General features: G+C 36.5%; 2 protein-coding genes across 3 annotated transcripts; one reads left to right on the top strand and one right to left on the bottom strand.

Moving 5' to 3' along the window:
* Positions 1–19,174: 19,174 nt before the first annotated feature.
* On the top strand, positions 19,175–24,838 carry LOC121426645 (cytochrome P450 20A1-like). The gene is made up of 4 exons (XM_041623015.1): positions 19,175–19,188; positions 20,068–20,179; positions 23,776–23,840; positions 24,577–24,838. Exons 1-4 carry the CDS (start codon positions 19,175–19,177, stop codon positions 24,836–24,838), a joined length of 453 nt encoding a protein of 150 aa, XP_041478949.1.
* An 883-nt stretch (positions 24,839–25,721) lies between these two features.
* Positions 25,722–67,466, bottom strand: LOC121426137 (uronyl 2-sulfotransferase-like). Of its 2 annotated transcripts, none has more exons than XM_041622309.1 (8): positions 67,101–67,466; positions 63,064–63,137; positions 60,119–60,253; positions 39,760–39,860; positions 35,899–35,956; positions 29,758–29,846; positions 28,561–28,727; positions 25,722–26,509 (listed from the first exon to the last, which is right to left on the bottom strand). In XM_041622309.1, the coding sequence occupies exons 1-8, from the start codon at positions 67,261–67,263 to the stop codon at positions 26,352–26,354; spliced, it is 945 nt and encodes a 314-aa protein (XP_041478243.1). In that variant the 5' UTR covers positions 67,264–67,466; the 3' UTR covers positions 25,722–26,351. The 2 variants fall into 2 exon arrangements, with proteins under 2 accessions (XP_041478243.1, XP_041478242.1); XM_041622308.1 differs by having other exon boundaries at positions 25,725–26,509; positions 35,899–36,025; positions 67,101–67,463.
* Positions 67,467–72,089: the final 4,623 nt, after the last annotated feature.

Genomic DNA, 72,089 nt, shown 5'->3' with positions numbered 1-72,089 from the left:
TGTACATAATATTGTGCACAATTAAGTCTATGACCGCAATCATGTTTCTTATTATCATTAACGGCTCCGTATATGAACTGTATGATTTCATTAACTTTAATAATATAACTTTGATCATGAACCGAACCATCCTGACATTCACTGGCGTGGATGTTAGCGGTGTGTGTGGAAGCGAGTGACATATTCTTTTCTTCTTTTTTTTAATACTTCAAAACAGTTAAGTGTATATATATGATCAATGTCATTAATGAAACACTTATACGATAGGACAACAACATTTCCGACATATCTCTACAATTTTATAATAAAATAAGAAAAATAAGTAAAATAAGAAAGTAATGACATTTCAAAGTTTCGCTTATTTTTAACAAAATAGTTATATGAACGAGCCAGTTACATCCAAATGAGAGAGTCGATGACGTCACTCACCCACTATTTACTTATTTTGTTTTATTGTTTGAATTTGACGATTAGGACCTCCTTACCTGACGCACACAATGTTAACATAATGGAACTCCACGTGTTCAGGTAGGAATAAAACTTCATTCACATGACAATGATGAGAAAATAAAAATATTTCATATTTCATATAACAAAATACAAAAGAAATAGTGAGTGAGTGATGTCATCAGTTCTTTATTTGCTTACCGACCGAGATGTGCATATAGGCCTAACTGATTTGTAAAATGAAGCGAAACTTTAAAATGTCATAACTTTCTTATTACATCCGATTTTGATCAAATATTCAGTGTTATGTTTGTTGATTTTTTTCTCTTTTTATTCAAATCAAGTTTTTGTTGGGGTGGACTTGTCCTTTAAGTTTTCGTTCTTCTTGCACTTACTTTCTTCTGTAATAATATGCATATTACTTTCTAAGCAATCTTCAAGGCTCACTCACTACGCTCGCTTACATACCCCTTGAACGACGTTTTAGATACTATTCTGCCTTTAGCTGCTAAAGATCTAATTTCCATAGCAATAGCCATCTGGAAAAAAAAATCGAGAGAGGCCTTATCTGTTAACACGATATTAAATTCAGAAATGGTAGTATTATTGTTCACGGAGCCCCATATGCGTGTGATAAATACTGTAAACTACACATTACTTGAAATATGGTTTGGACAACATAATTCTGTCCTTTGATGTAGTAATAATTGAAAACTGTTTCACTCGCCTAGTTCCCACATTGATTTATATCATTTACGCCATCAAATAAATAAAGGCACAATCTATCTGGGTCGAGGGGGGGGGGGAGGAAACTTTCCTTCTCCTGCGATCAAACGAAGTCGGGAAACTCTTTCATGAAATTTGTAGACGTGTTTCGTAAACAATAAAATTTTGCTAGAAGTCAGTGCTAACAATAATGGAACCCCGCCTTGACCCCCTGACCCATGGTCTGCACGCTTTATGGTAGGTCTAGTATTAATAGCTCTATGGTCTGAGGCATTTATACTTTCTGGCAGGAGACGATTTTTTTACATGCTATACATGCCTGGAGGGAAGGAGAGGGGGTGCAAATGGAGCTTCAAAGCTTACCACTTAATATTATACATCTCTTTCGGAACATAGCCCCTTGATTGTTATACCAGTGAGAAGAAAACAAAATAAAAAGAAAGTTGCATAACATACGAGAGAGGCAAAATAATTTTTCTATTAAAAAAATACTCCCTGCTAACATAAATAATTGTTTATAGCCTAAATGATTCGTAAAAAAATATTTTTAGCCAACACGCCAAATTTAGACTCTAAAATAGTATATTTTGCTTTAGAATTCAAGGATGAGACCCCCCCCCCACTTCGGATCGTCGGGTGTGCCAAAAATGTGGCAGCCAAAAGGCATATGCAGCGTGCAACGATCTTTGGTCGATATCATGGTGCGTGTGCTTATCTGATTTATTTTTACATGAGTCATGGCAGGCATAATTTTAACATAGGGGCAATGATTTTCTTTTCTTCAGCTGATTTTGTTTTCTGTTATGTTGTCAATTACAGCTGATCATGAGATTCCGAAAAAAATATACGGTAATCAAATGTAGACCGTGAGTGTAACCCCGGGGAGTGTAACCCATCAGTATGTCAGTGATCTTATAAATTTGCAAGGAATCCTGTCCTCCTAGCGCCGAACAGTATTGGATTAAACGAAATAATTAGAAGTACAGCAATCACACCACATTGGTTTGTATAGCTTAATACAGTTAGCATTTAAAAACAATCAACAGGAACCATGATCGTAATATTAAGGCTGTGTGAAACATTTTAAGCCAGAATACTATATTTCCTACGTTTTTCAGTTTCATTTTTCATCACAGCTATAAACGTTGTATCGATATTTTTTGTTGCTTCCCAAACTTTCTGTTGGCCAAGAATTATTCATTATCGTCACAGTTATTATCATTGTGTTGTTGAATAACTATCATTGTTTTCTCGTACAAGATATATTATTCCAGAGGTCTTTTTTTAATTTACTTAATCTACTGATGGGTTACTTTTCTGTACATTGTTAATCCATAGATCTGTAATTAAACTTTTATAAAGGTGCACCCCCGCACGGACCTCAACATTTCTTAACTGCAAAATATGAAGACTGGATTCCCCTTAAGCCCGCGGTGCAAAACGATTCGTAGCGATCCGAAAAGCAAATAAATTGTAATAACATTTGATGCAAATTTTATTAACATTACATCCAATAAAATCTTAGCGTTCAAAGTAGTGGTAATGAAATCGAAATTCTATCTTGTTCGAGCCTTTGTGTACGAGAACAAATTTATTTTGATAATGAAATTCATCCCTATAACCTCTAAATTATTGATTGTCCTACATAGTAAAAAAATATATATACAATGCTGTTTACTATACGAACCTTACAGTAATTGTGTAAAATGATTAAACAATTAAGGGTTAGTGTTTTACTCTTAAGCAACAAAGTTTAATTTTCAATATCTTATCTTCAATAAATTAAACAGGATTGTTTAAATGGTTAAACAAATACTGCAAGGTTCATATAGTAAACAGCGTTGCATAAAGTCTTAAAACATACCCTTGTTTACTTTTGATAAATTTTCAATTTGATAATGTTCTAATAGCGTCCCTTTTCCTTTTGCACAAGTTTTCCTACTACATGTATAAAGATTCTGGAAACACACATTTTAAATTACTAAATATTATATCGAGCCTCGAGGAAAACGAGGCTGTTGCTAAAATCAAATGATAAGCTATGTACATTAGTTTCATGTCAAAGCTTTGTGAGTGCAGTGAGTGCCATTTCGGGAAAAAAATGTGCCCTTAACCCTCCCCCTTTTCAACTTCGCTCCACCACCCCTGGAATTCTGTGAGCTCTTATTAAGCCAAATATGACTTTCCTTGTCTGATGACAGTTCACCGTTGATTTCCTTCAATTTAAAGGTACACATATGCAAAATGTTCGGAAAAATACTGTCCAAACAAAAATTGATTTGAAATTTTTATCCAACTCTGGGTAGTTTTCAAACAAAGCACACATTATTGGTTTAAAACTACCCAGAATTTGATAAAGTTTTAACCAATTGTGTGGACTGTATGTTGCCAAACAGTTTTGAGAGTGGGTTTTACAACACTTCTCAAACGCATGGTTTGACCGATGTAGATTACTGAAATTAAATTGTTAAATGCTGTAATTTGAATTAAATCATCTTGATCCATATCCCGTTATTGTATACCAATGCAGATTTTCTCTTGAATATGATCGACTGTATTTTGTTTAAATAATAATAATAACAACACATTGATATAAAGTCATTTTATATATACTATTTAATTTGTATTCAACTTTGATCCTGCCTCATATATTTTAAAGATTGGTGACTTGTATACAATCTCGGAAAACTCATGTATAGTTTAGATAAAAATGAACTTCTAAATATTTTTTATTCCATGTTTACTAAAAATGTCGATATTCATCATTATCCTACTAGGTCTGCCGGGCTCTTTCATCCACCAAGAGCTAGAACAATCCTCTTGAATAAAACATTTATTTTTACAGGTATCAAACTATGGAACTCCCTTATAGAATCATTACGTAACAAACCAACACATTTAAGTTTCGGTCGAGGGTTGAAGAAAATTTTTATCCTTCAGTATAAACCCCAGAACTCCAACATTTCTGTGTAAGCAGCTACCACCTCTTTTGTTCTTCTTCCCTTCTTATTTTCTTCCTTCTTATCTTTCTCCCTCTCCTCTCACATTTCTTTTTTCTCTCTCTCTTCCTGTCATCTTTATGTCTAGTTCTATTGCTTTTATAATCTTTCTGTCCGTCTATGTTTTGTAGTGTGTTTTGTTATGTTTCTTTTCCTTTTTTCTGCTGTCTTGTCCTGTTCTGTTTTGTTTTTGTTTGTGTGTGTGTGTGCCATTTTGTTTCTTTTCCTTTTTTTTTGCTGTCTTGTCCTGTTCTGTTTTGTTGTTTGTTTGTGTGTGTGCCGTTTTTGTTTTTGTCTTTGTTTTGTTTTTAGTATTCGTCCTCTCTTGTCCAAGTGATTGTCTGTTCAAACACTCCTGAACTTAGGTTTTTTTTATTTATACAGCAGGGGCACGATATAACATTTTTTTCTGTTAATTGTAACTTATTTAGTAAACATAAAAAGCTTGACCCCACTGGTATTCTTTTTCATTGTACAAACCTTTTTAATTTACGAATTGAATTTCATCGATCAAAGATATACTTGAACTATTTATTGCAGGGAACCCATACTAACAAGCTTTGCTTTCCAGTGGGTTCCCTTTTTTCATTTCTGTATATGATATTTTTGTGTTATGCTTTACATTGTAACTTTTGTTAAATTTGGAATGAAAAAGAATAAATGCAATCAATCAATCATTTTTCGGTGCTCTTCCCACCAATTATTACCACTGCAACTTGGCTGTTATAGAGCTGTGGGATAACTTTGTATTCTTGATATTAAACAGATCATACTGGTGGAATTTTTTAAAAAATATATCTTACCAACCACCAACAAATACAAATTTCACAAATACAAATTCAATTTAAAAGGCTTCGGTTCATAAATAACTCCATCTGTATGGTGATGTGTTGTTCTAATAGGGAATACACGACTATGTTTGTGTTCTCTTTAATCCGTTTCAATTATGCAAATTAACTTTTAATGGATGTCATGTAAATTGTATAATATCCAGTTATCTCTATAATTCATATAAACAATCTTCACTTGATTTTTCTGTAAAATGTGCAAAGAATTCTAAATCATGTCAAGCCTGGCAATTCAAGCCTGCTGCTTCTACGGCTACGCCTGACACATCCCGCCTTGAGTTCCGGGGGAATTACAGTCCGGGTCGGGCATCATTCCTGCTGGATATTTTGAAAGATTTTATGCCATACGTAATATTTATGTTTTCTCCTTGTTTTCGATAAGATCCGTATAATTGTCCCGTTAACAATATAATCAAATGTCATTTCAACAGAGTTTTCGTTAAATTTGCTCCTCTGAAATTACATGCAACATGTTTGGGCCTATAAAATGAGGTCATTTTGAAAGCTGTAAAGAAAATCAACCTTTCTCCAGCTTCTTAATCAAAGCACTCGCTATTCGATAAAAAGAAATTTTACAAGGCTGATTTTTTTTATGCTGACTAATTAGACATATCAATAATTTATTTCATTATTTGCATGATTTTATTTGCATTTGATGATTTTTAAACAAATATTTCTGTTTTGAAATTTTACGCCCTCTATGGTTGAACATTGATTCAGTATGAATATTATAGAATGATTGTAACAGTTTTCTTTCTTAAAATAGTTTAAAAGTAACATGATTTTATACCATAATACAATGATATTATAGTGCATTCCTTTCCCATCTTTTTAAGACTGGATTCAATGTATAAAAACTTCTGAAATATGGTCATTTTGCGATGTTTGAAGTCAAAAGGCCTACTTTTTTCCATTACATTATGCATGTACTGGTAAAAGGGCGAATGGGATGTTTTTACTTGTCTGATTATACTTCACTGTTGCTTTCTTTAAATTTTAAGGTTCACACATGTACTGTAGTATAAACTTCTCAAACACACCCATGCATCAAACCAAAGTTTGACAGACTTCCCAAATGAAATTGTAAAATGCTATCATTATTTTGAATAAAAGTTAATAATCTTGATCCATATCCCCGTTATGGCATCGACCAGATCTTCTTTTGAATAGGACTGTATTTTTTATAATAATAACTAAAAATACACTCTTAAACTGTTGGGTAACAAACTGTCCACACAACAATTATTAAAAAAATCAAATTCTGGGTAATTTTCAACCAGTACTGTAGTTTCACCCAAAGCACACATTATTGGTTTAAAACTACACAAAATTAAAATTTTTTTTTAACCAATTATCGTTGTGTGGACAGCATGTTGCCAAACATTCTAGGAGTGTGGGAAACATTCTAAATATCATATATTGCCAACCACCAACAATGTTTGACAACTGTTCGCTATTCAGGAACACCTTTCACAAATACAAATTTAATTTAAAAGGCTTTGGTTCATTTAAAATAACTCCATCTGTATGACTGAATCTCTGATATATCGAGATCTTACATCAATACATTTATATATTATATACATTATATAGACATCTGTTTTATTTCTTAGATAGCCCTTAGCCTACACTTTCAGAACCACCTAAATGGAAGGGTCACGGTGATGTGTTGTTCTGATAGGGAATTACACGACTATGTTTGTGTTCTCTTGAATCTGTTTCAATTAATATGCAAATTAACTTTTAATGGATGTCATGTAAATTGTATAATATCCAGTTATCTCTATAATTCATATAAACAATCTTCACTTGATTTTTCTGTAAAATGTGCAAAGAATTCTAAATCATGTCAAGCCTGGCAATTCCAGCCTGCTGCTTCTACGGCTACGCCTGACACATCCCGCCTTGAGTTCCGGGGAAATTACAGTCCGGGTCGGGCATCATTCCTGCTGGATATTTTGAAAGATTTTATGCCATACGTAATATTTATGTTTTCTCCTTGTTTTCGATAAGATCCGTATATGATTGTCCCGTTTAACAATATAATCAAATGTCATTTCAACAGGGTTTTCGTTAAATTTGCTCCTCTGAAATTACATGCAACATATCCAGGCCTGTATGAAAATGAGGTTATTTGAAAGCTGTAAGAAAATTAACCTTTCTCCAGCTTCTATAACAAAGTATTCGCTATTCGATAAAAACAAATCGTGCAAGGTTGATTTGTTATTCTTATTGATTAGACAAATCAATAAATTATTTCATAATTTGTATGATTTTATTTGCATTTACTGATTTTTAAACAAATATGTCTGTTTTGAAATTTTACACATTCTCTGGTTAAACATTGATTCAGTATGAATAAAATTGAAATATGCCTTTATACCATAATGCAATGATATTATAGTGTATTCCTTTTCCATCTTTTTAAGACCGAATACAATATATAAGAACTTCTGAAATATGGTCATTTTGTGATGTTTGAAGTCAAAGGCCTATGCATTTTTCATTATAATTATGCATGTACTGGTAAAAGAGCGAATATGATGTTTTTCCTTGTCTAATTATACTTCACTAGTGCCTTCGTTCAATTTACAAGTTCACACATGTAGATACACTTCTCAAACCCGTAAAATGCATGCATTCAATCCAAAGTTTGACAGACTTCCCAAAATGAAATTGTAAATTGCTATAATTTGAATAAAAGTTAATAATCTTGATCCATATCCCCATTATACAGCAGTATCAACCATATCTTCTTTTGAATAAGACTGTATTTTTTGTAATAATAACTAAAAATACGCTCGTAAAATGTTGGGTAACAAACTGTCCACACAATTGGCCAACAATAGTTTTCAACCGGTACTGTAGTTTTCACCCCAAAACTACACAATATTTAATACAGTTTTAACCAATTGTTGTGTTGCCAAACATTTTAGGAGTGTGGGAAACATTCTAGAATAACATGTCTTGCTAACCACCAACAATGTTTGCCGACTGTTTGCTATTCAGGCCCACCTTTCGCAAATTTGAATTCATTTAAAAGGCTTTCCGTTCAATTGAAATAACACCATCTGTATGACTGAATCTCTGAATTTATCGAGATCTGCACATCCATCTCCTGTCTGTTTTGAATATCACTGAAGTTTTTTAACCAAGTTATATAGAGGTTATTTCCAAGCCTCGCCTACACTCTAAATTACAGGGATTTAAAATAAGTCCACATGGACTGTAGTTAGGGACCAATCGAATTCCGGATTTAGTTTGAATCCTTAAGATTCATTTCTAAATCTCGAAAGGTTTAGGTTTAAATTTAAATCATTTGAGATTTAAATTTAAGTCTTTGTGATTAAAACTAAGTCCAAAAATCGATTGGTCCCTAACTACAGTCCATCTGGACTTAATATTTTAAATCCCTGTAATTTAGAGTGTACATGGAAAAGTAAAAGTCCCGCATCTAGCTTGCAGCATGTATATGCCATTCATAATCATGTTGAGCTCTTTTTTCTTCGTACTCGAGTTATATAAAGAATATCAAAACTAGAGCAGGTTAAAGTTTCAGAAAAAGTTCTAAAATTCAGAGCTTCAACGCCATTCGCGGGAAGGAGTATTTGCTCCCTTTGCACATTTTACAGACAGATCAAGTGAATATTATTTATATGAATCACTGAGATATAAACTGGATAGTATACAATTTGCATAACATCCATTAAAAGTTAATTTGCGTATTTGAAACGGATTAACTCTTTATGCGTTCACCTGTAAACCCCCTGTGTGTTGCATTATTTTAGCAGTGATCCCCTCTACGCAGTATAATACACTCTGTTATTTAGAGTGCCATAACTTTTTATATGATCATTTTTAAAGAAAATGTTGCGTAGCAAACTTGTAGAGTGTTTCCTGGGCTTTCTTATCGTATATAAGTTTATCGGATAAATTATGGAAAAATGAATAGTAAATTACATTTTCTAAATGCTTTCTCCTAATACTTCCAACAAAATATAGCCCCCCTTTTACTTTGGTTCTTGCGTTAGTGGCATGATTTTTATTTATCCTCTTGGACTGTTCATTACATAAGCTTTGTATTGATACCAAAACTCATGATAATCCGATAAAAATAACTAGTGGAAAATAAAAGACTAAATTTTTGCCTGGTCAAGGTATTGAAAGGGTCTCATTCACATTCGGCGAGTCACAGACTCCTAACAATAAGCCTGGCCATGGTATTGTTTGTGAGGAGGGTTTTATTGATTTTCTCCTCTCCTTTTTTCAATGAACTTTCTGGCTGTGATCAGGATGTATTGATTTTTTGGAAAAAGTCAATGATTCTGTAATTTTTAAACTGCGATAATCCGTCGAACGCTAAACTAATGTCGCACTCGCGATCGATCGATCGGTACACAGTTACGGTATACACAAACGCCAGGCTATACACTGTAGCTAGGCACGCTCTGGGGCATGCAATTGTTAAAAACAATGGGGCAGGGGACGTCTATGGGAAATGCGTGGTTGTGCAAAAATGCGAACGAAACACGCCTGCGGATGTGCAATAATGCGAATGTAACGCATGAAGAGTTAAAGAAAAAATGAACACAGTCGTTCACCCAAAGCACACATTATTGGTTTAAAACTACACAAAATTGAAAAAAAATTTTTTAACCAGTTATTGTTGTGTGGACAGCATGTTGCCAAACATTTTAGGATTGTGGGAAACATTCTATATATCATATCTTGCCAACCACCAACCAACTGTTTGCTATTCAGGCCCACCTTTCACAAATGTGAATTCATTTAAAAGGCTTTCGGTTCAATAATTAAAATAACTCCATCTGCATGATCATCTGTATATCACTGAATCTCTGAATTTATCGAGATCTTACATTTGAGAAACCCTATACGTTTGGAAGTGTGTCACGGTGATGTGTTGTTCTGATAGGGAATTACACGACTTTGATTGTTTCCTATTTTAATCCGTTTCAAATATGCAAATTAACTTTTAATGGATGTCATGCAAATTGCATAATATCCAGTTATCTCTGTAATTCATGTAGATAATCTTCACTTGATCTGTCTGTAAAATGTGCAATGGAAGCAAATACTCCTTCCCGCGAATGGCGTTGAAGCTCTGAATTTTAGAACTTTCTCTGAAACTCTAACCTGCTCTATAGTTTTGATATTTTTATAAATTTATAACTCGATTACGAAGAAAAAAAAGAGCTCAACATAATAATGAACGGCATGATGCAAGCTAGATGCTGGACTTTTACTTTTCCATGCAGGCGAGGCATGGAAACCTCTGTAACTATACTTAAAACACTATTCAAAACAGACAGGAGATGGATGTGCAGCGATATAAAAAGTTTCATCACATATACATTTTCATGTAGCATGACACGAATTAAATGCCTCCGCCCCTGTTAGCAGATACTTTGCTCAAAAATTGCTTGCTATAAAAAGCGGAAGAAATAGTATTTTGGAACTCGGGGAGTGACGGAAGTGTTAATCCGCTCCGAACAGAAGAGCCGAAATTTTGTGTATTTATGTGCAATGAAAAAAATACTTTTCATACCCTTACATCGTGTATACTTTATAATTTCTGGCAAGATAGGGGAAAACTGAGTAGAAAAAAGGTGTGGGAACTAATGGAAACCAAAATTTATATGGAGAGAGAGAAGAATATAGGTTTTATACTTTGGACAGAAAGAAAAAAACACAAAGCCATATAGAGGACTGTGTATTAAACGTTTGTTCTATCATGTGCAAAGGGACCGTGTTCATTATTAGCTGCCATGGCATTTGAAGCTTCATATCCCAGATCAACAAATAGACAAGGTTCTTATTCCCCGGTCTTATTCGCGTTTCACTGTTCATTTGAAATCATGATCATGTTCACAACTTTTATGGTGATCGGTCCAAACACACCCATCTTTCGAGACGGTGGCACCTTAGTCTACATGCAGACCCACATCTGCACCTCAGCTGATTCAACGAGTCTGCACAGCAGACTAGGTCTACTGAGGCTGCAGAAGATGGATGAGGCTGCAGGAGATGGATGAAATGGCTCGCTTCGCTTACATTGACGAGTGGATACCATGCGCGACCAAAAAAACACGTAAAAGGGATGTCCTTTTCACGATAGGGCACGTTACGTACGTAACGTGAAAAGGGTGTCAAAAACACAAAAATAATGAAAAAAGGGTATCTATTTCGCTAGTAAAATTACGTGTTTAGGGTCGAATTTGCGGGGATGATAAAACAAAGTTAAAATGTTTTATAAAGGATGTCCTTTTTGCCCCAACACTACGTGTTTAGAGTCCTATTTGCGCGAGGTGTAGAAGGTGGGGTCGTACTAAACCAAATAAGGTAAAGCCGACAGAACCCGTAACAATAAAACAAGGCTTTACTTGTTTAGGGGTTCATTTCAGGGAATATTTGCCAAGAGTATCGTTTTGTTTCCAATACTTGTTAAGGGTAGGGTTTCACACGCCAATACTTGTTAAGGGGTGCATTTTCAGTATATGGAAATTACGTGTTTAGGGTGCTTTTCGAGACCCCATGGTCGCGCATGGTATCCACTCGTGAATGGAAGTGGCCCCCCGGGCCTTTCAGGCTGGTTTGCTTCGCAAACCAGTAGCAGATCCCACCTCACGAGCCCACCTCAGAGTCTGCATAGCAGACTAGTGGCACCTTTGTTTTCCCTCTGAAGTACCCATAAAAAGGCTAAGGGTTAAGGTCGAGAATAGTTTACCTACATCATGGACCCTACACGTAATAGGTCCATGATGTGACCATAGAGCAATACATTGGGAACAACTTAAAGGTCTAGTCCACCTAAAAAATAGTGTAATTTGAATCAAAGAAAAATCAGACAAGAATAATGCTGACAATTACATCAAAATCGGATGTAGAATGAGAAAGTGGGGACATGTTAAAGTTTCGTTTATTTTTCACAAAATATAGTTATAGGGCCTATGCACAATTTAGTCACATGCAAATGACAAAATCGATGATGTCCCTCACCCTCACTCACCACTTCTATTGTGTTTTATTGTTTGAAATCTACAATATTTCAATCTTTACAGATTTGACAATAGCTCTATGCTGTGACTAACAATAATTATTTACCATGTCATTACCGAGTCATAAAAGGTTTATTGTTTGAACATGTTTCTTAATAAGAATAAACAAATCAATCACTCATTTCATCATTTGGATAATTTTATTTCCATTTATTGAAAGACGTTCAAGTGCTAATTGATGCCTCTCCATAGCCATAAGACACAATATGAACAGGCGCGATTCTAGACGAAAGTGTTTTTTTTTATTTGGTGAGGGGGGGGGGGCGCTTAGTTGGGAAAATTTTGACGTTGGTTTACTCATTACACTGAAAATGACCTATTGCTGCTAGCCTTATACTGACCAAGAAGCTGTACACCCCCTCCATTAAAATATTTGTAATATGCGAGGGAGCGTAGCGACCGACAGACGAAAAAAAATCAAACTTTCAAAATGCTTGAGAACACCCTAATGGTTGTTAGGGCATTTAACGATAGGGGGGAGGGGCTGGGATTCATGGGACTGGTACGTTCAGGATTTTTTTAAGAGCGATGTTCTCATATTTTAGAGCCCTTAAATGCAAAAAAATGTATTATACAGAATAAAGCAAGATATTGGGTTTTAATGTCAATGACACCCTTTTATTACGAGGGAATGTGGTGACCAGGTAGAAACATTTTGAAGCGAAACCTTATTTTGCATTTGGAGCACTTTATGAACATCCGAATACATCTGCAACATCGTTAAGTTACTTAATTGGATACTCAGCATGTATACAGGCTGCAAATGAATGCACCCCAATAATCACTGCCTTGTATACATAAGTCAACACGATCGAGTATTGTAGAAAATAGAATCAAATCATTCTACATGTTATGATGTTGCTTCTATCAGGAGGCCGCGCGATCTCGTGAGACCGCGACGTTTGTAGAACGAGCTGACAAAGGTGTGAACATATAGGTATATTACAGGCAAAAATAAGTATGTCCCACTGTTTTTTCGCATGTTCTTATAATAACAAACCATGGTTTTTCATTTGCTTTCCTCGGATGAATAAAAGTTTTGGCATTGAAGATTATAGCTCTTTATTTTCAATTAGTCTCAAGCCAATTGCCGAGCTCGTCTATCATAATTATGATTTACCATCAGCCTTTCCACTATCCACATGGTCTAATTGCCAATGTATCCACTCACCATATTAACCAGTTGGTTAAAAAGCCTGTAGTATTTTCAAAATCTTATCGCTTTCCATTTCTCAAATTTGCCCATCTTCGAGAGGACATCACCCTTGGATACAGGTTACCTCCACTCCTTAGCAATAAACATGCCAACAAGTGGTGACTCTCAAACACCGCACACTCACATGTGACTCATAAATTCTCTGAATTGGTACCCCTCTCTCTCTCTCTCTCTCTCTCTCTCTCTCTCTCTCTCTTTGTTTACATTCTCCATCTCATTTGGGATGAAAAGTATTCCATGTACATGTACTTTCTTTTCTGGCACACTTCTCAAGGTTTCCTACTTTCGTAAACACGTGTTTTGAGAACGTCGTCAAATTACTTTATACCCCAGGCTTTATATTATGTGGACTTCCATCATCTCACTTGGAGCAAACTTCATCCACTTCATCTCACATACCAGTTATCGTACTACCCTTTTTCTCCGTCATTTCACTCAGAGAAAAATCCCAAATACCGCTTGTGCTAGTCAAGTTATTTTTTGGTAATCTGTGTGATCTTGTGTATATTTTATACACGTATAAATACAAATACTGGGATCGTGCAATAATAATTGGACACATTGAAGAATTGTCTGTCGGATTTCTCTACACGACGCATAAAGTCGGTAAGTGGAGATTGGCTTCCATTTCCGCTTCAAGCCAATTACTCCATATAGCACTTGGACTAAATAGTTATCGGCTTGGCCTTTAAAAGTCAAGGACACTTTCCCCTCAGTACACCGTTATTCAAAAGCAGAACTGAACCAAAGAAATATCAAGATTGCTTTCGTGATTCCGACCATGTTCCAACCACATACATTAAAAATTGTGCCACGCCCATCCACACCCTTTCGATCGGTCACTCTGCCAGCAGCCACTGCCCTGCAAATATGGTCAGTCCAGCATTCAGTGACTACTAAGTACTGAAGCTAATGAAATATGGAGAATAATACCAACCACGTTCCGCCAAAAGAGGCAAAAACAGTGCAATGCCCTGCCAAAGGAAAACTTATCCGGCACGGTAAGTGGATCAGTTATCATATTTTATGTTTGGGTGTGCGTATGGGTGTATGTGCGCGGGTGGTATGCCTTTAAAAGAAAACTTGCAAATTAACTACAAATAACAAAGCAGGAACTAGGGACATGTACATAATGGTGTAAAAAGACATAAAATATTGGAGAAGTGGATGATTGTAACAGAGTAGTTCTCCCGGAGACGCTACACATAAATTGTTATATTCCTTTACTGGCATACCTTGGGTTGCGGCATTGAAGGGGGGGGGGGACCGGCAAAAATTCCAGGTATTTACTTTGACTGACCTATTAAGGACAGTGCCATTGAACGGATATGTATCTCACTCATCAAATAATGCGAGCGTGATGCGCAATCTCAAGTTTTGATATTCAGACCTAAAAAGGGACATTACAGCAATTTTTGTAATCACGATACGTACCTGTTTAGCTAAACAAATAATGCAAGCGCGAAGCGCGACCTGACATTTTCGTGTATGACCCCAAACAGAGACATTTGAGGAATACAGTTTAGGAATCCATTAAGAATATATAGGCCTACTGTATATCTAACTATAGCCATCTTATGCGAGTGCCAAGACCAAAAAAGGAAAGAGATAAGGGTGAAGTATGATATTTTATTTTCTGAATATTATGTCAAAATCTATCACAAAATTTGATCTTTTTTGTTTGCTCGCTTTGCTCCATCGCAACTTTTTTTTAAAGATAATTTCTTTCCGATACGCCATATCTGACCCCCTCAAAAATTTTGCCTCATTAAAGGGGAAGTTCACCCTGAAGAAAACTTTGTTGTAAAAATAGTAAAAAATATTGGTGAAGGTTTGAGGAAAATCCGTTAAAGAGTATAAGAAAGTTATTAGATTTCACAATTTTGGATTTGTGACGTCATAAACGAGCAGCTGCCCCATGTGTTATATAATATAAAATGTATGAATTTCAAATTTTGGTATGGTTCATGATGACTTAATTTTTTTTTCTTTTCATGATCGGGTGTGAAATGATTTGTCTATTGATATACAAAAGTTACAGTGAAAACCATTTTCAATTTTCTGAGAAAATGGCATTTCATTGATTTTTTACCATTCGCTATGTAGGAATGCTGCTCGCATATGACGTCACAAATCAAATAATTGAAATTCTAATAACTTTTTAATTATTTGATGATTTTTTTCTCAAACCTTCGGCAATATTTTTTATCATTTTTTCTGCTATTTTTACAATAAACTTTTTGTCAGGGTGAACTTCCCCTTTAAACCACTGCCCGTTCATACCATGATATGACTGGTAAATTTTTGCCCCCCCCCCTCCACCAACGACGCCTGTTACGCCCCTGCACACAATGACCTAAATAGTTTGCAGGCACAGACCCTGATTGAAACTGATCAACAGGTGTGTCTCCACGCAAAGACTAGCAAATACAAAACTTTCTGTTTCACACAAGGCATATAGGATGCAAGTCAGACCCTTTACTCGAGTAAGGGTTTGCACAGCAGACTATGTCGTAAAGGGCTTACACGTGATGAGATTTATCTTTACCTGGTTTTTTTTTGGTAGAATCTGATCTAAAGTGGGCATGTTGAAGGTCGCACGCGCCCGATGATGTCGCTAATCACGGACCCTACTAGTATTTCAGGGGAATCCAACCCAAATACAAACGGTTTTGACTTTAAGAAAAAGAAAAATCAGACAAGTTGAAAGGGGAAAGTTGAATAGCGGACAAAGTGCTTCTCTAACTCCTTTACACCATTCTGTTTTATTTATTTTGCCCTTTCTACCACGACATTTTATGATCAACGCTGGATTCCCTTGTCCATATTCAGGGGGGGGGGGATATAGTCCCTCCATACTTACAAATGTTTGTGTATGTAATAAACACACTCACACAAATCACACACTCAAATGGACCCCGCCCCCACATACAAATTATTTGACCCTGGGATTTGACCTATATTCATCGTCAGTTCTACTCAAATCTCATCGCGTAATATTCGTAATATTAGTGCAACATAATGTTGAATTATTAATTTTTACCATGGATCCTATAGAACCATGATTTTACAAAAAGAAACCTCTGCAGATTATAAGTATGTTTAATTTTAGACATTCCCTAGACAGTCTCTTTTATTCAAACATCCTTTATCGATCGAATCTTGCCATATATACACGGGTATAACCACCAAGAATTACCCTACTTAAAGGAATGGTCCGGGCTGAAAGTATATATATCTAACTAAATAAAGTGAAATTTTCAGTGCAATATGCTGAATATTTCATCAAAATCGGATAACAAATACGAAGTCATTGAATTTTGAAGTTTATCAATATTTTGTGAAAACAGTTATATGCACATCGTCATGGGGTGGCCGATGATGTCACATCCCCACTTTCCCTTTTCCTTGTGTTATTACATGAGATCATAAGTGTTTCATTTTTCCATGCATGTGTAAATGATGCATGTCTCTCATTTATGATAAAATAAGTTGCGGCAGTAAATAACTACATGTAATGAATTTAATCGGTTGTCCCCCCCCCCCGATTGTTTTAGTTCAATTTTTTTGAATAAACCTGATTTCATATAATAAAATTCAAAAGAAGAAGTGGGGATATGACATCATCAGCTTACCGAATGTTATAAAGACATGCCTAGAACTGTTTCACTGGAATAATGCAAATCTTTAAAATTCAATAACTTCGTTATTGTTATCCGATTTTGATGAAATTTTCAGCATTTTGCTTTGTGAATTTTACTTTATTTTTCAAGATATAAATATCTCCAGTCTGGATCATCCCTTTAACAATTTATTTTGAGAAAAAGTGTCGCCTGCCTGCAAAGAACTCTTACAACATTTACGTAGGACCCGTTTATACTCACTACGCCCCAATGCTTCCTGTTAATAGAACTAGCTTGTAGCTTGATCGTGCCCCCTTGCTTAGATGCCTAAATTATTGTTGTTTCCTTCTTCTGTTGTATCATTTTCTCTCTTTTATTGAAGCCCCACCCCATTTATCCATGGCCATCTGCTAAAAAATTTCGTCCGTTTTATATTTGCGTTCATTTTGAGTGTTATAAGCCTCTCGCTCCTTTGCTGTTGATCTCATTTTAAACGCATTCATTCAATATGTCATATATGCCTAATTTCAGAATTGTTTAATTTATCTTATGAAAATGTCGATTTGAGATTATTGTATTGAGTTTGCTTTGCTATAACACGATGATTTGCATCTGTACGCTCATTAACTTTGTTGACTTTGTTTAAAATTGAAAATAAAACGAATAGGTGAAAACTGGGAGTAATAATTCTTTAGGGTGTTGTCTGAGCTAATGTTTCCTTTATTTTTTTTATTCGCTGCGAATAATGATTGTTCAGCCACAGATGCGATGAATGCATGCAGTATGTACTTTACAAAGCAAAAATATACTTGGGTATACTTTGTATTTTTTTTTGCATCTATTTTTTCAATTTACAAGAACTGAAGAAAAATCAACTGTAACTTTTAACCCTTTTTTGCCATTACGCTTTCTACAGGGATCTGTGGAAAATAGCACAGAACAGTAATTGATTTAAAATGTGATAAAGTTATAATAACATTTACAAATTCATGAAATATTATTGAAGTCATGCTGTGATATGATACTATTCGAAGACAATTATGATGAAGAGTTTTCCTAGTAAATTTCAGATATGAGAACAGCCACTATCTAACAGCACAATTTTCTTTCCTGTTGACGGTGCCACAAAATTCTGGGCCTTTCAGATCCGTAGAAGTATAAAACAACACAAACGTGATACTGCCAAAGGATGCTGCAGAACACCGTCTATCAAAAGCTCTTTTCAATTTCAAACTTATTCTAATAATTTTTTTATATCGGTTTTTATGTACAGTTCACTGCATAAGCCTGCACTTTTTTTAATTTCATGAAAGCCTGGGACTGAGATTAAGCGCACTAGTGGCCACGATCGAGAGGGAACGGATACTCCCTGTACGATCGTAAATCCCATCAGCGAAATGATTCGCTTGGGCCATTCAGGGCCAAACGGCCATTAAATTCTAGGTGTGGCCTTCGAGAGGATCATAAAAACTAACTTTTCTCTCGAAAATTTTGAGATGAAAATCCGTTAAAAATAGTTCAAAATGAGACACTTTTTCGGGAGAAGTGGCTCTCGTTTTATTGAGAGTAAAATGAGAGCAATTCCTGCTCGTGTTCATAGTGATGGTCGCCATCCCTACGGTTGCCGTCAGTAGACCGGGGTTGCCTTGGCTGCTCGAAGGCGCGAAGAATTCGGTCCCGGTCGTACATCTTTACAAAGCGGACAATGATGGGATCAGGAGTTTCAGGGGCCGGGGTTCCGCTGGCTCCGTTGTGGGTCTTCTTCGTAGGTAGACGATGGGCATTGATGATTTGAATTTGGTCTGCCTCAACGGGAATTTCCAGTAACTTGCCCAGTGAAGTGGTCTTGTAAATATCCTCATTGGTTTGCCTGGGGATGCCGTAGAACAACAAATTTTATTTTCGGTGGTGTATTTCGAGGTTCAGTAGCTTGTCGTCGAATTCAGCTCTAACTTTGGCAATAAAACGTTCAATACCAGGTAGCTTATCCGCTTCTAAGGTAGATATTCTCGCTGAGGTATCCGCTGAAGAAATTTCAAGGTCATGTACAGCGGACTTCACCATCCCGATGTCTCATTTTTATCAGCATATCAATATCACGCTGGAAATCCGTGAACATTTTCCGCATTTCAAGTAGCAAGTAGTCATCTTTAGGGTCCTTGGGCATGTTGGGGTCTGAAGCGGGAGTAGAAGGAGGAGGGTCAGCTTGATGGGCTGCCATGGCTCCGGGGCCGGGGGGATGGCTGTAGGCTGGTTGGTCACGAGTTGAGGAGGCTAATTGTTGGAAACAGTTACGGGAACTGGCGAAGGTGTTTTGGCACGTTGATTACCACGGCTAGAGTCCCGGGGCCACTTCCATTCACGAGTAAATACCACTATGCGCGACCATGGGGTCTCGAAAAGCACCCTAAACACGTAATTTCCATATTCTGAAATGAACCCCTAAAAAATTACAGGAATGTTTTATTGTTACGGATCCTTCGGTCGTCGGCTTTACCTTATTTGGTTTAGTAAGATCCACCTTCTACAACTCGCACAAATCGGACTCTAAACACGAAGTGTTGGGGCAAAAAGGACATCCTTTATAAAACATTTCAATTTTGTTTTATCATCCACAAATTCGACCCTAAACACGTAATTTTCCGAGCGGAATAGATACCCTTTTTTCACTATTTTTGTGTTTTTGACACCCTTATCACGTTACGTATACGTAACGTGCCCTATCGTGAAAAAGACATCCTTTTTACGTGTTTTTTGGTCGCGCATGGTATCCACTCGTCAATGTAAGTGCCCCCCCCCCCCCCGGGGCTAGAGTCCTTTTGGGTGGAAGGTTTTCTCAAATTATAATCACGACTACTCGAAGAATTCTGCATTTTGCAAACAAATGTAGTATTATGTAGAATAAATGTTCACGCCTGCAGTCAGAATTAGAAGTGAAAAGGCATATCTCAAACATTAAGGCGTATATTCCATGTGATAAAAACGTAGAGGAGCGGAGCTCACTTTAGACACGTCCGCGATTCATGGCGAAATCTCAGTATACATGTACATCAGGGTAGATAATAATAGATAATAATATTACATATATCTCTGATATTGCAATTTGAAATTGTTTTTCCCCCCATTTTACAGGTACATGAGGCAGGTGATAGATGAAACCCTTCGAGTCTCAATTCTTGCCCCGTACGCTGCCAGATACCAAGATTTTGACGTTACCCTAGGAGGTCATGTGATTCCTAAGGGGGTATGTGAAATATTTGATTTATATGCATCTGTGAATTGATATATGTAATGCCATATTTTGCTCAGTGCAGCCGCTTAAGGTTCCGAAAAATGTTCTCCTTGCTGGCCGTACTTAAAGGCCATACAACTTTATGAATTAATTTATGAACTATAATTTTAATTCGTCATGAGGACAAATTAGGTGATCTGTCTCTGATTTTCATGATCACGAATACAATCACCATGTTTATTGAGATCAATACGATGCTCTTATTGAAAACTAAACTTTTATTACGAAAAGAACATGTTGAATACTCTTGAAAAGAGGGAAATGAGAATATGTGAAATACATGTAGGTGTAGGCGATACACATTGTACATGTTATAGGCATATTAAAAACGATTTTAACCTACTTTATTGTGCGATATTTGAACTAATATACCTTGTAATGGTGATTATGGAACATTTGCGAAAAGTTGAAAAGAAAAAAAAAGAAAAAAAAATGTATGCTCACTTTTGGGTTCGAACCCTCGACCTTAAGGTTGCAAGTCTGGTGCCTTACCAATTGAGCTGCACTGTATCCCATAGACTTTCTACACAAGCAAATTAAGAGGATCTCAAATCCAATTTTGCAAGTGAAATACGGGCATGATCCCAGCATCTGGGAGCGTTTCATGAAGGGACTTGTCGGACGTTTTATCCGACAAGTCCCATTTTATCCGACAGTTACTATAGTAACAGTACCTCTCAGCCAATCAGAATCAAGGAAAGATGTCAGATCTGACAACTTGTCGGACAAAAATGTTGATGAAACGGTCCCCTGATCGGAAAACGAAGACCACATTTGTGATAGCTTACAATCTCAGCTACAACATACTTCAAGTTCAGAGAAAACCAACCAATAGAAATGGAGATATGGCTCGCGAAATAGAGGAATGTAAAATCCAGTTTTGAGAAAAAGTCATTTCCCTTAGAGATTGCACACAAAATGAGCGAAAATGACATGCCTCTATAATTTTTTAGGATGATCCATTCCTTTAAAAGTGAATAAAGGCATCAAATTAGAAAGAGTAGGTCCTCAGCTACAACATATTGAAAACTGAGCGAAAATTGACCAATATTTACAGAGTTAGAGTCAAATTTGCATAATTATAATGACGTCATAAGTAGCAAAATGGGAATTTTGAGTTCCGACGCCATTTTGATGACGTCATGATAAAATTTCGGGTCAAATGCGACATGAAATCACATCTCCCATCCATACTCTATTCGAATATGAAAAAAAATGGGGGTCAACGGACTACTTTAAAAGCTATAATGAATTTTGTATAGGCATGTTTTTGCACATATATTGTCTATGGTTAGTGCGCGCGCGTGCTGTAAACTTTGATGGAGGCTAATTCCTTTATTACTTGTCGTAGAAGGTTGATCAAGGTATCAAATTGTTCAAAATTATATTATCGGTGCACTGATATAAAAACGCGCGCGTAACCGTGCGCGCGCGCAAATTTTTGAAATGCTTAAAATGACCTGATTCGTACTCTGTTTTGGTCAAAAAGTGATTTTGAGCATTTTAAAATTTTGACGCGCGCGTACGCGCACGTCGTGACCTTTACATGACCTTTGATGACATGGGCAGTTGACCCTTGACCTGAATTTAATGTGATGTAAATATTGTTAATTTTTGATAATTGATAATGAAGATATGATTGATAATGTGATTTTACAAAATGGCGTCTAGATGACGTCATGATGACTTTTTGACCTTGAACTTGCTTTATACACATCACATGATAGATCCCCATATCTGATGATGTTTTGAAGATAACTGATGATGTAGATTTGGAGATTTTGTACTAACAAGAAGAGGTGGGAAAATAAAAAATAATAAATAAATAAATAAGAAAATTCGTACGAAATTAATAGTTGATCTGTCGATTGACAGATCACATAATGAGCAGAATAGCACATCAGTTACTGCAAACACCCAGAACATTCTAATGATACATTTAATTTGTATATTGCACTTTCCATCTTGATTTGATGGTCAATGTGCTCCAGAGCAAATTAGCCCTTTCCACGCTTACTTTGCACCAATGCATACTTGGTGCCGCATGAACTTCGCATTTTACACTCTAACAATCAATTTTTCCCCTCCCTGAACTATCAGCAGAGGGGCTCATGGCGCAGTGCCAAAAGAGTTAAGAGAAAGAAAACAAGTGCAGACAGGTTTGAACTTTACGAATGAAAACCATATGGTTGTCTGTCGAAAAGCGTAATTATACTAAGGAGGTTTCAAATGAGATAGAGTAACAGCAAATGAAATCTCTTTGAACAAGTATAAAATCGGCCAGCAGAAAGTATGTCAGGCAAGCACTTTGTGTAGACAAAATGATTTCCGTATGACTCCGCAGCTATAGGTCATACATAAAGGGAAATATGGTTTTGTGATGATAATTACTTTTTCCGCCGCATCTTGGTCTGCTTATTATGTGTAGTACATAATTCGGAGGCATGAAAAAATATATGTTCTGAAATATGACTCAAATTTGCTCGACTAGCCATGTGCGGGCACTCATCTGGCATGTACAGTAATGGACAACAATATTCTACAGACCACATTTGAAATTTTCATACGCCGCACACGATCGGAAGTGTTAAAATCTGGATTCAGTAAAGGTCAAATTCTTTCTTTTTTCACTAATTACAGGTTAATTGATATAATCTGGCAAATATCTCGTCGTAATAGTTCTTGATTATTGATGTATTGTTATGCATTCAATTTCAGTTTGTTTATTAATATGAAAAATTGAAAATTAATATTCGTAAAATTTTACCTGTCTGCTTTCTTCACTGAAACTGGCGGCTGCGCTTCGAAGGCAGACATCAAAAGGTCCTAATTGCCGTTCTTTCTTTTGTGCTTCTTTAGAAATGAACAACTGCTTGAAAAAATTTGTTGCCTGTTGGAACTCCAGTCATAGAATCTTCTTGATTATACATGTGCCCCTGAAGGTGATCGCTGCCGTCTGGGGTTTCAAGCTCTGTGGCAGAGGATTCCTCAGGGCCGACCGACCCTGCAGTATAGGCCCTCATGACTTCTTTGAGAATGGAACTTTTAAACGATTTGTAGATGTTTGGAATCAGTTTTCAGTATTTGGTATGATAGAGTACCAATGCATATCAGCATTTTTGATACCATATTTTGGTAGAGCATGATGAAAAACCCACACTTTAAGAATTTGGTGGGAATCGGTCCTTGGGGGGGGGGCTTAGATATGACCTTATTATTACATAATTAGCCCCATTGTCGTTAGCGTGTTATTGGCCTGATTCTAAATGTTAGGAACCTGGTCAATAATACATTGACTTCAATGGGGCTAATTCTGTAATCATGTGGGGGGTTTCCATCATGCTCTACCAACAATTAAAACACTGATATGCAAAAACTGAAAATTGATGATGTCACATACTCTAAAGGGCTTTTCGTATCAGTCTAATTTCCCTTTCTGTTTTATGTGAGGAGACAGATATTTATCACCAATTTGGTGTAGGATAATTTATTGTAATTATAAAGTGTAAAAGCATACATGTACTTTTTCCTTTTTTCTCTCATTTCAGACACCTGTAGTTCATGCCTTGGGCGTCTCCTTGATGTCTGAAAAGTACTTTCCAAACCCCAAAGTGTGAGTCAGATTTGAGAAAAAAAAGTAAATGCTAGATAAAGAAAAGTCTAGTTTTAAAAAGAATTTTCCAAAAATGGGACATTTTTGGGTCAATTACAAACATGCAAGCTTCAAATGTTTTTGTTATATTAATTCATTCAGCAATTCAGTCCTTGATGAAATGTACTACTTGTTCATCTAGTCACTTTGTCAGTCATGCAGTCTATCATTCATTTGTTCATTCAATATTACTTCTTGTCCGTTCAACGACTTATGCAGTGACTAAGTCGTTCTCTCACTTATTCAGCTATTATGTTTTCAACTACTTATCTTATCAACATATTTGCTAAGTACTGTAACTTCTGAGAAGACAGATGGGTGGAGTTGGGGGGAGCTGGTGGCTGTGGGGCTGAGACCTGAGTCAGCCCGCTGTCATCATCTTGACTGCCAACTGCGCGATCACAACCAAGATTGGGACGCGCGTTATCAATGGCATAATCAGCAAAACTAGAAAATAAAAATCCCTAAAATATCTTTACTAATTTCTTCATTTTAATGTATGCAAAAATGAAAGGTTTGCTCTAATTATGTATAAAACAAATAACTAAGGCCCAAATCTACTAATAATGTATTCACAGAATCTCACCAACTGTCCATTCAGTTCAACACCAATTCATCCATCTTTGTAACCACTTGTCTACTCATACACATCAAGCCAACATCAACACAACCTATTTTGATTCTATTAACGTTACAGGTTTAATCCGGAGAATTTCTCCACGGCTAGCGTGAAGAGTCGCCCTCGAAATGCGTTCCAGCCTTTCGGTTTCGCTGGCCGCCGGGTGTGTCCGGGACAGCAATTTGCCTACAAGGAAGTGGCCATCTTTCTCGCGATCTTCCTACGTGCCTTCAAGATCGCCCTTGTCCCGGGTCAAAAACCGCATCATGTTCATGGTCTGGTCTCGCATCTTGTCAACATAGATGGCGGGGACGTCTGGATTACAGTTGAAAAGCGTTGAGATCCATCAGTTTGTGGTGGTGGGGGTGCTTATCGAAGAGTTTGTATGATTTAGAGTGATGCTTTTATACCGACGTGCACATGGTTTATAATGTGCAATCTTATTGCATGCCCAGTATCCTCTTAGCATGATTCGACCAATGCAGCCTTGCCTTCTCAACTTTGGACAAATGGAAATTGAAGTGCAACTCCAATTCGCACTTAACTCTTCGGAAACACCCGACATGTTAGCAATTGTTTTGAATTTATATTGGATTGGTATGTCATAAAGCTTGAATTATGTCCCGGGGGCCACTTCCATTCATGAGTGGATACCATGCGCGACCATTGGGTCTCGAAAAGCACCCTAAACACGTAATTTCCATATTCTGAAAATGCACCCCTTAACAAGTCTTGGCGTGTGAAACTCTACCCCTAACAAGTATTGGAAACAAAACGATACTCTTGGCAAATATTCCCTGAAATGAACCCCTAAACAAGTACAGGAATTCTTTATTGTTACGGGTCCTTCGGTCGTTAACTTTAACTTATTTGGTTTAGTACGACCCCACTTCTACACCTCGCGAAAATCAGACTCTAAACACGATGTGTTGGGGCAAAAAGGACATCCTTTATAAAACATTTCAATTTTGTTTTATCATCCCCACAAATTCGACCCTAAACACGTAATTTTCCTAGCGAAATAGATACCCTTTTTTCATTATTTTTGTGTTTTTGACACCCTTATCACGTTACGTACGTAACGTGCCCTATCGTGAAAAAGACATCCTTTTTACGTGTTTTTTGGTCGCGCATGGTATCCACTCGTCAATGTAAGTGCCCCCCCCCCCCGGAATTATGTACAACTTTACACTCGACTGGCGTGTACCGAGTGCCCATTTCGAGTCTAGGTGCTAAATTACAATTAAAAAATATTATATCTGAAATAGATATAAACAATCGTGAGGTCGTGATCGTAGGAGATCTCAATTTCAATATATTTTGCGATAGTGATAAATCTAAGATAGATGACATGTGTTGCGAATTTCAGCTTTCCCAAATTGTAAATTGTGAAATAGAATCAGTGTTAGATGGACAATCATATGCATACACTTTGTCAATCAGCCATATCAAAATTTACAAAAATAGCAATGGGTTGGCTCGAATGAATATCTATGGCCTGCCACTAGTGATTAGGCCCGTGTTGGAAAGAGCGGTTCACAACCAATTGTATGATTTTTTCCAAAATTCAAATTTCCTATGCCCCCAGCAGTCAGGTTTCAGGCCGAGGCACTCGACTTGCAATAACCAAGTTGGTAGAGTAGCCTTTTCATGATTTGTTAATCCACGGCAAGTCAGGGGCCGTATTCTGAAAATTGTCTTAAGAGAAATATTCTTGTATCTTTAGAGTTACAATAAAATCCGTATTCCGAAAATTGTCTTATTAAAAGCGGATTATTATTATTATTATTTACACAATCATGGTATGGGTCGTGAACGATTACTTCCGTTATCTGAATCGCGTGTATGCAGGGTCAATCAATTCCAAATCTTTCTTTGAGTTGTACATGTTTGTGATAAATATAATCGTAGAGTTCGTAGTCGATAGCTAGCAGTTCCTTGACAGTGTCCGTGAGTTCTGGAGACAACGGCTGCTTGTTTTTCGTTTTTGTTTCCACCACTCTATTGTTTTCTGTGTATAAAGAGAGAGAGAGAAAATACAAAATTTTTAAATTAATAATACTACGAAAGCAATCGCCATTATCATGAATCGTCATTAATGATAATAATAATAATAGGCATTTATATAGCGCCATCTATCTAGAAATATTCTATTCCAAGGCGCGTTGTTTTTGTTACCCCAGGTGGGTGTTCCATAAAGCTGTTCGTAAGTTGGAGTGACTTTAAGAACGACTGGTGACCCTTTCTTGTGCTAAATGACGACTCACCATTTTATTCATTGGCAAAGCTTTAGCACGTAAGAAAGGATCACCAGTCTTCTTAAAGTCGCTCTTAACTTACAAACAGCTTTATGAAACACCCACCAGCTTCAGCTCGAGCTGCCTTTCAGCGCTCATACATTCAAGGAATTAATCCAGCCGGGTACCTATTCACCCTACCTGGGTTGAGTGCAGCACCATGAGGATAAACTTCTTGCTTAAGGAAGTTACGCCATGGCTGGAGTTCGAACCAACGACCCTCTATTTCAAAGTCAGAAGACTTATCGACTGGGTCACAACACTCCACTTGTATCATTGTAATAACAATAATAAGTTAAGTTCTTGTATAGCGTATTGTTGTGTACCATTAAGCTCCATGCGCTTCCAAAGGTCTTGTTATTACACTGGCTTTAGCCTCGTAAGCTTTCTACAGCGCATATTACCATTTGAAGTAATGCATGCACTTCTAAGTACCCGTGCCTCACCTGGGTCGAGTGCAGCAGCATGTGGATCAATGTTTGCTTTAGAAAATCACATCTCGACTGGGAATCGAACCCTTGATCTGCTGATTCAAAGATTCAACTTGTCAGCTCATCCGTCAATCAGATAACTCTCTCGTAATAATAACTGAATTTGTTTTCTCCCCCATTATAGCGTGATGAAAAAGCATTGTGAACATGAGAAATATTCACAAACTTTTGCCATTTATGGGGTCCACATAATTTTTTGGCACAGAGTTAGATCAAGGCCTATGTTGAAAGAGCTAGACAGTTCACCCTGACAAAATATTTACTGTACATGGGGTTTTTCTATTGTAAAAGAAAAAGAATAGGTGAAGGTTTGAAGAAAATATGAAGGTTTGAAGAAAATCCATCAAAGATTTGACAAGTTATTGGAATTTTATTTTTGCTTTAGTTGTGACGTCATATGGGCCGGAGCAGATTCCCGTGTATCGTAAATAAACAACAACAAAAAATAAAAAGTATATATTGAAATGTCATTTTCTAAAAACAATTGAAAATGGGTTCTATTTTACCGTCAGTATATCAACATAAAAATCGTTTCACACCCTCTTCTAAAAGAAAAATAAATAGTCATCATGAACCATGAAACAAATATCTACAATGGATGCATTCTTAAACCTTAACCAATATTCTTTTCCCTTTCTTTCTTCTGGTGTTTTAAACTTTTCGTCAGAGTGGATTCCCCCTTTAAACTAGGCTTCAGAATACTGGCCTGTTTTCATGGTCTCCAATTTAAACACATTCAACAAGAAGATATTTTTAATACAATATTGTCCCTTTCAAAATTGTCTTCGGTCACGTTTTAGGACTCAATAAAATCAGCGTCATGCCCTCGAAAAACAAATCAGTCCAAAAATAGGGTAAGCTGGGTGCAACTGTCATTCTATATTCTTTTCTAGTAGTATTTTACTAGCCTAGTTCTGATATATGCTCTTGTCAGAAATAACTATGTTCTAAGAACATAGTTATTTCTGACAAGAGCATATATCAGAAATTTGTCTATCAGTGATTGCCATATCAGCTGCAACCAGCTTACTACTAGTGGGTGTTTCATAAAGCTGTTAAGAGCGACCTTAAGAACCACTGGTGAACATTTCTTACGCGTTCAGTAATCGCCAATAAATATCATTCACCACAAGAAAGTATCACCAGTCGTTCTTAAAGTCACTCTTTACTTACGATCAGCTTAATGAAAACGGCCCCCATGTCTAGTCACTTTGACTGATTTGTTGAGTGTGCGGTTACTATTATAACTTCTAAATGCATATACTGTATAATACCTTCTTGTAGGAGTGATTTGTAAACCTTTGTTGTACCATTATACAAGTCTGGTAGAACATGTTCAAAAACCTTCAAAGACGCTTCATAATCCTCTGTTATACCGATGTATGTGTAATATTTGTCGATATTAGACTTGGCCTGGTCCAACGCCCATTTAAGGTCTTTCCTGTGGTGAATGAAACAAATCATTAAATCGATGACAGATATCATACTAACAAACATACACACATACACACATAAATACATAATAATAATAATAGGCATTTATATAGCGCCATCTATCTAGAAATATTCTATCCCGAGGCGCCCTGTTATTATTATTACCCCGCTTTAGCTCGAGCTGCCTCTCAGCGCTCATGCATTCAAGGAATTAATCCTGCCGGGTACCCATTTACCTCACCTTTGTCGAGTGCATGCAGCACAATGTGGATACATTTCTTGCTGAAGGAAATTACGCCATGGCTGGGATTCGAACCCACGACCTTCTGTTTCAAAGTCAGAAGACTAGGCCACGACGCTCCACAACATACATACATACACACACACATACATACACCCATACATACATACATACGAACATGTATGAATATAAAAATAATTGCTGTCTGCGTCGGCATATAAAGAATACAATAATCACAATACTGGTAATAGCAGAATACCATAAAAATAAACTCATATGGCCCGTATTCTGGAGTCAGGTTTAACTTAGACTATGGTCTAACTCTGTGCTAAAATTATGGGAAGCCAAAAGTGTCAAAATGTTTATTACGTTGTGTGTTTCTTATAATGTTTACTGTGCTCTTTCCTGATTCATCGATGGTGAAGACAATCATCTATTTACGCTTCCTGGAAAATTGTGAATGATTTGAAACCCAAATGAGGTGAAATATAAAATTTCTACCGTAAGTGATTTATATAACAATTGGCTATCCATGCTTAAACCGCAACTTTAAACCTGAGTTTAAGTTAAACCCGACTTCAGAATACGGGCCTAAAATAAAAAAAACGTAGTATACATGTAACTCTAGAAAAAGATAGAGATAAAATCACACTCTTCGTTAGTGCCCATGATGCGACCCAAAAAAATCAAAATCCGTTTCTGAAACAGTCGGCAATCAAACCAAATTGGAGTCCATGTGGAATCAAAAAATTCTTATTCACATTAGAAAGAAAATATACGAGAGCTATAAACTTACCCGCATCTTTTATCAAAACCGCAGAAAATCTGTGGGTACCTCGGTTGAGTACACGCGTCTCGTCTATCCACAATGCATGTTTCTATAGACTATAATGAAACACGACATATAATGACAAATTATTGAGTTTGCATTAGTTGCTTCATTTTTTGAGTCTCGCCTGCATAGCAGAGGGAGACTATGGGCGCCGCTTTTTTTCCGACGGCGACGGCGTCGCCAATATTAAAATCTTAACCGAGGTTTTTTTTTAATGTTATCATTACTTAATTAAGAAGTGTATGGACCTAGTTCATGAAACTTATATAAGGGCAATCAAGTGTTACTAAACATCCTGCCCGAGTTTCAGGTCACATGACTAAGTTCAAATGTCATTTATGGTTAATGAACTTAGACCATGTTGGGGGAATCAATATCGAAATCTTAACCGAGGTTAACGTTTTAAAATGATGATAATAATGATACATGAGATTTGTATAGTGCACTTTCCATCTTGCCCAAGGCGCTTCAGAGTGGGGACATCCCGTTAGTCCGCGGTTCCGATGGTCCGCAGTGTGTGTAAAATTATGATCAGGATATAGTGAGATCAAATGTCATCGAGAGGTTAAAGGTCAAATGATACGAGACCATGGGGTTCTATCAGGCGCGGACCCATGCCCCCCCCCAAAAAAAAAAAGGAGGAAGAGGGGAAAGAAAGAGAAGAAATCAAAGAGAGGAAGGGGGAAAGAAAGAGAAGAAATCAAAGAGAGGAAAAGTGGGATAGGAGGGAAGAAAAAAGAAATGAAGAGGTTGAGAGAAAGCGAGAAGCAGGGAGATGAGGAAAAGAGAAAGAAAAAGAAAGAAAGAAAAGGAAATGTGGAAAAGGAAGAGGGAGATATTGACCGGGACGTCGATTTGATGACCCCCTAAACAAGTTTTTAGTGGGATATATTTACACATTTTGGCTCCTAAAGTTGTCGCTAGAATATGACCACGGGGAAAAAGTTTGGGGAAAAACATACCCTAAACATGTTTGGTTAGTCTTAATAAAAAAAAACTTATTGGGAAAAAATAATACCCAAAATACGTTGACCCCGCGATTGACCAATCTTTTAAGATCTTTGTTTTGGACCCAGGGGGGCCACTTACATTGACGAGTGGATACCATGCGCGACCAAAAAAACACGTAAAAAGGATGTCTTTTTCACGATAGGGCACGTTACGTACGTAACGTGATAAGGGTGTCAAAAACACAAAAATAATGAAAAAAGGGTATCTATTTCGCTAGGAAAATTTCGTGTTTAGGGTCGAATTTGCGGGGATGATAAAACAAAATTAAAATGTTTTATAAAGGATGTCCTTTTTGCCCCAACACTTCGTGTTCAGAGTCCGATTTGCGCGAGGTGTAGAAGGTGGGGTCGTACTAAACCAAAAAGGTAAAGCCGACGACCGAAGGACCCGTAACAATAAAATATTCCTGTACTTGTTTAGGGGTTCATTTCAGGGAATATTTGCCAAGAGTATCGTTTTGTTTCCAATATTTGTTAAGGCGGGTAGGGTTTCACACGCCAATACTTGTTAAGGGTGCATTTTCAGAATATGGAAATTACGTGTTTAGGGTGCTTTTCGAGACCCCATGGTAGCGCATGGTATCCACTCGTGAATGGAAGTGGCCCCCCCGGGTTTTGGAAAATTTGTATTTTTGATACCCTTAACGAGTGCACGCGCAGCCCGCGCCCAAAACCTAAAAAACACCCCTTTAAAAGCGTTTGGTTTTTCGTCACGCATGTGTACAGCAATGTATTCGACAGCCCACCCCCGCCCCCCCCCCGGAAGTACTTGTCGGGGGGTGTCTTTTGGGTTATCATTATAGAAACCAATAGCATCCTATCATTTGACCTTTTGACCTCTCGATGGCATTTCATGTCACTATATCCTGATCATAATTTTACACACACCGCGGACTATCGGACCCGCGGACTATCGGACCTATGCGGACTAACGGACCAGGGGACTATCGGACCCGCGGACTATCGGACCTATATGCGGACTAACGGACCCGGGGACTAATTACGGACCTATATGCGGACTAACGGACCCGGGGACTAACGGGCCCGTGGACTATTGGGCTGAAACCTTCAGAGCAGAACAACAAAAACTATTTACATATAACATTACATCAACGTCGTCGTAACTTCTGAAGTAAATTAAGCAAGTTCATAAAACCTGGACATAAGGGTGATGGTGCATCAATGAAGATCCTGCCTGAGTTTCAAATCACAGGACCAAGGTCAAAGGTCACTTAGGGTCAACGAAATTTGACCCTGTCGGGGGTATTTGTGGAATTGTAATTTTGACACTTTATGGATAAGTCATATGCTATCGATAAACGCAATAGGTATCATTCCTCTGAACCCAGGTTCGGTGTTGGAGCTCGGTTCAGCGGCCTTTTGACGGTCTCAACACCAACACTGAACACGGAACTTTTGTGGAATTGTCATAACTTCAAAAGTTTATGGATTAGTTCATGAAATTTTGGACATATAAGGAACCATGTATCAATTAATATTGTTTTTGGTCACATGACCATAATCAAAGGTGCAGGCGCGCCGGAACACTTTCAGTTTTGGGGGGGCAAAATCCCGAAGGGGACACAATATTTTTGACAGCGTGAGATACCGAAGCGATCGAGCGGTAGAGGGCGTGGGACCCCCCCACGGTAAGGACTTTGTGTAAAAATGGAGTTTAAAAGTTACGTTTCTAAGAAAATTCAAAAATAAATTTATTGAGAATTAAACATAGAATTCACTACGAAAGACTATACTCAGAGTTTATGAGAACCTATGAAATCTACGCGCAAAACGATCGCTTAATTCGGAATGTGGTTTTCGTGTCTGATCAATTAAATTACGTAACACGCTTATATTGACTAAAAATACCAGAAATTACATTTTTCATGCAATATCCTTTCAGAAATATTTATTTATGTACATTTACATACACGGACGACGCGAGAAGAAGAAGAAGCAGAAGAAGCGTAACAACAGAAACAAAATACATTCCAATGAATGTCTTTTTAAATTCAAAATGGCGGGTGTTCTGACGTGGCAGACGACGATAAGCGCTTAAATACCCATTCTATTTAAATCATTTCTGACCTCAGCATTGGAGAGAGTCCCTGATTATACATACATAGGCAAAACGTTTCATATTTTGTAACTGGAGGAAAAAGAAATATGACCTGCTTAATTATTGTCTAACAATTTAAAACTTTTCTGAAAATTTAAAACATTACTCGATTTATGTGTTTCCTTTGGCATGTTTTGTATGGCTGGGAAGCACTTTTGGATGACCCCTTCAAAATCTTCTTTTTTCTTTACATATTTTCTGGGGAAAATGTGACCATAACTAGGAAATTATGAATATCGAATTCCTGGAAATATTCATTGGTAAATAATCATGAACTAACAAACTACGGCAGTTCATAATGTACATTATGTAACATTATTTAGAAGAAAACAATTACATTCCAACAGCGGATGTGGTTAACGGTACATGTGGAGTTTTCGAAAAAAAAAAAAAAAAAAAAAGTGGATAGAGGAAGAATTGAAATTGATAGGAGGAAGTAGACAGTGAAAGTCGAGTAATGTTTTCTTCAAATGAGCGTAATCCTGATAAAGACAGTAAACCAGAAAAGGTTGAAGAAGAGGCTTGATTAGTTGATAGATGAGTACTCCTGCTCTGCACTCCATTCGCCGAATCATAGCATCTTCTCATTTATCCAATAAGCAACTACTCAATCCTCTATAACTCTTTAAACTTTTCGGTTTTACAGCTATTTTCAGATTCCATATGTTGCTCGAGTAACTAGCGTTCACGCGCGTTGGTGATATGGGGGGGGGGGGGGCGTTTCATGAAAGGACTTGTCGGACGTTTTATCCGAAAAGTCCCATTTCATCCGACAGTTACCATAGTAACAGTACCTCTCAGCCAATCAACATCAGAGAAAGATGTCAGATCTGACAACTTGTCGGATGAAACACTCCCCAGGTCCGGGAGCGTTTCATGAAAGGACTTGTAGGACGTTTTATCCGACAGTTACTATGGTAACAATGCTTCTCAACCAGTCAGAATATAGGAAAGTTGTCAGATCTTACAACTTGTCGGACGAAAATATTTATGAAACACCACCCCGGTCTGAGCGTTTCTGGGCGACCGCGCGTTTGTTAGCCGACACAGCATGCAAATTTGCCATTCGGTTTTAGTCTGAAATGTATTCATTAATACTAATAGGCCCCCATTCCACAGAACGGAGACCATTGAAAGATTGGTGAGGTCTTACAGCGGTCTTCAAGATCAATGAAATTTGTCGACTCTGTGGAATGGCTCAGAAAGACCCCTCAAAGAACTCTGAAAGACTAGTTGGATATTTCTTGTCGTACTGGTCTTAGATTAGTCCTCTCGAGATCTTTCAATGGTCTTTCAGAGATTTTTTATGCAATAAGTGATCTTTCAGAATTCTTTCCATGGACTTTGCCTGGTCTTTCAATGGTCTTTCAATGATCTTTCAATGATCTCTCATGAGTCTTACAGTGATCTCCGCAAAAATCTTGAGAGACTGCTGAAAGACCACTGAAAGACAATTTTCCTGTAAGACCGTTGTAAGACTGTTTTGAACCGTTTCAAGAAGTTTTGGAGCCCATGAAGACCACGAAGACCACTGAAAGATTGGTCAGGAGTCGCGTAAGACCTCAAAGACCATTGTAGGTTCATTGAGAGACCTCTGAAAGATCAACCAAAATTCATGGTCTTTCAAAGGTCTTTCAGCGGTCTTGTTTATCACACTGTAATAAGATGGAAAAGGGGCTTATCAAAGGTATGTTTCACAGAGGGACATGTTCGTCAAAAGACGCAAGGCTTACTATGGTGTGTAATTGCCCCGTCAGGGGCGAATTTTTTTTCATTTTTGACAAAAGAAATGACAATTCTTAGGCAGAAAAGTGCCTTCATCGTTTACTTTTGTCCTTAAATAATATCATTTTTCTACTTTTAGGGGGAAAATTGGGGGGGCAAAATCTCGTTTTGCCCCCCAAAAATTTTCTTTGGGGGGGCAAGTGCCCCCCCCTGCCCCCCGCTTCCGGCGCCCTTGCTGAAAGGTGATTTAGGATCAATGAACTTTGGCCCGTGTTGGGGGTATTTGTTCAATTGGCATCATAACTTAGAAAGTTTATATGGATCTACACATGACTGTAGTTCGTGAAACATAGACATAAGGGTAATCAAGTATGAATGATCGTTTTCCACATGTCTTAGGTCACATGATCATGGTCAAAGGTCATGTTGGGTCAATGGACATAGTATTTATTCCTTTTGTGAATAGTGATCTAATAGACGTTATCAAAGACAGCACTGCTGCTATATTGAATCGCGTAATGCAGGCGAGATTGCCAGAGGCGTTTCACTTGTTGGTATCCTTTGATGCTGGTGGTTTCTTGTGAGAGCGAGATTTAAAGAAAGATATTAAAATCGATATTTTAAACTAACCTTCTTGATATAGAATAAATGAATCCGACGAATCCTCATTTCCCCCCAAATTTCAACAAATCCTCAGGATCCCATTGATAATAGTGCCCACTCTTGCCCCCCCCCCCCTGAACTTAACGATACAACTAGGTCCCTTTTGGTCATTCTTAAAGAGACTTTCGTTGTCTTCACTGACACTATGAATAACATATCACGTCTGTGATTTCAAAAGCCCTGGGTATTTTATGTAATGAATATTTTTTTTTATACACGACAAAAAAATTATGGAACATGAAAAATAGCCTTGAATTTAATGAAACAAAAATAGGTTGCCGTTTGGTATTTTTTCAATACGATTCTTTCTTTAGAAAACATGTAATCGATTCGAGAGGACAATAACTTTTTGTCTATTTTTTTGTGTCTCGTATATAACCCCCTCTTCTACATACCACACCCATTTACGTGAGCTACCAGAATTCGTAAACTTTTGGGAAGTAACAAGAAATCATTCGGATATGCGTAGTTTTTAAGGAAGTAAATTTGGCCAGTATAAAGTTAATGGACACGTAACACAATTATCTAACACACATGCAAAAAAATGAACATTTTGGGGGAGAAATTAATTCCTGTAACTCTACCTACCATATTCATCATTTGATCGCCTAAAAGTCCCATCGCGATTTGTCCGTCTCCATAACGACTGAAATAGAACGCAGAAACCATCCGTGAAACCGGGTCTCGTATGAAATTGATATAAACAGGACGGGGCCTACCGGAACAAAATTAGATCGAAAGTGCAATATTAAACTTTAATCAAGCGTTTAAACATCATTAAGCCTGCATTTAGTTTTGGTAACCCCCCCCCAAAAAAAAAAAAAAGTGCATGTCTTTTTCAATATGATCATTAGATAAATGCATGTGCTCCAAAACGGTGTAGGGGATGAAGGATGTAAAACTAAAAATGTTTCATTTTGATAAATTTATAGATTTTACACCAAAATTTATTTCGATCGGGTGCCCAAAACAAATATAATATCTGCGTAAATTTGTCTTGTTTATATAAAAGGCCTTCTCAAATATATAACGTGTTTTAACTTTTAGAAAAATGATCTTTAAAAGCAGGGGCAGATCGAGGATTTTCCAAGGGGGGGGAGCACATTCTAATTCCAATTAAAAATATATGCTGTAAGGGGGCGTACTCGTGTAACAACGCTACTGTTAATCAATATCTGTTATATCAATAAATATGTGAAGTAAGTGCTCAAAAAACATTGCAGAGAGAGAAGGCACAATAAATAGAGAGTTCGGTCACCCCACTGGTTTTGAATAAAAGGGTTACAAACATGGCGCATTATTGTCAGACAAGCCCAATATAAAAGAAATTATGCAATGTTGGTAACCCATTGAAACCATGTTGGCTAAAAGTTCTCTTCTACTGGCCAAGGGCGGAAATCCCAGGGGGAGGGGCAGAGGGAATGTGTCCCCCCCCCCTACTCAAAATAGTAGGGGGACACAATATCAAACGGCCCCCTTCTATTTTTTTTGTCTTGTATGATGGTAAGAAATGACTACTTTTGGGATGATAACTTTTTTTAATTACCTTAAATTTGGGGTGATAGCCATTTTGGGGGGGCTTGTGAAATTTTCCAGCCCCTTGTCCCTCCTACCTTTTGGGGGAGATTTCCGCCCCTGCTACTGGCTCTGATTAAAATCCAAACGATAAATAAGCGATAAACAATAATAACAACAACACCGATGATGATGTTGATAATAATGAAAACAGTAATGGTAATAAACTATCATTAAAGGGATAATCCGGGCTGAAGATACATGTATTTATATCAGAATAAATATGGTAAAATTCACAGAGCAAAATGCTGAAAAATTCATAAATATCGGATAACAAATAACGGAAGTTATGAAATTCAAAGTTTAGCTATATTCTTTAAACAGTTATTCTGCACGTCATCATGAATATTCATTAGATGGGCTGATGAGGTCACATGGCACTTTCCTTTTTTTCTAATGTGATTACAGGAAATCATACTTGTTTTTTTATTAAATACTTATGTGAATGAATTGATGCATCATATTTTAGAGCAATAAACAATCAAAGCACTTACATGTAATCAGTTGTCAATCCAATTGTTTAAGTTCTTGGTATTTTTTTCTTCAATAAACCAAATTCATGTAATAGTAAGAACCAGTGCGTCCCAAAAAAAACTATACACTTTTGAAATGGCTGCCAAATAAAAAATGTAGCACTTTGGGGGAAAAGACTTATAGATATGGAAAGCCAATAAAGTCAACTTTCAAATGACACCAGAAAGTTGGAAAATTATTCATGCTTGAGCGAGCACTGCCCACTAAAACAGAGGGTATGCAAATTAGGGTGGGCTGGAATTAGCCTTCCAATTTCTTTCAGATTTTTTGTTTGGTGCTTGCAAAATTGAAGGTTATTTGGTGAGTTAAAGATCAGATGTTATCAGTTTGTTGTTTGTGAAAATTTCATACATTATTAAATTGAAATTTAATGCATGAGTGATCATGAATTGCAATTTTTAGTGCAGCTTTATCATGTGGATCATGTGGATCTTAACAATGTGTTCATGACAGTCAGGAGAAGAGGGGGTAATATGACTTAGGTAGGTGAAGTAAGTTGATGGGCTTAAGGTCAACAGGACATTTAGCAACCCCTCCCTCCATCTCTACCCCCTCCCCCCACTTCTCTCCTCCTGGGAGACTAAGCTTGGCTAGGCTGGGCAGGAATTAGCCATACAGTTTTTTGAGAGGTTAGTCCTTTGGAACTTACAAAGCTAAGGGTGTTCTGCTATTCATGAGTGAGATAAGTTTTGGTTTTAATAGGCAAATTTCATGAATTACTCAATTGAAATGTACTGCATGAGTGAACAGGAATTGCAATTTTAGTGTAGCATATTCATCTTGTGGACATCAGAAGTGTGTTCATGAGAGTCAGAGTAATGTGATGGTACATGTACCTGTTACAAGCAAGAGGGCGAGGTATGCTGAGACTTGGTTAAAAGGGCATTCCTCTTCTTTTTGTCCTTTTACAAATTAAAAGTCATAGGTACCCTCCCCTCTTCATCTCCATTTTCCAGCCCCCCCCCCCCCCCCTCTCTCTCTCTGTCTCATCTCCTGGATTGTAGCCTTTTCAAAACTTAACTGCCAAGTGACCGGTGGCTGATGGTCAGTTTGAATGATTTCCAAAAAAAAATTATTGATTATGATGATTAATGAAATAATTTATTGGAAAAAAATGAATGTTTTATTGATCACATTGCACATTGAATGAGTTAATTTACTGATAAATTGTTGATTGAATGATTGATAGGAAAAAGTTGATGCCCTAATTCAGAATTAATCATTAAAGCAACATTCTGCTCTGGACTTCACGCGTACATAAGAATAGCCATCAGTCTCTCAACAGGAGGGGAGGGTGGGAAAGAGGGAGGGGGCGGGGCTGAATGTTCTGTTGACCCTTATTCCATCAACCTACTTCTCCCACTTAAGCCCTATCTCACCCCCTATTCTCCCGACTGGCCGACTCCCATGAACCCATTGCTGAGATCGCCATGATAAAGTTGAAATGCTGCCCAAAAAGAGATCCAAATGATAAAGCTGAAATGCTGCTCCAAAAGTGTAATTTGTGTTCACTCATGCATAAAAGTTCAATTTAATAACTTAAAAACTTTGCTTAATCTATCAAAACTGATCAAGGTTGATCATTAATTTATCACAACGCCCTTAACTTTGCAAGTTCGAAATGATTTGCCTCTCAACAACTGAAATAAATTGGAAGGCTAATTCCAGCCCACCCTAATTTTCATACCCTTTGTTTCAGTGGGCAGTGCTCGCTCAAGCATTAATATTTTTCCAACTTTTTGGTGTCATTTGAAAGTTGACTTCATTGGCTTTCCATATATGAGAGTCTTTTTCCCCAAAGTGCTAGATTTTTTATTTGGCGGCCATTTCAAAAGTGTATAGTTTTTTTTGGGACGCGCTGTAGTAAGAACTTGTAAGAACCAATGGGGATATGACATCATCAGTTTGCTCATCGAACAATTATCAAGAAACGCCTAGAACTGTTTCACCGGAATAATGCAAATCTACACTGTAAAAACTGTGGTGTTGAAACTGACACCAGTTGGTGTTGATAGAGGACCACACCCTGAGGTGTTATATTTACACCCTAAAGATTGAACATAACACCAAAGACTGTAAATGTAACAACCAAAGGTGTTGTAATAACACCTATAGGTGTAAAACTAACACCACCAATTTAACATGGGTGTAAAAGAACTGGTTTGGTCCTCTATGTACACCGGTTAGCACCACAGTTTTTGCTGTGTATAAGATTCAATTACTTTGTTATTTAGTATCCGATAAATGATCAAATTTTCAGCATTGTGAATTTTACTCTATTTATCGAGGTAAGAATATGGCAGCCTGGAGTATTCACTTATGATGTACTATTGTATTTACTTGTCATCGATGGCCGTGAATATCCCGTGCCCCTGGACATACGCAGGCTTCTTAACTCCTTTTATGAGACGTTTTATCTCGCTCTTACTGCGTATTTTACCCTAAAAGAAAGTTAAAGGACAAGTTAGTTCACCCCATCAAAAAAGTTAATATCAATAAAAAGCACATACATTGAGAATTTCATCAAAATCGGATGTAAAATAAGAAATTTGTGATATTTTAAAGTTTCGCTTAATTTCACAAAACAGTTGTAGGCACATCCTGGTCGGTATGCAAATGAGGAGACTGATCATGTCATCCACTCACTCTTTCTTTTTTATTACATGATATATGAAATACTCTCATTTTCCCCTCATTCTCTGTGAAACAAAGTTTTCTTCCTCCCTGAAATTTGCATTGTTTTAACATTTTTGTGCACTGCCAAAACTCCGGTGTTGATTTAACACCAGCCCGCGGAACCAGAGTTCTAAGTATTGAAACAACACCAGTTTGGAATCAAACCGATGCTGTCTGTAATACTAATCATGCTCATTGGTGTTGTTTCTGTTTCTGTTTGTGGTAACTCCCGTAGGAACTTGGCAGGACAGCATTTTTTGCTGGTAAACGCCAAGCTGGCATATAGCAATTACCTATATATGAACGTTTTACGTCTATAGGTTAATCAGTCATAGTGGCCATGGTGGCTGACGTTATAGACGACAGATATCACTCTCGGGCCTTTTTATCAACGTGAAGACAATGGCAGAGTTGGGATTCGAACTCACAACCTTGCGATTATGAGTCCAATGCTCTAACCACTGGACCACACGAGTATAAACAACTATCGGGTGTTAGACCAACACGAAACTGGTGTTGTTTAACACTTTTCGGGTGTGGACATATAGATTCCAGGCTTCATGGTGTTAAATAAACACCGGAGTTTTTGCAGTGCGGTTCAGTCAAGTTGGGGAGAGAGGGACATCATCGATTCTCTCATTTGCATGTCAATGAGTTGTGAGTATTACTGTTCTGTGAAAAAATAAGAGAAAATTTCATATCTTTCTTGTTTTATATCCGATATGGTAACAAATTCAAATGAGTTCGAATAGAATCCAATAAAATAACCACACAAGTGTTTGTAAGTTTGAATAAAAAAAAACATGCCAAGTGGTTCTGGAAGAAAATGTGTAATTGCTGAGATATTAGCAAAATAAGCACGATAATTCCATCAAATGAGTCGGGTATTTTTCCGAGCAATATTAATACATTATAATAATAATAATAATAATCCGCTTTTATATAGCGCTTAATCCATCGGAACGACGTTTCTAAGCGCTTTACAGATATAATAGATATAATAGATAACAGATATTATCGGTTTTGACTAAGATTTAATGATTTTCCAGATATAAGTTTACTTTTAAATCAATGTACACGTACCAGATCTAGATATATGATGATATTTTGACTATTAAACATGATTTTACAGACTTTCGCATGTAATATCTGTCTGCTGCAAATACCATTTTGTACCTTTAATCACATTTTCAGATTAAATTAATTCAAATCAATTTTTCTTAGGTGGAGTTGGCTTTAAGGCGCAAGAGAAAGGGGAGGGGATGAATGAGAGGGACAGAAGTGAAGAGGAAGGAGACTAGTCTGCAGGCGCAGACCCTTGTTTTTAACAATTCGCATAGAGTCTGAAGTAGTGAGACTAGATACACTGTCCTTTACACAGAGAGAGCCTTTGGCTTCTACACAGTAAAAAAATTATACAACGCTGTTTTCTATATGAACCTTACAGTAATTGTTTAAACACTTTAAACAACTGTTTAAAATCTTAAGCAACAAAGTTTGATTTTCAATATCTAATTTTCAATAAATTAAACATGATTGTGTAAACGGTTAAACAAATACTTTAAGTTCCATATAGTAAACAGCGTTGTATAAAATCTTAAACAGTGTTTTTACTGTGTAGTCTTTACGCTAGACATAGTATAATGGTTAAAGTGTCAAATATGAGTCTGTGCCTGCAGACTAGAAGGACACATACAAACAAAGATACAGAAATTCAAATTTACAAATCCATGATTAGTCTAAAAGATTATTAAAGGGAAATGAAACCTTTGGAATAAGTAGGATTGTGTCGAAACAGAAAAATCTAAGAAACAGATCAACGAAAGTTTGAGAAAAATCGAACAAATAATGAAAAAGTTTTGAGCATTTGAATATTGCAATCACTAATGCCATGGAGACTATAAAATGCCCCAAAATGTCTCTTTTTGCTTTTCCTTATTATGTTGATAAACTCTTTTTCCATAATGTATTTTTAAAAAATTCTGTACTACATGTCATCCTGTAGAAAGAGCGCATAGTCTGTGATGGACGTGATAAAAGAGGCAGTTTAAGTGAATTACATAAAGTAATGAGGAGAGTTGTTCACAAGTGAGCTCACACATCTTTGTCGCATTGCCAATGTGAGGATCTCCATTGTATTTATTCAAATGCTCATAACATTCTCATTATTTGTCCGATTTTTCTCAAACTTTCGTCGATCTGTTTCATTGATTTTTCTGTTTTCACACAAGCTATCTTGTTCCAAAGGTTTCATTCTCCTTTGAGCGAAAGAAACCCAGATAAACTCTTCACATCACTGAAGGTTGTATAGGGGCATATCCAACATTGTAAAAATGGGGGGGGTGATTACTTTTCAGCTTTATTTGTACAAACAAGTTCAGGTATTATTTTCATTAATCCCAAGTAATTCATACCAACTTAATGAAGTGTTTAGGCCTACTGACCTCAAAGGGGGGCATTCTGAGTACCATTTTATGAAGAGGATATTATGAATCTTACTAAACAAAATAATGCAAGCGCTAAGTGTCAGCTATTTTTTTGCAATTGAGTTTGAAATTCTAAAGACTATTTTCAGATATAGATAATTGGAAAAAGTGTCTTACTAAAACAAAATCTGCACGATTTGATATTTATCTATAAGCTGAACTGAAAGAGGATATTTTTCAGGATTGTTATTTTTATCATGGATCTTTCTGAACAAAATGAAGTGAAGCGCGAGCAGATTATTATTCCTTTTTTTTTTGCAAACAGATTAAGGGACATTCAAAGAACTATTATATGTATCCAACTAAAAAGAGTGTATGTGAGCGAGATTTTTATTTTTATTTTCAGAGGACATTTTATTCCTAAATTATGGACAGGATAGCCAACGGCAAGTTTGAATAATGTCTACAGCGCAGTAAATTCATTGAAACTGCAAGTCAAATCACATTGACGGTCTTTTTGTCGATGGGTTTGTGAATCGAAAAAGCAGTATCGTCTGACGTTTGAGAGCTGACGAAAAAATAATATCTCTTTTTGACGGACGAAACCGTCATTTCGAGTCACCTACATCATTGTGATTTAACTTGTATTTCTAAAGGACAAGTCCAACCCCCCCCCCCCAACCCCTAAAAGAAAAGGTTGATCTGAATAAAGAGAGAATATTCCAACGAGCATAACACTAAAATTTCCATCAAATTCAGTGGTGAAATAAGAAAGTTATGACGTTTTAAAGTTTTGCTTAATTTCAAATAATAGTTATATGCACGCGCATCCCGGTCGGTATGCAAATGAGGAAACGGATGACATCACTCACTTTTTTCTTTTTTATAACCAGTATATGAAATATTCTAATTTTCTCCTTATTGTCAAGTGACACAGTGATTAATTCCTCCCTGAACATGTGGACTTAGGGGGAATTAGCATTGTTTAATACTTTATGTTTTAATCAAGTTGGTCCTTATTGTCAAGTCAAATCTGTCAAAAAAATACATTTTCAAACAATAAATAACAAAAGAAATAATGAGTGATGGACATCATCGACTGTCTCAGTTGCATGTCACTGAGATGTGCATATCACTGTCTTATGAAAAATAAGCGAAATTTTGAAATGTCATAACTTTCTTATTTTACATCCAATTTTGATGAATTTTCAGCATCATGCTAGTTTGATTTTGTCTAATATCAACATTTTTTCTGGGATGGACCTGGCCTTTTACTTTAGCCCCATTCTTTCCAAACTCTTTCCAACGAGCGTATAACATTTCTCATATAGACTCGTGTGTTAAAGTGGCACCAAAAAAAATATATGAAATTAGATGATCGAATGTAATTAACCAGCAGGGGATAGGATATATCTGACATTCTATATATGACCAGAAAAGTACCTCGACTGGCTCATTTTAAACATAAATCGGCATTTATGAAGACTATCGTGACGGGATCAAATTAATCACCTGAAACAGTAAAATGGTTCTAATTCTTCCGTCAGTCAAATAATTCTAAAGTTATCAAGGTGAAATTTCTTCCCAAATTTCGGCAAAGGAAGTTTAGAAGTTACCCTCCCTATATCAGTATTAGATGGCCAACCATAGTCATACACTTATCAATCAGCTGTAAAAAAAATGAGATTGGGCTGGCTCGAATCAGTAGGTCCATGCTCGAATGAATATATTTTGCCTTCCTGTTTTAAATAGGGTAGTGCGATCGCTTTTCCTTTCTCTTTTTTCCCTTCTCCCTGTTTACCCGGCCAAGCGACGATATCAATTAACCCGCTTTCCGCCCATGTATACTACGTGCTTAAATAAGGCTTCCTAAATTCTAATATCGGATGCATGCATGGAGAGTTTTATAATGATCTTATTTTTATGGCCATGCTATGTATAAAACAGTCCCCGGGGGGGGGGCACTTCCATTGACGAGCATGCGCGACCATGGGGTCTTGAAAAGCACCCTAAACACGTATTTTCCATATTCTGAAAATGCCCCTTAACAAGTATTGGCGTGTGAAACCCTACCCTTAACAAGTATTGGAAACAAATTACTATTGGCAAGTATTCCCAGAACTGAGCCCCTAAACAATTACAGCGATGTATTTTCCATATTCTGAAAATGCACCCCTTAACAAGTATTGGAAACAAAACGATAATCTTATAGCAAGTATTCCCTGAAATGAACCCCTAAACAAGTACAGAGATATTTTATTGTTATGTCACGGGTCCCTCGGTCGTCGGTTTTACCTTTAAACACCATTATTTTGGTTTAGTACGGCTCTGTTACAACCGATAATGTCGCACCAACGCATAGCAGCAACGCATAATGTCGCAATCTGCGACATTATGCCAAGAGCGTCCGACGCATAATGTCGCAGTCAACGCATAATGTCGTAGTTTTTCTAACGCATAATGTCACATGTCGCAACGCATAATGTCGCAGCAAATTGTTAACGCATAATGTCACATGTCGCAACGCATAATGTCACAGCGGTATTTTCTTCAGGACTCGAGCAACAGATAAGATATAAAACATGCTTTTACTTAGTATTTTGAGACACGAAAACGAGAATGAAATTATTTTGAAATCAGGATTACTCTTTGTATGGATATTTGTCGCTTTATTGCCATTTCGTCTACTGCCTTTTCCCCACTATCGCATGGTCTGATATCACTTCGTCTACCATTAGTTAGTCAACTATCAACATAGTCCAATAACCATTTCGTCTAATTACCATCTCGTCTAATAGCCAGTTGGTCTAATAGCCGTTGTGTTTATTAATATTTAGTCTAATTGTATTTTTTTCAGTTGGTCCAATATCCATTTTGTCCAATATCATTACGTCTATTACCTTTTTGTCTAAAAGCCAATTGGTCTAATAACCACTTGGTGTACTCTCATTTTCGTCCATGTTCCATTTGGTCTAACTTCAGTTGGTTCGCTATCACTTTGTCTAAACCCATTTCGGCTAACAATCATTTGGTATCGTTACAATGGGTCCAATCACCATTAGGTCCTATCACCGGTTCTAGGACAATTACCTCCCCCAGAAAATCACCTTCCGGACAACCAATTCTTGACATTTAGCCTCCGAGGTAAATTACCCCCCCCCCCCGGACAATTACCCCCGTACAATCATCCACTGGACAATTATTTCACAGACAATTACCCCCCCCCCCCCAGCAAATGCCCCCGAGGACAATGATTCCCCAGACAGTTACCGCCAAACAATTACCCCCGGAAAATCCCCCCCCCCCACCTTCTCTCTGGCATCGAATCAAGCGTGACCCCAGGGGGGAAGGGGGCACTCGACCAAAAAAGTGGTAGGGGTGTGCCGCGGGCGAGACAAAAAACGGGGTCCTTGGGACGGATCGCTAGCGTGAGTGCTGATGCATCCCTGTGGAACGGACATGCGTGCATGATGTAGCTCGCCCGGCGGCACGTCCGCCGGGTGCGCTCGCGCAGAGGTGATGGTCGGACAGCGCTCTGCGGCCGCATTTCACCAAAATTGCAGCTCATTGTAGCGGATCAATGTGACCGGAACGGCGTAACAAAATATATTTGATTTGATTTGATTTATTGTTTTCTTCTGCATCCATAACATTTGTATAATACATTTTTCATAACATAATAAACATAATATGTTAGCATTTTTGGCATAAATTGTAAATAAAGATTACTAAAAAGATAATTCCAGACAAAAATGATTAACTATATGATGTTCACAATTTGCAGGAGAAGGATTGTCATCATAAGCAGATTGCTTGAAAAAAAATGACAATCCCAAACTTATACTAATTGAATTAATACATTTATAACATTGATAAAGCAGAATGGGCATATTCTTTCAAATAGCTGAGGGTGATGGTGATAAGATGATGATGTTGATGATGATGATGATGATGATGATGAAGGCCATGGAGATGATGATGGTCAAGATGAAGATATTGGTAATGACTAAAACGAAGGAGGAATAAATTCACGATAAAAAGGATACGACACAGAAATTTTACTTCAAGTATTCTGATAATAACATAGATTTAACGTTTGCCTTAAATGAGTGAAGAGACGAACACTGTTTAACAGGCTCTGGTAGAGAGTTCCACAAATCTGGACCATGGTGTCTTATGGATCTCTGCGCAATAAGCAATTTGGGGTTAATTAAATGGAAATTTGAAGAGTTACGGGTAGGGTATGAATGAATAGATGTATTCAGAGTATAAAAATTGTGGAATGAAGGTGGGAGCATGTTATTTACGTACTTAAACATAAGTAGTAAGCTTTGAAGAGTATTTATGTCAAATACTGTTAGAGTCTTTAGTTTATGGAATAATGGATTTGTGTGTGATAAATATTGGGAATCAGTACAGATTCGAATTGCTTTTTTCTGTAATAAGTATATTGTATTAATTTTAGTTTTTGCACATGTTGCCCAAACTATGTTGCAATACGATATATAAGGCAATATTAATGAATTGTATAGTATGACAAGAGTTGTATGTGGAATTATATTCTTCATTTTGTAAAGTATACCAACGTTTCTAGAAATACTAGTAGTTATACAACGTACATGTTCATTCCAATTTAAATTTTCATCTATTGTGACACCTAAAAACTTTGTTTCTCTTTTCCTTTTGAGAGGAATATTGTCTATGTTTATATTATAAGGAAATTCGTTACCATGTAAGTGTGTATGCTTGAAATATATAAAGTTTGTTTTGTCTATATTGAGTGAAAGCTTATTACACTTAAACCACAAAGATAGTTTTGGTAACTCACGGTTAATTATATCTACTAAAGTTTCTAAGCTATTATGTGAACAAAAAATGTTGGTGTCATCTGCAAATAATACATATGATAATAAAGGTGTTACAGAAGTCAAATCATTAATATATATTAAAAAGAGCAAGGGGCCTAGGATTGATCCTTGTGGAACTCCGCATTGTATTAACTGAAAATCAGAAGAAATATTATTGTGAATTACATATTTTTTTCTATTGGACAAATAACTCTTAAACCAAGATAGTGTAATTCCGCGAATTCCATAATTTTCAAGTTTTTTAAGTAATATCTGGTGGTCAAGAGTGTCAAAGGCTTTGCTTAAGTCCATGAATACGCCTACTATATGTTCTTTATTTGCCATTGCATTTGTAATTTTATCATATATTTGAATTAACGCCTGATCAGTCGAATGTCCTTTCCTGAATCCATATTGGTTAGAATTTAGAAAATGAAAAGTATCTAGAAACTTATAAAGTCTATTGTAAATAATCTTCTCTAATATTTTGGAAATGCTGGGAAGAATAGAAATAGGCCTGTAATTTGTTATTTCATACGGATTGTCTTTTTTAAAAACAGGATTTACCTTTGCAATTTTTAGGGAATCAGGACATATTCCAGTGCTAATTGAGAGATTGAAAATATGACACAAAGGAGAGGCAATATAGTGTATGATCTGCTTAAGAAGGGAAGTACTAATTCTATCAATTCCCTGTGATTTGCTTAAGTTATAAAAAAAAAATAAAAGGTATCAGCTACCTCTTCTGAATTTATTGCAAGATTATGAGCTGTGAAATTATCTTTGGGTAATGTTTTGGGTTTCTTGCCAATCAAATCATTTATAATCTCCCATGTTGCTTTCATGTTTGATTTGACTTTGTAAAGCTTCTCGGAATAATATAATTTGCGAGAAGCTCGAATTGTATTGGTTAGTCTATTTCTATAAGTTTTGTATTTATTTTTGTTTTGAATAGAAGGGTTCTTTAAAAATGCCTTGTAAAGTTTATTTCGGGTACGTATGGATCTTAAAATTGCTTTAGAAATCCATGGCATTTTTGCCTTCTTTCTTTTGACCTGTGATATCAGGGGAAAATTTTTCTCGTAAAATGTCTGCAATTTATTGTTAAAATTTGTGTAAGCAATGTTTGGATTAGACTCATGAAATACATCCAACCATTCTTCAATTGCAAGATCACTTTTAAACGATTCAATGTTATTTTGAGATTCATTTCCAAACATTGTCGATTTGAGTATATTTTCTTTTGGAATATCATTATCGCAAAATGAAAAAACCGGCAAATGATCAGATATATCAGATATTAACAATCCGCTGGTAATATCTCTGTTTAATATATTTGAAAAAATGTTGTCGATAAGTGTTGATGAATGGTTGTCAATTCTGGTCGGTTTATCTATATGGGGATAATAGCCAAATGAATGCATTGTGTGTAGGAATAAATTGTGTTCATTATTTTGGGATAACAGGTTGATGTTAAAATCTCCCATTAAATATATTTGTTTCTCTTCTTTTCTAATAGTATGAAGGCATGTTTCAAGGTCTTCACAAAATAAATTTACTTTATCATGAGGGGGTCTATAAATCAATCCAATAATTATATTTTTGCTTTTTGGCCTCGTGATTTCTATGAATAAAGTTTCACTCTGTTTTAATGATATTTCTTTCCTTACTTTGAATTGTAAATGTTCACTGATGTAAAATGCTACACCTCCTCCTCTTTGTTCTTCCCGGTCACGCCTAATGAGATTATAGTTTTGCAAACTGAATATGTTAGGTGAAGTATTGTGAAGCCATGTTTCCGTGACACCAATAATGGAAAATTTGAAATTGTTTAAAGTGAAAAGTAATGATTCCAATGACTCAAAATTTTTGTTCAAACTTCGAGCATTAATATGAAGCAAACTGAATTTATGTTCCATGTCTCTAAATCTAGAAGTAAAATCTTCAGTTGAGTAATAGTTATTATCAGATGATATATTGTTTGTATTGAAAATAGAAAAAATGTCCATGTCATTACTCAGGAGGAATATTTAATATTACCAAAAACTTAAGATTATTGGTATGACATGTGATTTGTGTGTAAATTTTCTGTGTCGTGACAGCGAGATGGTGATGAGATGAAGAGAGGATGAAGTTTTAAAAAACTAAAAATGGATGAATGTGAAATAGAATTTGCTGTTGGTGATTATGATGATGATGGTGATTATGATGATGATGATGATGATGAAAATGATGACAATGATGACAATGATGATGGAGTTGATGATTGGAGAATTCAAATCCTACAACCGGAATCTGATGAATATCCATAATCGAAATGTAATGAACACTCTTATTTCTGAGTGTCTCAGCCATGATTTGTATATGAAGGAACCTTTTAAACACGAAATATCAGTGGCACTGTAATAATAAGGATACAAAATAAAGGTTTCGATCCTATCGAAAAATATACATTTATATATATTGATATAATTGGTCATCGGCATCACGAAGTGTCTCAGAGGTCTGAGTCAATCCAGAATCAAAGAAAAATTTTAATTTGTTAATTTCTAATGAGATGCAAATTGTTAAATATCTCGTTAAATTTCAGAGTCTTTTATTTTTCATGATCGATCACTTGTGTTGGTATTCAAAATAAAAAAGTAAATTCTAAAAGCTAGAAATTAAACACAAGTTTCTCAAAATTGGTTCATGACCTCTGAAAGAAGGATAGTTCGTGAAAATGATGATAAATTAGCACATAATGTCATGTACAACCAAAGGGTGGTGCCACAATGGATATGCGTGGTATAATCACATAATGCATGGTTGCATAGGGCCTATACACATAATGGCTGCATACAGGTTGATTCAGCAAAAGCTGGTGGATGCAAGGAAGGGAAAATTTCACTTGTCAATAAATGTCTGGACGATCAAATGATTATAAAAACTGCCCTGACCTGGCAACGGGTAATGCATGGACAACATGATGAGTTTATTCACCGATTAATAACAATGGAACACCCCGTCACGTCACATGGCCACCGAGATAGCAAGAAACGTGTATAAAGGTACGGTCCAGTAAACCGCCATAGGCACAGTTGATATTTCCCGGAAACAAAGCAATGAGGTGTCCCTAAACTCACTCATATAGTGAATTGCAGCAATCAGGAAGTTCATTACATAAAACATTTGTTTTCCATTCCCTATGTTTATCGATTTAGTCTAATTTTTCACTTGAGGCGCCAAAAACAAGATAAAATAAAATGACAAATCGAGCCTTCCAATTGATATCAGCTCACGATGAATAAACTACATTCGCGTGTGCACCTTCACATTCTAGCTACACAGCAATAAAAAAAATTAGATCCACAAAATACATCCACATTTTAGAGTCTCACAATATGTGATGAAATATGTGAAGTATACTAATGGTAGTCACTTCTTTAACAATATCTGCAGACATTTCGCATCTCCAGTATAAAAAAAGAAAGATTCACATAGAGCTAGATTTAGTGTACACTCTCACAACTAGCTAAATGAATCTCATGATATATTAAAATTTAATTGTGGTGTTTACAAAGACAATATAATATATTCAAAATTTTCCTTCTAGATAATCTAGAAATTAACGCATTTAACTGAAGCTCTATAAAGACTTACAAGCAGTTGTTATCCCTCGAACAAAAACACAACCACATATTTTCACAGTTTGTTGATTGACTCTCTAATAATGTATATTGAAATATACTTTGTATATTGATGATAATCTTATGTTAATAAAAATATCTGCAGAAAATGACAAATTTCAAATATTAAATCCACATAGAATTATATATGTTTGGATAAAATATTACCTCATATCTCACGTTTGGCAAATGCATCTCACTGTATATATGGTTTGTATACTAATGATAGTCCAATATTTAACAACTTTTGCAGACCGATCTCATATAAGTGTAAGAGTAAGATATTCATTCATTTTAAGAACAACCTGTAAACACTGTGTACAGTATAAACCAGTGAACTATATTGTTAGAGTTCAGTGGTACATAATGATCAACTACTAATGAGTAACACCACACTGAATACTCAGGGGATAAAAGCTATAATACTAGGATTAAGCTTTAGATCAACTCATTAAGTAAAGCTGTTCTTTTATAAAAGTTTTATATTATTCACACTTAACATATACTGGTACAGCTGGCTAATTAGCCTGTCTGTAGATATAGTAACTGGATAAACAGAGACTTACATAAAATCATACAGGAAAAGCAAGGAGAGATCAATCTTGCTTCCCACCTTCATCAGGTGTAGACCTGCCTCTAAAACCCAGACCACCACTCATGTGGTTAGAGGTCAATATTGGGTTTATCCGACTTTCATGACTTTGTTATAATAAATGTTCCAGAATACCAACTACATGTATTATGACTGTGCTTCATCATTTGTTCTACTAGTTAACACTCATCCATATTACCACGCTACATCTTAAGAGTGTTACATTGGTGGCAGCGTAAAGTGGAGTACGCCATCCCGCTCGAACATTCATCATTTCATCAGTGTTTTTATTATTGCTTGTTCCTGATATGATATCGACTTTGCATATTACAAATTGGAGTTCTTCATCATTGGACAACTACATTGCTGCAAAGTTGATATATGACTCTTCAGCTTTTTATTTTCTTTATATACATATCTTCGGGATTTCAATCACTTTTATTTTGGAAATCTTTGACATGCGTGTTTAAACTATTTTGATGTATAACTCTTTTTTAACTTTGCCTGCTGTTTGGAACCCCGGCAATGCCAGATTAATTATTTCATCATATGTAGCTGAGATCTTCGTATATTTATCTCTCTGTTTATATTACTTCTATCCTGGACCTCTGCATCCTGAAATACCGACATTCCCAAGGCTGTCCGAGAATTCCAGTTTCATTTTCAACGGTCACCAATGTTTTGTCATCGCCGAGGTCTTCAGTGTCATCGCTGTGTTCATCCTCGCCATCATCATCATTTATCAATTACCTCTTCATCAACGTCGTTTTGGCTTTGGATTGTGACCTATTCTGTTTCCTGGTTAACCTCATTCTGATGTCTGTATAATGATATATTGAACTTGGACTTTATCTTTAACATAGTTTTCTTTTATGTTGGTATTTTTTTTTTATTTTGCATTTGCGTAAGTTTTATTCCTTTATTCTTTTGTTTGAGTTTGTACAGCTTTTGATTTTCTTTATTGAATTATTTCGCCATGTATTCATCTTCTCATGACTATTCTCCTTCTCAGTCTGGTTATCACAGATCTTTCTCCCCTTCCCCCAATCACCACTATTATAATTCTTCTTCTCATGCTCATTCCTCTTATACTTCTCGTTCATTCTACAACCATTCATCGTACAATTACGAGCCACATCGACCTCGTCCCCATTCTCCCAGCATAGAATATAATTCACACCCATATCACTCCCCTCCTATCTCTCCTTCATTTGACAGGCGCTCCTCTCGCTCTCATTTTCCGTCTTCTTCTCACAGCTATCATTTTCGTCCTATTTCTCCTAGATACGATGAGCGTGACCACCAGTCTCCTCGTCCTAGCAGGAAGCTCTTTTCACCTCCACCACCTTCTTCTGTGCCTAAGAAATCTTGCCTGCAGAAGAACTCTCGCTCTTATCCTCCCTTTTCTTCTAACTCTTCTGATCTTTCTACCACACCATCGTTTACAGTAGAAAGAGGACAAAATCCCTCTCCAACATCATCACCATTGTCTACTGCACCTCAGAATGCTCCATCTACACCTGCTTCCGCCTTGTGTGGTGCATTGATGGATAGAGGCATTCGACTCCATCAGGCCCAACATCAAAACCCTATCCTCCGCCAGGTGACTACATGGGTCCGTACTGGTCATGTGCCCCCAAAATCCACTATTCCCCGATATGAAGAGTGTCTCTTCAAGTATCGAACTCAGTTTGATCGTTTAGTGATCAGGGATGGCTTGCTATGCCGCCGAAAGACGCATCCTTCTGGCACTATCATATATCAACTCGTCATCCCTCATTCCCTCATACCCACTGTCCTCTCTATTCTCCACTCATCTCCATCTGCACAACACTTTGGGAAATCCAAGACAACCCAGCTCTTTGATGAGCTGTGCTACTGGCATGGGATGCATAAGGACATCGCTGTCCTCTGCTCTCACTGTCAGGAGTGCAACTCCTACTGCACATCCTTTTTCCCCTCATCTTCTTTGCCACACAAATGTGACGTGATCTCTCATCCATCCTCCCTTCCTACACCTCTCATCCCTGATTTGTGCCGAGATGCTCCCAAATCTACATGTCCTACCAGTGCATCTACACTACTCACCACTCTGAATCCACCCCTAGAAATCGCTTCTGAACCTCTCTCACAATGTGTGCTTGATCTACCCAGTCCCCCTCCATCTCCTCCATCAATCACAATAGCGTGTGCTGAACCTAGCTTACCAACTAACTCCTCTGTTCAATCACATGAACTTCATTTCTTCAAAAGTTTGTCTGTCGATACTGATAATGAGAGTGACATCCATTCTGACCACTCATCACTATCTTCCTCTCCTCCTCTCAGTCCTGTTCCTCATCTATCCTATCCGCCAATGAACTACAATCAGGGTTTAGCTGGTCACAAAGGTGACCACTCTTCCATATCACATCATTCTCCAAGTTCCTTGACTTCTCAGAGACTTCTTTCATCCCCTTTCCTCACTCCTTCCAGGATGCAAAGCACGCACATGGTCCTACACATGGCACCATCTCATGATGGATATGCCAGTTCCCATCCTCCTAAAATTCCACCATGAATTAGTGTTCGTTCACATACTTAGTTTGCCAATGTCTCCAGTCCAGTCATTGTTTTCCTTGATGTGGATGGAGGTGTAACATCTGAATCATTCATACCAGTACTTTTTAATAAGCTCTTATATTTTCATTTTTTTTTCAACATAATTTGTTTACTATATCTTACAATACATGTACGTTTCTCTGTTTATGCTTACTTATTACAAGAACTATCAGGACTTTTTGTCACTGTTTTCTGAATCGTTAAGCTTTGTAGTTCCTTTTGAGGAGACATCTCGCAAATTTGACTGGACATTTACTGTGCAAGCCTTAAAATGAAAATTTGTAGACTTGTAAACATTCTAGTAAAGAATTCCTCTCCCTTGTTACTTCACTACAATTTTATATTTTAATCAGTTGTTCCATATAGTGTAGTCCCCTTCTTGCTATTTGGTAGGTTGATCTAAACAACACTGATCAATTAAAAAAAAAATGTATTATGTTATTTGTTGTTGTTGTTAATATTCATGATATTATGATAGATGTAGATTATGTTAGTTTAATCACAAAGTTATAAGTTCTGGATTAGTTTGTGTTCATTTGAAGTGACTGTAATTTATTTTGTTAGGGGAATCATTTCATTTAGTTGCATGTAGTTGCCTAATTGTTACATTTATTGTATTTTCAAATAACATTTTTTTTTTTCATTTCCTTGAATAGATAGTGCTCCTTTTCTTAACTTTTTTTTTCTTCAAAATAATGGAGTTGTCAGCTTCTGTTGTAGTCATGCATCTTTTTCATCCAGACTTACATCACTCAAATCAGTATTGAATTATTTCAGTGTTGAGATGTTGTGGATTAACCTTTATACTGTCTTTATTATAGATGGTTCTCAATTTTTACAGATATCATTACAATTCACTTTGCATTTCATGTTAAAAATTATAATCCATTGGTAATCAAGTACATTTTAAGCACTGACTTAAATAATCATGTTTTGTTTCACGATGACTCCTATTTGGTAGAGATGCAGCGGACGTTTAATTTCCAATTATAAATCTGAACTTGACAATTCTCAATTTTTTTTTCTCCTTGAAATATCTTTGGATACCTTTCTGATATATTAATCTTCATTTCATTGTTACTCCCTGGTCCCTCAGTTTAATTTTATATATGTTTTGATTTATGATTTCCTTTAGGAAGAGCCTAGTGATTAAGTTTATATTGATACTGCTTTACTGCTCTGATATTCAATATCTTATTATATAAGTTTGTTATCAGTTTAATTTCATACATTCTACCATGAAACGAGGACGTTTCTTTTCGGAAGGTGTATCTAATGTAAGAGTAAGATATTCATTCATTTTAAGAACAACCTGTAAACACTGTGTACAGTATAAACCAGTGAACTATATTGTTAGAGTTCAGTGGTACATAATGATCAACTACTAATGAGTAACACCACACTGAATACTCAGGGGATAAAAGCTATAATACTAGGATTAAGCTTTAGATCAACTCATTAAGTAAAGCTGTTCTTTTATAAAAGTTTTATATTATTCACACTTAACATATACTGGTACAGCTGGCTAATTAGCCTGTCTGTAGATATAGTAACTGGATAAACAGAGACTTACATAAAATCATACAGGAAAAGCAAGGAGAAATCAATCTTGCTTCCCACCTTCATCAGGTGTAGACCTGCCTCTAAAACCCAGACCACCACTCATGTGGTTAGAGGTCAATATTGGGTTTATCCGACTTTCATGACTTTGTTATAATAAATGTTCCAGAATACCAACTACATGTATTATGACTGTGCTTCATCATTTGTTCTACTAGCTAACACTCATCCATATTACCACGCTACATCTTAAGAGTGTTACATTAGTAAAATATCTCACTAAAGCTAGATATATTTGATACAAAAAAGACACATTTATTTTTTAGTTATAATTGAAAAAAAAGTGTCTACATAGTCGTTACATTCCAAGTAAAAGATTACTAATGAATCGAATGTATTTTAATAAAATACAACCGCATGTAAACATTCACATCTATGAGTCTCACGATATATTGTCAAATTATTCAGATTTGGTTGTTTACAAAATAATTTATTTAATAATTTCCTCGAACAAAACACAACCAAATATTTTCAACTTTTGACTGAATGGATCTGATAATATAAAGTGAGATATGATTAGTATATGCTTTGATGACAATATCTGCAATAGTTGTCACATTTGAAACAGAAGTTCCACATTGAATTAGATGTATTTTATGATTATATATATTTCACATTTCGTGAAACATTTGTATGCTTATAATAGTCTTGTGTTTAACATCTGCATAAATCGTCACTTTTCAAGTTAATGATAGATCCCTACTTGGATGTATTTGAGCAAGCTATATACAACCGCGTGCAAATTCATATGTAGTTAGATGAAATACACACTGTATCTCCAATTCATTCAAATCGATTAGTTTACAAAATGTTTTATTCTTTCATTATACAATCTATATGAATTGTGACATTAATATTTTTCCTTTCCCCAAACAACAAAACCACATAATATCTGCACATTTGGCTGAATGGATATCATAATAAGTGCATAGTAAGGTGTGCAGATATTATATTTAGCAATCTCTGTAGAAATTGACAGATTAAAATTAAAGATTCACATAGTACAAGTCCTCACATTTTGACGAATGCATCTCACAATATATATTTTTTATTTACTTATCATTGTAGAGATTTTTTTTTTTTTTTTATTTTTTTTTTTATGACAAGGTTTGACAAGGTTTGGAGCGGATTTCTTTCTTCTTTTTTCTCGATAAGAAGAAAATGTTTTGCCTTGGAGCGGCTTTATTTGTTCTTTTTCTCAATGAGACAAAGATGCTATGCCTTGGAACGGAAATTTGAGTGTAAAAATGGGGGTCCCCTCCGCTGCACATTATTATATACTTAGTGCCCCCCCCCCCGGGCGTGAACCATTATAATGGTCTGGGTCGGTGGCACAGGTTTTCAATATATTTTCTACTTTATCTTATGTTAATAACTTTCTCTCTTATATCGCTCCCTCTCCCTTTTTCTCTCTCCCTCTCTCTCATTTTCTTCTTTTTCATTTTTCTTCCTTTTCCGCCTTTTTTCTTTTTTTTTGTTTAGCAATGCCTTCGGCATCATGAAAAATGGGGGTGGGGGCTTGCGCTATATAGCTACGCATATGCACATCGGAAAACTTTGTAAACTGGCCCACATACTAAGTTTTCATAGAACAATTGAACATTCATGAAAAGACACGATTAGACATAATAATCACAAATGCCTAATATCTCTGATTCCAGTTGATCTGATTTTTTCTTGATTCATTTGGGCTTTAATTTCAGGAAAATAGATAAAACATTAAAAAGACACCTTCACAGGTAGAAATATTGAAAGTCGGTAACGCAAACCATCAACACTACTATTGACAAGAAGAACCTATAAACCTGTTATTTTAAAACAATTCATCTAACAAGAAGCTAAGAATTATGAAACAATTGGTACGCATTCCAGATTAAGATGTTTTAATACAGTAAGCAAAAAAAATATGCAAAGATAATATACACAAGAACGCCTTGTAATTTTACTATTTAGGCCCTAACTCTGTGCACTCCCTTTGTCTAGGGGGTTATTGTCCCCGGGGCAGGGTAATTGTTCCCGTTGGTAATTGTCCTCTGGGGTAATTATCCGGGGGTAATTGTCCTCGGGGGGGGGGTAATTTTCCTAAGGGGTAATATTATTGTCCGGGGGTAGTTGTCCGGGGGTAATTGTCATCGGGGGGTAGTTGTCCGGGAGTAATTGTCATCGGGGGGTAGTTGTTCAGGGGGTAATTGTCCAGGGGGTAATTGTCCGGGGGAAATTGCCCTAGGGGGTAGTTGTCCGGGGGGGGTAATTGTCCTCAGGTGGTATTCGTCCTCGGGGGTAGTTTTACAGGGGGTAGTTGTCCGGGAGTTATTGTCTATTGTCTCAAAATACTAAGTAAAAGCATGTTTTATATCTTATCTGTAGCTCGAGTCCTGAAGAAAATACCGCTGTGACATTATGCGTTGCGACATGTGACATTATGCGTTAACGATTTGCTGCGACATTATGCGTTGCGACATGTGACATTATGCGTTAGAAAAACTACGACATTATGCGTTGACTGCGACATTATGTGTCGGACGCTCTTGGCATAATGCCGGGTCGGAATGTCGCAGATTGCGACATTATGCGTTGCTGCGACATTATGCGTTGGTGCGACACTTGGGACCTTTCGCAATCTTCACCGACGCTAATATTGGGGTCCCCTTACACAAAAGTTAACGCTTAATCATACACTTGATTTTTAAGATTGATTGTACATTATAGTCAATAAAATCAAACGTAGAAAACTGCTGTACGATCAATGCTAAACTTTGTGCTACAGGGGGGTTACAGGCCCTACAGATATGCTTTTCGTGTGCAAAATCCTTTCCCGCGACACCCGCACTATACATACATGTATATTATGACTGATGGCTGGAGATATTCGAAATGCAGGACCTAAAATAGATTATGACATGGATAAGAAAGTGGTTTTTCAAACAGATCGAGTACATATTGAATGAGGAAAAACTTACTGAATGAAGGCTTAGATATAGATCATTACAGTCCATCGAATCGATATTGCATTTAATGTGGATTATTGGTGGATCACTGGCAATTGATTTCATGGGTCAGATCAACCTCTCTAGCCAAAACCATTTCTGTACACAGCATATACATGTACAATACGTTTAAGCACGGACCCTATAGGGTCCATGGTTTGAGCTAACGGGTTTCTTTGTTCTATTGTGTACGCCTTCTACACAAACGATATGCCTCTAGCACACGATGTAATGGGCATTATGTTTTACTTTCCCCAGAAATGGGGATTAGATTCAAATTCCGGGGGGACCACTTCCATTGATAAGTGGATACCAGGCGCGACAATGGAGTTTCGAAAAGCACCCTAAACAATGGAAGTAAGTCTTTTTCATATTATGAAAATGCATCTCTTAATTAGTATTTGGATTGTGACACCCTACAAGTATTGGATATGTCAGTATCCCTTTTTCAATTTCAGCATTTTAAACATCGTTTTGACACCCTTATAACGCTACATAGGTCTATACGTAATGTACTTGCCCACTCTGTCCCCTTTTACGCGTGGTTGCTCTTGGTATCCACTAATCAATGGAAGTGGGCCCCCGGGCGGCCTCTCGAGCTCTAGGAGGAGTCAAATGTGGCTTTGGAAAGTCGTCCTCAATCGGATATATCGCTGTTACCATAGTAGCAACCAGAATTTTGCACACGAAACGCATATTGAACGTTTCCGTCGCAGATGCGAAACGAAAAAAAAAATCTCATGTCACACAATTTGCATTGCCGGCTAGAGTTTTACGACGGGCCCAAAAGTCTCTTCCAAAATCAACTACCGTTGTAATTAGCGTTCGCGTCCTCAAACGAAAGGTCGGGAATATCGGTTGTAACAGGCCCCACCTTCCACACCTCGCGCAAATCGGACTCTAAACACGTAGTGCACGGGGCAAAAAGGACATCCTTTATAAAACATTTTCATTTTGCTTTATCATCCCCGCATATTTGACCCTAAACACGTATAATTTTCCGAGCGAACTAGATACCCTTTTTTCAATATTTTATGCTGTTGACATCCTTATCACGTTACGTACGTAACGTGCCCTATCTTGAAAAAGAAATCCCTTTTACGTGTTTTTTGGTCGCGCATGGTATATATCCACTCGTCAATGTAAGTGCCCCCCCCCCCCTCCGGGAATACAGTATAGCGGAGTTATACTGCGCTTGGTACTATATCACACATGTGCAGTGTATCTCAACATGATCTATATCTTGTAGGTCTATATAAATATAGAAATAATGTCGACTTACACCTTCAGGTCTATTCTCATGTCTGAGAGAGTAGCGTGTAACTTCGATTGAACGTTTCTTGAATATCTTTCGGCTTGTATCTCCGAAAGTCCGACTTCCACATTTTGGTACGCTGTTGTATATGATAACCAAATCCTGGAATAGAAAAGATAAAAACAATTATGATGACATCACTCGCTAATAGCGTTTAAAGGGGAAGTTCACCCTGACAAAAAGTTTATTGTAAAAAAAGCAGAAAAAGTAATAAAAAATATTGCCGAAGGTTTGGGAAAAATTCATCAAATAATTAAAAAGTTATTAGAACTTCAATTATTTGATTGTGACGTCATATGCGAGCAGCATTCCTACATAGCGAATGGTAAAAAAATCAATGAAATGTCATTTTCTCAGAAAATTGAAAATGGTTTTCACTGTAACTTTTGTATATCAATAGACAAATCATTTCACACCCGATCATGAAAAGAAAACAAAATTAAGTCATCAGGAACCATACAAAATTTGAAATTCAGACATTTTATATTACATAACACATGGGGCGGCTGCTCGTTTATGACGTCACAAATCCCAAATTTTGAACTCTAATAACTTTCTTACTCTTTAACAGATTTTCCTCAAACCTTCACCAATATTTTTTACTATTTTTCTGCTATTTTCACAACAAAGTTTTCTTCAGGGTGAACTTCCCCTTTAACGCTTACTTTCTCATATGACAGTATCTAAGCGCTTTACATAATTATAGTAAATTCATAATAATTACCCTGGCTTTAGCAAAGAAGCTGTAAACGCGCCTTGCGTTTCAGGGATAAATTCCCAGCACGATAAACCTCAAAATACAGCGAGTGCATTGCTTCTTTCTTCAAATTTAGACTTTCGTATTTTTGTCATTGTACTCATTACAGAGTCAATTATATTACAATTTGATTCGGTGTCAAACATAACAGCACGATTGGACAAAAAAAAACGGAGCTGATCTTAATAAACATGAAATTGACATGAAATTTAGAAGAAACGTAAATAATAAAAAAAATTCTACTACTAGTACTACTACTACTTCTTCTTCTTCTACTATTGCTGCTGCTACTGCATGCTGCTGCTGCGGCTGCTGCTGTTGAAATTGACATGAAATTTAGAAGAAACGTAAATAATAAAAAAAAATTCTACTACTAGTACTACTACTTCTTCTTCTACTACTATTGCTGCTGCTACTGCATGCTGCTGCTGCGGCTGCTGCTGTTACTACTGCTGATACTACTACTACTACTGCTACTACTACTACTACTTCTACTACTACTACTACTTCTACTACGACTACTAACAATAATAGTAATAAGTTAGTATTATCTTTGTTTTATTGTTATTACTATAATTATATCTATTATTATAACATGATCGATATTGTTCTTGTTGTCATCATTATTTTGTTGCTGTTGTTCTATTAATTAACATTTTGTTTTTATTAACCGTGACACCCAATACAAAAAAAACTGATCTCCCTTCTGGCTCTGATGTAAACAAATATTAAACACATCATAACTGAGTAGTACAATCATTTTGAAAGTCACTACGTATGAAAAACTAAAACAAAGTATTCAAAATAAAACCAAATGAAATCAAATGCAAATTGAACTGGCAAAACCAATGGAACCCGGCAAGACAGAAGTATTCAAATATTGACGGAAAGATTTTCTTTCCTATTTTTGCCACTAAGTTTCTCCATCGTTTTTTCCCCTTTCTATGTCTATTTTCAATAATTGTTTCAGTTATAGACAAAGAGCAAGAGCGTATAGGCTGGGGGTGCATTGAGTGTGCACGCGCACCCTCCCGCTGAGGCAGAGGAGTTCCTACACTGGCAAGCAGACCATTCTCCTGCTTTCAACAGCTGATTTTCAAAACATTAATAAGTCCACCTCCCCCAAAAACCACATGCAGACTTAAAGGACAAGTCCAGCCCCAACAAAAAGTTGACTTGATTTCAATAAAAGAGAAAAATCCAACAAGCATAACAATGAAAATTTGATCAAAATCGGATGTAAAATAAGAAAGTTATGACATTTTAAAGTTTTGCTTCATTTCACAAAACAGTTATATGCACATCCTGTTTGGTATGCAAATGAGGAGACTGATGACGTCAGTCACTCACCATTTCTTTTGTATTTTATCATAGGAAATATGAAATATTCTAATTTTCTCCTCCATTGTTAAGGGAAACATCGATTAATTCCTCCCTGAACATGTGTAACTAGCATTGTTTGATACTATATGGTTCAGTCAAGTTGACCCTTATTGTCAAATGTGTAAAAAATGAAATATTGCATAATTCAAACAATAAAAAACAAAAGAAATAGTGAGTGACGGACATCATCGACTGACTTATTTGAGTTGTACATATCACTGTTTTGTGGAAAACAAGCGAAACTTCAAAATGCCATAACTTTTTTTATTTTACATCCGATTTTGATGACATTTTCAGCGTTATGTTTGTTTGAATTTTCTCTATTTTTTAAAATCAAAATTTTTCTGGGGTGGACTTGACCTTTAAGCTCCACCTCCCCAGGATGTGCATCTCCTTGCTCAAACCAGCCTTTGCCCTTGAACTTGAAGACATGAAGGATATGTTTGTACATTTGTATTTTCGTATCAATTTGGTTACGCGTATGATATGAAATTGAAGATATTTTTTTTACTTTTTTAATGGGTGGGTAGTGATTTTTCTTTCTTCTCATGCATGCAATTAAGTTTTGTTTATATTTTTGTATATTTGTTTTATATGCATGTTTTTATGTTTTAAAGGACCCCATGGAAGAACAGTGGTATTTTATTAATACCGCTGGAATGGGCCATCCTCCATATGATCTGTATGTTATGTTAAATTGAGCATGTATATATTTTTTTTCATATGGAAATAAATACAAACAAACATAACAAACTCTTTTTTCACTTCTTACCGTTCCCAGCACTACGTCACCGTATCGGGATCCTCCAGTCGAATGGTGCAGAGAAAGAGAGTCATCATTTATATCTGAAAAATGAAAATAATCATACGATTCTCCTGTGTTGTTGTTTGCGGATGAAAAAGAGGAATCGTATCCGACAGAGTGAGCATTCCCTCAAGAGAGTAGTTTCGAGTAAAAACTGCGGTGTTAAAACTGACACCAATTGGTATTAATAGAGGACCACACCCTTAGGTGTTAAAACTACACCCTAGAGATTAAACACAACACCAAAGAGTGTAAAAGAAACAACAAAAGGTGTTGTAATAACGCCTATAGGTGTGAAACTAACACCACGAAATTAACACCGGTGTAAAATAACTGATGTGGTCCTCTATGTACACCGGTTGACACCACAGTTTTTGCTGTGTAGCTTAGGATTTCCCGCTAAATTTCACATTCAAATCATTCAATTTAATGTTACGACCATTTAATTTCGCGATAGCCATCAAGGCATCGGTTATTTATCATTGTATTTCATTAGTTTGTCCCTTGAATGTATTTTTCGCGTAAAATAATCATCAAACAAGTCACAAGAATTTAGATAAACAGCATGCAACTGAAAAAAAAACACCGTACCTTTTCATGAGAATCTTACTTTAAGACAGATTTTTACATGATGATATTAAAAAATAACACACTTTTCCTTTGCTTTTCTTTCCTCTTTTTATTCTTCTTCTTTTTTTAGATAAAGAGCTTTTAGGACCATGGCCAAAACCTCTCCATCTGTACGCCACTGCTATTCGAGTGAGGTCCGGGGTCGGAACCCCCGGAGCCTCTTGATTCTAAAGTCATGTTAAACCTAACAGATGGCCGCGGCTATTTTTTAAAATCAAATTGCGGGTATATATATAGTTTTTGCACAACACATTAATTCAACGCAGTTGCGCAATAAACCAAATATTTTGAGGGCGTACAACATAGTAAATGTGGGGAAATTTGTGAAAATTTGCCAGCGAGCGAAGCGAGTCAGAAAAAATACCTTTTTAGATGAAATTCTAAATATGAAATAAATTTTTCATTGTATTCAGCAAATAACACATTTAATTTTTTTCTATTCTTTTCATTTCGTTGCCTCCTGTATGTTCTTTTATTTCCACTTGGTTGTGGAATCCCCCCCCCCACTGTACGCTAGCGCTTCAATTAACGTAAACATGTAAAGCTTAGAGATGAAGGTTACAGATGAAGAGTCCTTTACTGCATGGGGTTTGGGGCAGCTTCCGTAGGGACATTAGGAAGATATAGTCCTTGGCTAAATTTTTCGTCCTGATCGCGACCTTTGTTTATTGTTATAAAGTGTAGCAAACCTGGAATAGACTCATTCATACACGATGTTATATGCCATCGATCTTATTCCCCGCTCTTTATTTTCAATCCTCGGCAGCCTGGTTGTGTTTTTAAGTTCTTCTCTGTTTTCTTGTCGTTTTTCTTTATTTTCCAAAGCGAGCTTTTGGCTCATTCCATTCTACCTTCAATTCCCAATTTTGTTTGCTATTTGTCATGATCTTTTAATCTATTTCCCGCTTTACTAATTATGCTAGTATTAGTATTACGGAATGATTTGTTCGTAGTCACATGTTTTCCCTTTCCCTTTCTTTCTCCTTTTTTCGTTTCCCCGTTATCCCCCCCCCCAATCAAATCCACCAGGTGGGGTGGGGGCAGCCTGACCCCTGCCTGTTACCCCACTGTATAAAATGTTGGTTTTCAAAGATTGAAGATAAAATTAAATCAAAATAAATTGAAATTTATATTAGAAAAAGTGGTATAACTGGAATATCGGAAAGGAGAATAGCCATGATCAGGCGATAAAAACTTGATTTAACATTTTGAAATAAGTTTATTACAGGCTTGCTAAATTTTAGAACAAATATTAACACTCAGGCAATGGGACTTCTCGCAACGAGTAATCAACCTATGGAATGATTTGCCTTTGAGGTTGTAAATAATAACAGCATAAATTCATTCAAATCAAATCTAGAGACGGGCTGGAATACCAAGTTAATTCGTTTCGACCCCGACACAGAATTTTCATAACTCGTCAAAATCCACACATATCGACATTGTAAAATTATTGGGTTCAACTGAGGACAAGTTCAACTTAGATGCAGAGGGGCAAATAAGTCTTCTATACTTTATGCCCAACATCTGGGTAAATCATGGTATTAAAATGAAGGTAAAGATAAACTTAACTTTTGAAATAATGCGGCTGAGTAATATTGAATGAATTAAATAGGTGTTATAAAACATTAATAGCCCTCCGAGAAAAGAAAACTTTACAACAAATATTAAAAATAGGTCAGTTAAAAATATATATAATACACAGTAAAAAATATACAACGCTGTTCACTATATGAACCTTACATTAATTGTTTAAACATTCTAAACAAGTGTTTAAATCTTAAGCAACAAAGTTTAATTTTCAATATCTAATCTTCAATAAATTAAACATGATTGTTTAAACGGTTAAGCGTTTTTACTGTGCAGTCTTTCCGAGTTAGTCACTGTTGATGATTGGAAGACCCCCACCCCCCCCCCCTGACCGTCCTTACTTTGGCGATGGACCTATAATAGGTCCAAGGGAGAACACAAGGTTTGTTCCAAATAGATACCATGGATACTGACAACAAAACCATGTATACCTGCTATGTGCATACTGCAAATGCTATTCTGCAACGATCCCACCATTTGCCGCGTCAGTCTACTATTTGTTTATAGTCAATAACATTGCTACCGGCAAAAGGATTAGTACGTGGTACGGTTTCCACTTGTGTAACATCAAATTCAACAACTAAAATTTCGCTGAAGTGCTTTCCCTATATACATACATGTAGGCCTATTCTCGTGGGTCAAGTACTGCTTTTTCTGATCTCCCTTTTTTCATTCTCTTGTTAGAAACCATAATACAGGCCCATCAAAAACTTCAACTTAACAAAAACGATTGTAATCAGTAATGATAATTTGATTTGTTTTTCGTTTGTGCTGATATTATCAGTATGGATTATAAATTGTTAATACTATTTACCATTTTTTTTAAACTGGCTTGTAGTTGTAGAATTAATGTCGATGGCTCAGTGATGCAGTCCCTTCGAAACGAACATCACTCAAAGTGTTTTAATCGTAAATCATATTGTATTTAGTTTTATTTTTTTAGAGTAAATTAGCATTTTTTACGAAAATGATTCACAAATCGATCCTTTGAATTTACGGTATATGATTCATTTTGCTTTTTGCTGTTTCGTATTTCTGATTATTTGCAGACATTGGCGGCAGAAGCCCAAAAAATTAGAGGGGGTCTACCTGAAATTTTGTGATGGACACATGTAAAAAAGTTTGACAAGCAAAAAAAGAGGTCATCAACCCAAATTTTAGGGGGAACAAGAGACCTTTTAAGGGGGTCCACCAGAATTGGGGGGGGCGCAGGAAACATAATTGACAAGCAAAAAAAAAGGTTATAAAATAAAAAATCTAGGGGGGACCTGTTCCCCCATCCCTCCCGCTTCCTCCGCCTATATTTGCAGATTCAGTGCAAAATAATGAATCAGCAGTTTTGTCGTTCAGTCGACTAATACATGATCATGTTTATGACAATTCAAATAAATAAATGCTTTGTAAATGTATTTGGAAAACGTATGTCGAACATTATGACAAAGATAATGAGAAGCTTACGAAGTCTGCTGATTAGCAAGATGTCTGATCGTCAATATTTTCTCGTTTTCTGCCATTTGGCGCAGGCCTTTTTTTGTTGGAACCTGTGAAAAAAAAGGTTCCGTGTGCTCTCAAGCATGAACGAAACTTATAATTTTTTAATTGCATTCGAATGATAAGACTTCAGAGCATCCATTGACAAAGTCTACATAGCATAATTTGAAACAAAATTTTGATGGACTTTTCAAAACTCTCCTGTTTTTTAATGCACTGTATAGAATAAACTAAACAACGACTGTTACACGCTAAAGTGAACTTAAAGTGAAAGATGAGGATGCCAAACAAACCTGCGATTTTCCTCCGGTGAGATCTGATTGCGAAATTCGCCGATTCCTGGACTTGCGTTGCCCCTTTCGATCCGACCGTCAGCCCATACATAGTAACCGCACCGATCGTAAACATGGTAAAAGATATCAAGAATATTCCTATATCCTTTCTTGATGGCCTCATCTTAATACACGCTGAAGTTGATACGTTTTCATTAGGCCAAACAGACAGGCACAACCAAGATGTTCAGTCCTACGAAAAGTGTTTGAGAAAAAGAAAATCAAACTTTTAATCCCAAAGCATCTCCCCTTCACTTTCATGGTATCGTTGACACAGTGGCAAGTGGCTGGTTGACAAATATAGGACAAATGAAAAGATCCACAGATTATCTAGGGTGTTCTAAAGCCAATAGTTCAACAGAACGTACTGTCATCCTCCTCCAATAGAAGAATCGCCTTCTTCTTCTTCATAAGAGACCTATACAATAGGCTCGAGGTAAGGTATTTATTCAAAAGAAGGTCTCTCATTATCTTTAGGTGCATCTTCATGGACGATGAAAGCTATTTTAATACAACGCTGCCTACTACATAGTCTGGCCCACAGAGTCAAAACGCTGTTTACTATAATACGAACCTTGATTAATTGAGAATTATATAAAATGCTTGTTAAAAGTAAAATTATTTAAACAGCTACTATAAATTTCAATGGCCTTTTATCAAACAGTGTTGCAGCTAGGCCCTAAAAACAGCATTTTTCATTGTGTAAAAAATAGCACATTGTTTAAGCCCGTCACTCTAAGAATTTATTCAGCTTATAAACAATATATTTTTTCAAACTTGTTTGGACATTGTTAAAACTTTTTACACTTCTTTTACAAAACATTAAGCAACGTTGTTATAGGGACCGACTTAAACAACGGGTCTAAAATTCAAACATCGTTCTTACAATGAAAATTAACTTTACAGCAGTTGTTTAAAAGTTTTTTTAAGTGTTTAATTTTTGGAGGACAAAACTTTATCAAACATAATTCTTTTTTAAAGTATAGAAGCATGGATATGTCATCGTCAGCCATCGTCAGCTTTATCACGGAGAATTCGTAAATAAATGCATGAACTGTGTCACCGAATTAACCGAAATAATGAAAATCTTTAAATGTGATGTATTTGTCATTCCTTGTACCTATTTAAAGGTTCTTTTTACAACCTTTGGGGATCTTGATGGTGTACCAAACCAATTTTGTTAAGTCCCGTTTAGGACCGGTCGGACTAGGAACTATCTCTGGGGACCTGACTCATAGGGCCTACCTAATAAAGCATAACTTTACTGTAGTTAACCCCCCCCCCCTCCTCCCAAGTGTTTACTACTAGTTCATTTCATTTCATTGAAAGATAATAATAGGCTTGTGCCCACGGGGATGGGGATATCCCCCCTCCCCATTTTTCAGAGGGGGTGGCATGTACATCCATCCCCTCCCAACACACACACTTTTTTTTTATCAACAAATGATAAAAACTACTGTTAATGCGGGGATTTATTTTTAAATGCGGTCAGAGTGCTTTTAAATTGCCCATTCTTCATTCTAAAAATGCGAATTTTCTCGTGCGGTCGCTCCGCTCCCCCGCAGCATTGCTCCCATAACCCCCCCCCCTTGAAAGACGACTTTGGTCATCATTCTATCTTCCATGTGTTAAAAATTAGCTCGTTCGCTTCGCATATTGTTATGTACTGTAATTCATTACTTTATATCCCAACAAATCCATTACATTATAGGCATCGAAAAAAAAATAATTCGGGTGTCTGAGCAAAAGGGATTACCTGCGGTTTTTGTCATCTTAATAGAAATAACTTTTCGAGCATAGAATGGGCAGAAATTTTCAGGGTATAACTTTGTCAGCTGTTTTCTGATATTCAATTACTGGATTTGTAGTAGTCAGTGCTCAAACGCATAATTTACTTTGAGGAAAATAAAAACATTGCCGAAAGAGGGCGCTAGATATCTTTATGCCATGTTTACATTTTAATTGTAAAAAGATGGAGGCGCGGATGTATGGGGCGGAGTGGCCCTTGCCCCCCCCCCCCCGCTCAAAGAGAAAGGAAAGGAGAGAGGAAGAAGGGAAAGGCAGAGAAGAATAGAGAGAGAGGGGGGAGGGGAGAAGAGAACAAATAAAAGAGAGAGGAAGAATAGTTGAAAAAAGAGAGAAGAGGGAGAAAGGAAGAATGAAAACAGAGAGAGGGGGAGGGGAAGAGAAAGAGAAGAAAATGGATGGAGAGTGTACACGCATCACCCCCCCAAAGAGATTTCTGGGGGTGCTTCAGCCCCCTCCCCCTGCACCCCGCTTCCCAGAGCCATGGGTAGTGGAATGGACTTGGCAGTGTACAAAATCACAATCAGATGGTCATTTTTACGATTTTGGTGCGTTAATTGGCAAAAGTGTTTATGTGTGTGAGGGGGGGGGGGGGGGGATCCGCGGCAACTGATGAATTTTATGTCCATTATAATCTATTAAATAAGGGAGGTCAAAAGCATAACCGGATTTGAAAATAAGTAAAGACCGCACAATGAAGTTGCCCACATGCGTTTGTTTTACTTATATGTACTAAGTTCCTATTAATTGAAACAAGATCGGACAGACAAGATTGCTGTGAAATATTCATAAAGCTTTATAGTTTAATTTATTAGACATAAAAGGCACAAATATGGATACATGTACAGAGCGGGTGTGGCAAAATTTTATGGCTAAGTTTGATTTCAGAGACATAATTATGACATAAATTTTCATAGATATTTGTAATACCAAATCAGCCATTGCTAGAATTTCAGCACCAACATGAAAGCAAATTATTTTACTTCACAATCATAAGCTAAGTATGTTATATAACTGTACTCGTGAACTTCAATATTGCTTTATATTTAACTTTACTAATGCCCAATAAACAGACGTTTACACACAGCAAAAACTGTGGTGTTAACCGGTGTACGTAGAGGACCACATCAGTTATTTTACACCGGTGTTAAATTGGTGGTGTTAGTTTTACACCTATAGGTGTTATTACAACACCTTTTGTTGTTACATTTACACTCTTTGGTTTTATGTTTAATCTCTAGGGTGTAATTTTAACAAATCAGGGTGTGGTCCTCTATTAACACCAATTGGTGTCAGTTTTAACACAGCAATTTCTTACAGTGCAGTTTCTACCCTGACGGTTGCTCATATATATATATATATATATATATATATATATATATATATGTATATATGTTATTTCTCAAAATGTTCACACAAGTCATCATTGTCAAAATAATAATGCAAAATTTCATTTTTTTTTTAAATAAGTACATTAAAAGTGTACAGCCATCGACCCTTTTCTAAAATTACAATGATTATTCGTATTTCTATTCTTGAGTACAGAAAGAAACGCATCTCCAGTGAAAACTGTCGAAGTATCAGACCACCAACTTTTCAAAATCCTCTCAAAATATACATTCACCATTTTCAAACTATTACTTGACCCCAAGGCTGTTTTGTTTGGGTCTTCACGCGTTCCCGATTTCCTCATATTATATTTCTTTTCATCTAAAGATTAATTTTTATTGATCGTAACTTAGTTAAATGGCCTAGGCTAGGACCATGGCTAGAGTACTATTTCCGATTACACTGAAGGGTGGGTTAACCCGGAAGTCTCCAACTGACGTAAACAAACGTTTTGAATTTTAATAGAAGAAAATATAATGTGAGGAATTCGGTCTCGTGCATGCACACAAGGCCCCGTATAGACCCATTCCCCTCATATCCCATTTAAATATGCAGTCCGCTATCATACAATAAGGAATCCTTACCATGTACCCAAATGATGCCCAATTTAGGCTACAATTTGCAATATATATTTCCCATTAATTTTCAAACCGCAATATTCACCCAGAATTAATCATTGGGAGTAAATTTCCAAGCATAATTTTGTGGTTTCTGGGAATTGACCTTTAAAGTGGTTTCATTACGAACGTTGGACCAATCGTATACTTTCATAATGTGATTCTGCTGGCACCTCAAGTCTCATATGGAAAAAATCTATTCCCATCTTATCTAAAAAAAAAAAGACAGTCCAACTGCAAACATAATTTATTGAAGGTCATTGTTTCAAAGCTCTACGCCATTTCGATTTTCATTTAAATATTCAACGTAACACTTGGTATTAATTCTGATTAGTCACATGGGAGTGATTACAAAGCTCACAAGACACCTGTTCTAAAAATGATGATTAATACATGCAATTCGTAGCGCTCTCACTTCTTCGTGCATACTTAATACTGTGAGGAGTGAGGTTATGCCATACATCGAGTCAATATTTGATGATTGAATCAGATAACATTGAACCCAATCATTATTACATCTCTTCTTAAAGGGGCATTACGGGCTGAACATAAAACAGACTAACGAAATGCTGAAAATTTCACCAAAATTTACTGGGCAAGGAATGGCAGAAATGTTAGATTTCTGACATACCAAAGTTTTGTATTATTCAGTTATTTTTGTTAATGTTATACATGTGTCTTCATGAATATTCTATGAGCAAGGTAATGATGTCATCTCCCTACTCATACATGAATATGCTTATTAATTTTCTTTCCCCGAAGAATGTAAATATTGTGTCATATAATCATTTCTAATTTCGTTACAACTGGAAACGTGTTTTAGACACATGTATGAAAGTTTGAAATAATACTTATTTCATGAAATAACACGAAACAAGTGGGGACGTGACATCATCAGCAAGCTATTGTATATTCGCAAGGGTGGAAATCTTCCCCCAAAGGTAGGGTATACCAGGGGCTGGAAAATTTGACAAACAGAAAAACAAATAGGTTATCCCTCAAATGTAAGGTCATGTAGACCAAAATAAATTTGACAAGCCAAAAATAAAAAAGTTTATCCCCCCCCCAAAAAAAAGTATAAGGTCATCTCGTCCAAAATACATGTTTAATTTCGATTTTGAATGATGTTATTCTTTCC

This window comes from Lytechinus variegatus, chromosome 13, assembly GCF_018143015.1.
Source record: "Lytechinus variegatus isolate NC3 chromosome 13, Lvar_3.0, whole genome shotgun sequence".
NCBI classification, from domain to species: Eukaryota; Metazoa; Echinodermata; class Echinoidea; order Temnopleuroida; family Toxopneustidae; genus Lytechinus; species Lytechinus variegatus.
Note: the sequence above shows the minus strand (reverse complement) of the source record. Positions and strands in the feature narration are given on the sequence as shown.

Bases quoted from the DNA above. Each gene is read 5' to 3' on its own strand.
- LOC121426645 (XM_041623015.1), top strand. The intron at 20,180-23,775 runs GTATGTGAAATA...CTCTCATTTCAG, and splicing joins GTCATGTGATTCCTAAGGGG to ACACCTGTAGTTCATGCCTT. The intron at 23,841-24,576 runs GTGAGTCAGATT...TTAACGTTACAG, and splicing joins TACTTTCCAAACCCCAAAGT to GTTTAATCCGGAGAATTTCT.
- LOC121426137 (XM_041622308.1), bottom strand. From the start codon at position 67,263: ATGAGGCCATCAAGAAAGGATATAGGAATATTCTTGATATCTTTTACC. The intron at 63,138-67,100 runs GTTTGTTTGGCA...TTCATTTTTCAG, and splicing joins TCACCGGAGGAAAATCGCAG to ATATAAATGATGACTCTCTT. The intron at 39,861-60,118 runs GTAAGTCGACAT...ACTTTCTTTTAG, and splicing joins ATGAGAATAGACCTGAAGGT to GGTAAAATACGCAGTAAGAG.